Consider the following 71,863-nt stretch of genomic DNA (forward strand, 5'->3'; position numbering starts at 1 on the left):
ATAGGTACCTCTCAGAACAGAGATGTATTTTACAGACGACACAAGAAATGCATATTCGACTCAGTAGAAATTGCTTAAACTTTGTGCTCTGATGACCGACTCTGTACTGATAGCACAAACTGCAGCTCTCAACCTGCAAGGACAGGGTGTCCTCTTTTTGGCTAAGGGTCTTCTCTCTGGAGAAAGAACTGTTGCAGGCAAACAAAGGTCCATCTGTCCAAGGAGAAACAGTTTGTCAACAGAATCTCTGCCATTCTACACTTTCTTTTGTGCGGTTCACTGGTTTCAAATATACTGCTAATACACAGTAACAATTCAACCTACAGACTCTTCCACGTGATTAGAAATTATCAGGAGCACAGCTCTCATTCAGAGATGATCTGGTTTACCTGGCTTACCCTCAAAAATTACATATGGGATTTCATTGAATAATCACTAATACTACAAAAATATTGATCTTTTTTGACAAATATTAAAATGTACTGCTGCAGAAAAACTCTCAGAAGAACGGGAGACATTAAATTTGCTGATTACCAATTTAGCATTATGGTGACATTAACACAGTTCAACTAATGCAAAACTCACCGCACTAGGATGAATTCCACATATGTACTATTTATTCTAAAATATGCATATGAACATTCACAGTAAAAAAAAGTGGATTTGAAAAGCCATGTATCCAAAGCATAACTTTTCCTTCAGATGCCATTTGAAGCCCATCCTTTGGACAACACTCAATTATGCACAACACAAGCCTTGTTAATTAATGCCTTTCATCTACCACCTGAGACACCAGAGTCTCAGTAAAATCTCTGTTGTCCTTTTACACTTCTGAAAATGAAATAACTTTTAGTGAGATTTCTTAGTTCAGATCATTTGGATTGAAGCATGTTTTAAAAATCAAGAGGACATAACCAGAGGGATCACAACTACCCCCCAAGCTGATTTCTTACCCCCCTCCACCATCTTGTGCCAACATTAAAAGTCACACAGCCAGATAAAAAGTCACAACTATAAACTGGCCATGCAGCAAAGAAATATTTCTCACCAAACTAGTGTACAGCTAAGGTAACTCTTTGAACAAATTCTTGTGCAGACATAGTGAAACTTCAGGACCATGCACAGCAGATCATCACCTGGCAGAAAAGGCTGACTTAAAAAAATCATGAGACCCTCCACTAGAAATTCACAATTCATTGTGTAAAGAGTGCAGGTGCACAGAATTAGGGGTGTATATTTGCAAGAAAGGCCAGGCGCCCAAGTATTTTGTGAGGTTCCTTACTCCCAGTCAAAACATGTATGACCTGCTGCTTCAGTCAATGTCAGGTCATCTCTAGCCTACCCCAGCAATCAGAGACAAAGAAGATTTAGAAAAAATCTTAGAATCCATCCACAACTACCAGCAAAGTATTTGCACATGGCACCCTCAAACAATAAACACAAAGGAGTTATCTGGAAGAATGCTTTTCTCATTCAAGTGCCTCCCAACACTGTCAACCAGTCAACACATCCTTGAATTTCAAACTATAGGTCTTGGCAAATTAGTTCTAAAAACATACGGAAAGTTGCTCCCTAGGAACATGAGCTAACCAACCGTGATTATGGAGAGTACTAACTGCCTTGTCTGCTGTAATGGAAGATGCAATCACACATGAGCTGAACAAAACCATAGTCCAGTGATACTGCTAGAACAACCACCATTGGTTCCTGTGTAATAAATGCAGGGCTGTGGACTTGCTAGAAAGACCAAGCACCAAAGCATCGTATGAGGGCTCGAGCTCCCTACCACCCTTAGGAAGAAAGTAACAGAGTGTATTTGTGAAGTTGATCTTTCAGAATTGCCAACAAGAAAACCAAGAAAACACAAAGCCAAAAAATTCCCAGTTTAAAAATTACTTGTTTTTTCATCACAAAAGGGAAATTACTGACTTAAAAATTACTGACTTTAAAGAGTGATTAACTTCTCTTACAGTAATAACCCAACTAGCATGGTATTTTCAAGAATCTAAATTTAAAAAAAAATCAGTAACAAAATTAATAAATATAACAAATAACTTCACTGCTTAGAAGCCAGCTGGATGGTAACTTTCAACAGGATTGAAAAAATTGACATTTGTATTTTCAAGTGAATTACTCTTTGGTCAGTTTTTCCACAGTACAACCTATCTGGACAACAAGGTCCTAACAAAGAAAATACAGTAGTACCATGTAACAACAAGCCTGAGATAAATACTTTAGTCCCTCTTACCAGACTAATAATGCCGATGAGGAAAGGAAAAAAGCAATATATCAAACACACCAAGTAACTCCACTAACTTTAAAACGTTAACAGCTCCAGCTAAAACACCCTTAAGCTGTCTGATGTTTACATAAGAACTGGAGTGCTAACCAATTAAAAAATATATTATGTTCAGACAATTCAAGTTTGAATACATTCCTTTGACTGTGTGCCAGTTGTAAGAAATACAAACTTTGAAATACATACTCCCTTAATGAATGTTGATTCTTGGTGTATTTTCTAGACACTGTATTTAACAAAGGGGATACCTTTTTCTTCATCCTAAACTAAGTATGTCTCCTTGGCTTCACATCCACCCTTCAGGTTTTCCCTGTAACTTATTCCTTTTTTGGTTATGATGCTCCAAGAGGACCCAGGGAAGACAAAGTTGGACTAAAAACTCCACAAAATGCTATACAACTCTGGAATCATTGACTAAGGCAAGTCCCAGGAGAAACAGAAAAAACAGACTATAATCATGTGAGAAACGTCACAGTGCTTCCAGTCACCGTTTTACTCGGCATATATCTACCATACAGTAAGTATTGTGCTGTGTCCATATAAAAACCATCCTTCAGTTACATGGATTCCAAACCCTGTGACAACCTCTTAATGGAGATGGATGAAGACTAAAATTAAGCCTAGGAACAGAATCTGGGAGCTGAAACTAAAGCAGCAGTGCAAGGACAAAGTACATTTTACCAAGGTTTGGGGGGGTGGCTTGGGAGTTTTGGAGATTTGGGACTTTTACCCCCTGGAATTTCTAAAACTGAGCTGGTTTAAAGAAAACACAGAGCAAATAGTCCAGACCTCAAGTGAGAATAAAATCCTGTATTGAGGTCTTTTTTAGCTTCAAGGTAAGAAGAGCCCAGCTATATGAAGAGCCAGACTGAAGGCAAGGACTATGCAAAGCTTTGTCCCAATCTTACTGACATTTTGCAGACTGCTTCTAAATGATGTCTCCTTGTTAGATAGCTGGATTGAGACCAGACTTAGGACTGTACAGTACTGGGATCAAACGTCTTTTGAAATTTGAAATCCCAATAGCTGCAAAACTAGCAGAATAAATACTACTTCTCTCACAAGACTTCAAAGGCAGTTTTTTATTTCCACCTGTTCTGTTAGAGTTGACCTTTTATAAACCTCTTGCTTGTAGGATAAATAGCTTTATCACTGCCTAGCCTGCTGACATTTGAGCACTCACAACAGCATGTTCCTGATAAAACTTTCAACCAGCACAAAATACCCTGCAGAGATTAGATGCATAATATTAACTTATGCCCAAAGTAAGTATTCAGACATCCTGACTGCACATGTTCACATGACTTCATAAATGGTCATTTTATGGATTTAACACGTGTTTTACCAACAGTGGTAACCTGACTGGTCACAGACAACCCACACTGATTTTGCTGCTTCATTTTATCGGTCCTTAAGTGCTTCAATAGGTATTTTTTTAAATGTTAAGCACAGAAGTTGAAGCACATTAGCAAAATCAAACACTTCAAAAGAAAGTTACATTAAGTGGTAACGGAGAGTAACAGAGATCGTAGAAGAATAAATCCCCTCCGTTAAAAAGTCAATGAATAGATTAATACTTTGTCTTCTTGAAAATACTGGGTTTTCTCCTTTAACAGCATACAGCCAGTAGATGCAGAAACAATGGGGGTGGGGGGGACAGAGGTGCCAAAACACACTCAGCAAGAAAGCAGTGAATGTCCTCCTACTGTGACAATCCATTAAAAACGGAAGGACCAGCCTGTACTTGCAGAAGTTTTGAGCTCCCAAAGCCATGTAACACTGAAACCACTCAGGTAACAAATCAAATCCAACTAGCTCCTTTTAACTGCTTCTGTGCAGGGCTAGAGAAGGCACATTCAGCATGTCCTTTTAACAGGCTGTATAAGCTCATTACAAAGTTAGCAGGTTTACTGGCGTTTTAACATCTTACTCTATTGTAGTGGTACTCCACTTTTACCAAGACTTTCTGTAAGACATTGACAAGTGTAAACAAAAAAAATAGTGTACACAGACAACACCGTTTTCAAACAAACTCTACCAACAAAACTTAATTCCATTATTGTTAACAGAATGACAAAGTTCTAGCTGAACTAAACACTAGCTTTACGTTTTTTCTTCACAATCTTAAAATTATTTATCCATGCTTAAAAGTTAAAATTGGAAATCTAGCGTATTTGTAGCTTAATAATGAAACTAATTCTTTCTTCACCCATCATTTCCACAGCTCATACTTTCAATTTTTAAAGCAAAAGTATTTCCTGCAGATTCAAAGTTATCTTTACATTTTGCAGTGTTACAATAGAGTAATCCAAAACTGATTTAGTGACTTCTGCAGTGAAAATGAAATTCATTGTGAGCTAAATGGAATTTCAATACAATCCACATATAATAAAGCTACAAGGCAATTAAGTTTCTGAAGAAGACATTAATCTAGCCTGTCACCCATAAAAACCCAGCATTCGAGGCTATATATGCAGACAGCATCAAAAAGAAAAAAAGGAAAAAAGCACACATGTCCTCAACAATTCACCAACCCTCTGAAATGGAAAATGTTTTTAACTGTAATATCAGACTCTGAAACTTTTCAAAGCAAACAGAATTAAACAAAGGAAAGCAATTACTGTTTTTTTCAGTTAACAGTTTTTTGTTAATAGCAACACAATCCAGCTACAGCTGCAAAACTAAAGTTCTGCTCTAAACAATGTTTAAGGCTGCCTTCTGCTCTCAGCAATGCTCATCCAGCTGATCTCAAGCATTAAGAATCCAGCCTTAATTGCGGAGTGCTTTGCAACTGAGTTGGGGTGGTACTTTTTGGTTGCTTGCTTGGTTGGTTAGTTCGTTTTTGTGAAATTACTTCTTGTTGCAGAAGTACCGTAAGACTGCCAAACATTTGCAAGATGTTAAAATAATAAAGTAACAAATATTAACCCCAAAAGAATCAAAAGCCATTTCAGTACAAGAGAACAAGTTAAAACTCTGTTATATTCTTAGTACTTTTCTCTAGCTAGATGCTGCAAAATTTCAATATGCACATGTCAATGCAAGGCTCAGAGACACTGATTTAGCATTTCATATCCCATAGCTCAGTGTCTTCTGGATTCTAACCAACAATAGCACATCCTTAATTATGTTTTATTGCTTTAATATCATCCTATTTAGAGTCTGAAATTTAATCAGTATCTCAGGTGAGAGCCTAAAAATTAATCAGTATCCCAAGGCATGCTCCTCCTCTCCATCTGTGCCTGCACTTCCCTTCTACTATTTAAAGAGATTTATTACAGTTTGATGCACGACAAAGGATTTCCACAGCTGAGATAACATGTTATTTCATTAGGAATGCAAACATCTCTTTTCCCCATGCAATATGAACTAAATAAATATATACAAAATGTCTGCCTTTGCTGCAAATATAAAGATCTTCTTTTCCTTAACAGCTCTGGAGCTGGAAAAAAAGAAACCTTATAAACAAACTGCTGCATGTGCTAGGCAAAGAAATGACTGACCAAGCTTCTGGCCTGCAAATAGGAGGGATACTAATTTTCAAAGATAAAATTTATACTCAGTAGCACCTGCAAAGCAGCAATTTTCAGTCCCATTGCATTGAAAATAAACTAGTGTTTAAAAAGAAGCTCATGCTAATAATAGGTTATAGATCACAGCCAAGTCTAGTCCTAATACACAAGGAAGGAGATGATTTTAAAATGCTAGCTTCTGTGTTTTCAGCTCTTTATACAGATGCCTGGGCATTTATTGCCATGTTTAACCTGCTGTGAAAGATATTGTGAGGTGCAGAATTTAGCCTCCAATCTCCACTGGGGCTGCAAGAAAGGCAAAAAAATTGTTGGCCACGAGGATGAGCAAAGAGAAGTCCAAAGAAGCAGGGCAAGAACAGGAAAACCAAGCAACTGGCCCATATGAAACAAAACAAAACAAAAAAGCCCTACAAAGAAACAAACACAGAAACCAGACAAACAGTATGCAGAAATTGGCAAGATGAAATTTAGTATAAAAGCAGACATAACTTTTTTGCCTTTCTTTTAATTGATTACATTAAAAAGGATGCAATAACCGAAACACTAGGGCTCTAAACAACAAACCCACTCTCCTATACTTTCAACAGGGACACTTGAGTCCATAAACCTGACAGAGTTGTCTATAATACTATGGTGGTACATACTATATAAAAACATCCAAATCCAACTGGACAAGTCTCCTCCTGCATAAGCCACAGCCTTAAAACACAGTAGAAGCAAAATTGAGTAACTACAGAAAGCAAGAAAGGCATTCCATTTATACAACTCATCACCCAGGCTACCTAATGAAGTGAAGTCATGTAAAAAATAATTTCTTAAATATTCCTTCGCTATTTTCTCACACATACAGAGATGTAAAGGAAGACAGTAATTTATAACATCATGTTCTCTGATAAAGGCCACACCAGTTCTGCCTTGAATGCACAACTCCCTTCTGAAGCAAAGTATTAGCAACCTTCAACAATGACCCCACCACCTCCTGAAAGATTTTCAACCACCACCCAAGCCCTGGGCTTTATTGCCATTTCATCATGAAATTCAATGTCTCTACTCAGACATATCCTGGCGTTTTCAACACTCTCGTTCAAGCAAGACTCTGAAACACCCACTTTGAAGAAATCAGAATACAAATTTGGGACAAAACTTAGGGAATGTGGATTAGTCGATCAGAAATGAGTAGTCTGTGTCACGGTAACATCTCTCAACTGTCTGTATGAAACACTAAAACATTAATATTCCCCGAGTAAGGTCTTTAGATTATAAATACACAGAGAGTTTACATTGCAGGAACACATGACAGTACAGAAAAGCAAGTGTGCTCTGAGGAGACAGTGCACATTTTACGTGAACATCACAAGCTTTCAGACATCAGAATAAATTCTGTGAAGACCATAAAAAAATGGAAAGAGAAGCAGTCTTAGCACACTCGTTGGAAAGAACACATTTTCAAAGTGTGAAAAACAACTGTTCACTTTGAAAATTTAAAAGGTTTATTAAACCTTAACAAAAACATAATAAAAGGACTACATAAGGAAAAATTTGCAGGGCTGGTTTTGCATTTCAAAACCACAACTGTCAAAATAATCATTAGACTGAGTGGGGAAAAAAGAGTGTTCAGGGAGCTGTTTAGATAAGAAATATCACAACCCTTGAACTTTATTTTGAAAGTGACTGCCAGTTGTTACAGATTATCAACAACTTTCTGGCTCCAAAGAGATGGCAGTGGGAATTCAATTAGCCTTTCTTTGGGGTCATAGTCTCAGGTTACAGGTTAAATGGCAAACTAAAGAAATTCCCTCACTGTCCCAGTTCTCTAGAGGCACGTACTAATAGCAAGCAATAGCATAAGTTTCATTTTGAAATGCAAGTTTCCACGACCTCTGGTATATCCCGCCTTTTGAAATTCAGTATTTTTTAAATTATGGTGTGAGAGCTCAGAAATACCACTGCCACAAAACCAACTCCTGACCAAAACACACTGCCAGTGCTTCCAGACACATAAACATTCCACTATGGCTTATTTCCAAGTCTCTACTGCAAATGTACAAGCCCACCCTTCACCACAATCCATCAGCCTGCATGACACTCCTCGAACTCTCTGAGGACCAGCAGAGGAATTTAAACGAAACTGCGTAATAAGAATATTGATTAAACCGTACTGACGAAACAAAATCATAGGATCCGGAAGAACAGTATGAGTTTTCCCCTAGATTGCCCACGAGCGGCTTTTTTTGTGTTTACTTGCAAAAACCACCTGCCCAGGGCACGAGGTGATAAAACCCAGGATCGGAGGCGTCACCTTTCAGCCCCGGCAGACGTGGAAGTGCTGCGGGCAGCGTTCGCCCGCTATCCCGGGGAGCTCTCGGTGCCGAGGCCCCGCTGGAGCCCCTGGCGCCGGTGCCGGCGGCAGCGGGGCGGGAGCCGCGGAGCTCCCACCACTGCTCCAGCTCGCCCACAAGTTGAGCTCCGGAGAACGCGGGGCGAGAGGAGCGACGGGACGGCTCCGTACCAGCAAAGAGCCGCCTCCCGCTGTCGCTGCCTGCTGATGAAGCCATCCCCATCGCCGGCGCAGGTGTGGAAGAGGCGCCTCATCCTCTCCTCCTCACCCGTGCTGGAGGTATCAGCGCTGCTGCTGCTGCCGGTGCTGTTCATCTCCGCTACGGCGGCTGCCGCCATCATGCGCCCCGCTCCGGAGGAGGAGGAGGAGGCGGGGAAGGAGGAGGAGGCGAGGCCGCCTCGGGCGCCCGGGATTCCCAGTCCCGCCGCGCCTGCAAAGTGCGAGCTGCTGCACAAAGCCGGGGCGGGGGCCCTGCCGGCCCCGCATCCACCGCCCGCGGAGGGACACCCGGGGCGGGACCCCGTGGGGGCTCGGCTTGGAGCTCCTGCCGGCGCGTGGCATTGTCCCGCGCCGGGATCACGGCTGGAGCCACCGGGAGCGAGCGAGCGGGCGGCGTCGCCAGCCCGGGTGCGGCTGCTTTCTCTGTTGGGGGCCGCCGAGTGCAGGGCGACCCGAACCCGCCCCGAGCGTCGCTTGTTCTCCTTGGGCTGGGCAGGGCCGGCCCCTTGCTCCGGAGGTGCTGCTTTGGCCGGTCTGTGGAAACCAAGGAAACCCAGCGTTTTCTGTAGCCCTTCGTTTTCGCTCCAGGCTGTTTGATGGGGTACTGCTCAGGCAAAAGGATTCTGAAGTGCAGAGCTCCAGCCTCTCTTGACTCATCCAGTTCGTTTCTGTTATAAACGCCAATCACTTGGTTTTTAAAATTTTTAAAAGTTTAATAATAATAAAATAGTTATAAAAATAGCAATACAATTAGAGTAATGAAAATTTAGAGTTAGGACAATTACAAGACAATAAAAAGCAAAGAATTACGGACGTCCGGATGCTCTCGGGCACTTAAGCCCGATAAGCATGCCTTGTGAACAAAGGAATAATCTTTAAAAGCAGTAGCCCGTTGCATATTCATACATCTCATACAGGATGCATAAATTCCTTGCAAATTAAGAACTTTTCTGGTTTTTGTCAACTTCTTCCCCTTAATCCGGGTGGTTCCATAAAGACGGAGAGAAGGTGGAAGAATGTTTGTCTTTTCCGATAAGGAGGCAGTAATTCTTTATGGGCCCCCATCATTGTCATCTCTGTGTGAAGAGTTTCTTCATTATCTCATCTCTTGCTTGAGTTAGTAAAAAAAACCCCACATACATAGGTTCTATTTTAACTACAAAACTACATTTACCATACTATTAAAATGTTAATACAGCACTTCTAATCAATATAACATAATACATATAGTATTCAATTTAATATTTGCGAAAAGCCAATCATAAAAACATGCATTTTTCACAGTTTCCACTGATCAGTTTTTACCTGCAAAGTCAACAATTCGTTTTCGTGTCCCTGAACATGTTTGTGGCCTATACCCTTCCCTGTCTCTTGGTCTCTTTTTCATTTAAAGAAAAATAGTTTTCTTTGCAGTCATCATGTGGCCAGATGAAAAAACCAAAATCGTGCCTGTATAGTACAGCTGCTTCATTTCCTTTGGTATCTTTGCCACCCTACTCACTATCTAATTAAGTTTTGTTCAGTGCTTTTTTTTCTTATTCCTGTGAAAAGAAGTGATACAGCACCAGCACCAATCTGTTTTATCTCTAACTGGAAGCAGGTATTCTGAAACGGTCTACAACAGCATTTCAGTTTACATAACACATTATGTTTCTTACTCCATCACGTCACATGATTAATTTGGGTGAACTAAGTTTTTTCCTAACCTATTTCTTTTGAAAAAAAAGACCTTGTTATTAAGGACATACATTTCCCTCATAGCATCAGGTATTATTCCTTTCCTATTAATTAAGTCTTTGAAGATACCCAGTTCACACTACAAAACATTTTGATCTTCCTTGTTGCTGTCAGGGATTAATGAATATATAAATCCAGCAAAGTTATCACACTTGTTGCACAGTGCCTTTAAAGTACATTAACTGATGGCAAGAGTTCTAATTGTTAATATTTATTGTACCTTGATTACATAAGTCATTACAAGGTAAAGAGTTCCTCTGGCATTTTATTAACTAAAACTGCTTGCAAGTGTAAGCATGCATACACTCACTCTCATATGGTCTCGGTCTCTGCAGATTTCCAAATTACATCGCTTACATTAGTAAGCGATTTAAAAGATTTCCAAATTACATCGCTTACATGACCAGGGCACTGGTAGTATGGAGGCAACACACTTCCATACTCTTTCAAGGCATTTAAACCAGAAAGTATTCCAACTACCCTTTCAGATGTTCCATCTCCTGACCTACAGTGGTCTGACTCTAAGTCTTTTGGATCCAAAATACAGCAATGAGAATCTCCAAGAACACTCTCCATCCTGATGCTATCTGCCAAGCCTCACAGTTGGCCAGTTCTCAAAATTTTTAAACTAATCTCCCACTTCTCGTCTAATCTAGATAACACTTTATCTTTTGTTCACATCTTAGACGCATGCTTCACACACCAGCTTTCTTTGTGGATCAGAAATTCACCCATTCCTTATCTTCTCCCTGCTCATTGTGAACAATTTTTGGGTTGGTTGAACTGAATTTTTCCTGCTATCTCTTCCTTCTGGGGATCAGCTGTAGTTAACTTTTTTAACTACATTTGTAGTTAAAAAATTTGTACCAGTCCCAAGATTGGGACTTTCCCTGATAACAAAGCAAAAAATGTGAATTTCAGATGGCAAAACCCCCACATTTAAAACACAAACTATGCTGTGCAACAGAAAGTACAATTCTGCCTGAAGCATCCCTGGTGTGAGAGGTATGTGATGCCTAGAAAGCTGTGAAGAGAACAAGGAAGGAGGGAAAGGAGTGAGAGTTCTGAACTGCTGTGAGTAGCAAAATAGGTTTGATATTTCTCAAAAGAAATATTTTAAAAGTTTGTATGTTTTCTGCTTAAGACTGTGGGTTTTAACTGTCAATCCGTTGGGTATTTATCTTCTTATGTAAGTTAAATAAATCTTTCATTTTTCAATATAATTTATACTGTACAATATAAATTTTCCATAATGCCCTGATTTCTAAATTCAAATAAGCATATACAAGACAGTCAATGCAAATGTTAATAACAATGCTGTAGCACTACTAGCTGCACTTAATCACCAACATTTTTATACCCAAAATCAGACATCTCTGAAAGATGAGAAGGAGACACTTGATTTCCAGAGATGCTGGACTTTTCAGAGTTTTCACCAAATCAACAGGACACCTAAGTTCATGTGATCCCTGAAAGTCAAGTCTACCTCAAATCAGATGTTGAACAATAGAAAAAGAAAAGCACTGTAAACCTCTCCAAATTTACCTATAAGTGGTTTTGCAGTAGAAAACATAAAAGAAAAAACATAAAACATAAAAAAAAAACCATAGAAGTCACTGCATAAAAAGCTGCCAAATGACCAAAATCAACTGACAAAAAAGATAAGAACTTCCTTCTAGATAACATTCAGCCATAGCATTTTCAATTAACCTCTTTCAAAACCCACTAACAAAACATTAAGTTAATTTGCAAGCAGGAAGTTTTAATTTAGTAATAGTCCTTTGAGAAAGGTAGCCAGGGTGTGCAATGCAGAACTTTCTCAGCACCCAGAGTATAACTGTCCAGAATACCATCTCTTTCAATCTCCTAAATACTACATCCAGCCCTTTTCACACACTTGCTAAAAAGTTCCCTGTTGCTCCATGAGGTTCTCGGTTAATAGACATGTCAGGGTTATCCAAGTGACACTGTCACCCACAACACAGGTGGGCTCTCTTGGGGATACTGGCAGAGTGAGGATGGCACTAAACCATAGGTACAATTAAAACTTTGTTTTCTTAACAGGATGTTATGGTTGATATAGAAGAGAATTTATTATTAGAATGGCATAGGATTTCTACAAGTAGAGTTAACCTAGTACAATCTGTAACTAGCATGGTAGGGAATTTATAATACAATTTAACTTATAATTTCTTATCACCTGAATCTCTGCAGCTCAGGTCAGATCACAATCCATGGTTTGTCGTATCAGTATTACAATCAAAATCTCGAGGGGCTGGGGAGCCAGAAGTTGCAGGGGCTGCCTGGGAAGGCACAACAGGGCCTGGCAGCCAGGACCACCCAGCCATCACAGCCAGGTCAGCCCAGGGTATCAGACAATTCCCTGGAACAACAAAGGGCAGGCTAGGACATGGGACCAGGGTGGAGCTGGCTTGGCCACCAGGCACTCACATAATGTGACTATGCACATGTATACCAAGCTACTAAGATGTAAGTATGCTCAGATCTAAATCTGTGCCTAGCCTAAATAAACCATGCCCAGGTAATATAAGGGCTAAATAGAAGTAATTTCCTATGTAAACCTACCTTTTTTTTTTTTTTTTAGGGAAATGAAATTAAAAACATAATTTATTTTCTATAATGTAACTTACAAAATGCATATTTTTGATGTTGCTGTAAGATAGATGGGAGAGTTAGCTATTCTAATTGCTGCCAATGCTTAGGTATTCAGACTGAAAATTTTTATGTACACTATGATCAAAAGCAATACCTAGTGGTGTCAAAGGAGAGATTATACCATGTTTCAGTCGGCTTCAGATAAAGACCATCTTTGTTTACTGACTTTCACTGTAAAAAGATTTTAAATAACAGACATATAATGTGAGTTCAAATTAATGTTATTTAAAACATCATTGTGTACAGCAAACTGCATCTGCTGCTAGCAGAGCAATGGTTTAGCTAGGAAATTGCTAAGTTAAAGTCTCATCAAAATCTTGTGTCTGAAGTTACTGTATTACCTTCTTTGTTTAGATCCACTTCTCATCACAGACCTATGCTTTCAAGATCCATCTAGAAATATAAGTCTTGTGCAGCCTTTACTGTGGAATTCTTAGCAAGTAGAGCTGTTTGAAAACTCTTACAACAGTATATTCAAATTTTTTTTTTTTTTTTTTTGTGAGGCTGATTTTTCTGATTTTTCTCCTCCTGCTCTCAAGAGTGGTCTGCAAAACTGAGATATTTTATCTAGGATTAAAGATACTTTAGAGAGAATATTAATTTTTAGACAGAATATTAATGCCTCTTTTGAGAAGCCTCCTAATAATTTTTTGCCTTTATAAATGCTCAACCACTTTGTAAAACTGTTCTGAAAAGTGTACTTTTTATGATGATGATGATTAATAGAAATGAGAACAGTTTTGCCCCTTTTTTCAAAAATATTCTAAACTGCTCTCCTACTCAGACAGGTTCCTATTCCTGGATCTTACATAAGGATCCACATTTTGGATACAGAAAGTTAGAAATTCATTTCCTCATTTCTTGTATATACATGTAAACAAAGATATTGAATATTCCCACTATTTTTTTGTCAAAGTAGGTTATTTGAAGCTATATCTCGGTTAACAAAATACGACTTTGGTCCAAAAAAGTGGGGGCACATGTAAAGATAAATGGTCTTTTTGTAAACTGTGACTAGGAAGTAACCTCAAAATCTTTTCCTGCAAGCTGCTCATGACTGCAATAGTTAAATGTGTTCTGTGCTCCAGAAAATTTCTGCAACATAGGTTTTATTTTCGTCAAAATATTTCGGTGAAACAGCATTCTAATAGGAAATTACATTCTGGATGAATTAATCTCTCCTGGGAGCGCATCAGTTCCTGTTTCAGCAAAGACACAAGCACATGAATCACAGGTATGAAATCCTACTGCCTTCAGTCTACTCCTAAGCTCACAAGACATGGGATCCCTGCAGTTTTCATGCTGCCTTTATAACATGTTGTAGACACAGAAAGATCTGTTAGCACAGGATCATTCGACTCTCCCTCCTGTCCTCTGTCATTTGCTCACCCTGGAAACTAGAGTTTCTCGATTTAGGAGTGAGGAGTAGAAAAAACTGTGGGAAGAACTGGGGCATATCTGACCCTGTTGGGAATCATGCTCTTCCCAGTCTTCGTTCTGGATTCATTGCTGAACTCTATGGATGCCTTGAGGGCACTGAAGTTTTGCAGTTCAGTTCAGTTCCACAGTGATGTGGGAAATGGATTTGTAGAGACAAAGACCAAGTTCTGGACTGTGGCAAGTGAGGACCTGAGAGAGATTGTTTTACAAGGACAGAACTGATCAAAAGGCTTTTTCCTTGATGTCTCAAAAATAAATAAAAACTGAAGTAAGGGAAGTGAAAAAGACAGATAAGTAAGAAATGATGCATCAGTAGATGATAGGAGAGGTTACAGAAATGGGGCAGAGGCAATCACCCGGATCAGCAGCCAAAGGTCTGGGGAACTGTCAGTGTATCGGTGTATCCAGCAGAGTGCAGTAAAGCAAGAAATGCCCATTTTCACTGCAGTTAATTTATTAAACAAATATCTCTCAATATAATTTGACATCAGTCTTACTTCCCTAAATGTGTATAAATACATAACTTACTTCATGGGATCATTAATGATCACAGCAGCCAACAGCTGTCTGGTTACAAATTTACTATAATGCTTAAACCCCTACATACTGGAATTCCTTTTTTTTTTTTTTTTAGTAATCAAGGAACTGAAAAGAGAAGTAAATCTTGTGCTCTTTCATTAACTTGATCTTGAAGAATTGGCTCACTAGTGATCCTTGCATCACATTTCAACAGCTAATAAATCTTATAACACTTAAAATCTTTAAAAAACTCCCAAACCAAAACCATAAAGACTAATTATTTTGCAGTCAAACCTGACACAATCTAACACAGTACAGAATAGATAATACTGTTTCACCAACTTGCTTTGCAGTTCTTTTTCTCGTAGAACAGCATCTTTTGTGGAACGTAAGAGTGTTTACAAGAGAGAAAATATTCTGCAAACTGAAAAGAAGTCAGAAAAAGTGCCTCTTGGGAGGGTAAAATAAGAATACCTAATTGTATTTAAACACGCAGATGTATTTTTGCATAAAACTGTGCTGCTTCTTAATTCTTCTTATAAAAAAAAATACATGGGCATTTGGACATATGTTAATACAAGGAAATAATTCTCATTCCAGGGGCTATTTGTTTTGAGTAAACATTAGCCAGAAGACATTTCTGAGGCCAATCATGAAAATGGAATTTTTAAATACTTACAGATTGTTATTTCTAATATGAAAATCCACAGCTAGTAATTTTTGTTAAGAGAATACGTATAAAGAATAAAACCTCCATGTCTAAGAGCTTGGGTAAGCACAATTCTTTGCTTATTCATATGCTGAGTGCAGACTGCAACTCAGTATTTAGCAGGGCTGCAGCAGGCAGTGTATGCCTGACCACACTCTCCTATTTTTTTCACCCTTCTAATAGCATTGGGCAGTCAAAAAAGCAGTGAAAGAAGAAAGGCATGTATTAAGGAATTCGTTGTGCAGGATGCACTCAGGCTTCATGCCAGTCTTAGCCATATAGATGAGACTTAATCCAACAGTTAATTATCTCTGTGCGCTGCTGTATTTACAGGATTGCAAACTGAGAGCAGAATTGAGCCTGAGGAATAATTTTTCAGAATCATGGGCCTTTTTGTCTATAGGAAGGCAAGATGATGCTGTTAAGAGGCAGAAACTGTTAAGAGATCTGGGTTCATGATTAAAGATTTCTGATGTGACACTTTCAATCAAATTAGTTATGAACTCTCATTTTGTACTGTTGATACCAAGGATGATAAGAGGAATGCTCATCTTACTCAGCTGAAGTGTTTAATTTTCCATAATAACTGTGATGTGCTTTGAGGTGGCAGTACTGAACGTCACAGGAACAGCTATGAGGAACTTAGCATTATGTACTTTGATTGAAGATACATAGTCAGATACTTGAACTGAAAAACTAAAAAAAAATTTTGAAGTAACCTTAGAAAAGATCAATTGTTCTGCTCCAGTGCAGTGATCTCTCAGTGCAGAATTATGCTGAAGTGAGCCTTGTAAAAGCTTTGGTAGAAGTCGCTTAAGAGCTATTTTTTCAGCCAGCTACATCAGACAGTGAGTGTTTATCTTCTATTTATTTAATTGCCCACTTCAGTTCACAACTAAGGATGTTTGTTCAAACTGAGGAATAGTTTGTTCTTCCTCCAAGTATTCTCCTTCTGACCTATGATGTTTCCGAAGCAGCAGCCTTCAATACCGAGCCCTGTGTCAAGCCCAAGAGGATTTGGTTTAGTTTCTACCTCGCGTCCTCAGCGTGGAGTCCAAGGACAGCAGGAAAAGACGATCCAAAATCAAGGGCAAGTAACACTTTACAGAGTGAGGAGGCTGAGGGCCGAGATGACCCTCGCCACAGCTACGTTGAATACCATGCAATGAAAGCACGCAGTTTATGACCGGACACGGCAGCAGTGCCACGTTTTGGTCACAGCCATGCACGCATCTCGGTACTAGGCAGGCTTGCCCCCTGCCGGCGGGAAAAGAGCCAATTTCCTTCCGTTCGGTTCGCGCCCAGTGGGCTGCGGGTGACTCCACGCAGGCCCCGCCCGCCGCCAGCGTCGTCCCTCGGGCCGAGCAGCTGCGACACCCGATCCGTGTCGGTGTCGGGGCCGTGTCGGGGCCATGTGGCGACACAGGCGGGTCCCGCGGCGGGAGCCCGGCGAGGCTGCGGGGGACTGGGTTGCCGGCGCCGCGATGGGCGCCCGGGCCGGGGTCGTCAGGGTGGTCGGCGTGGACGAGGAGGTGAAAATGGCGGTGCAGCTCGCCCTGGAGCGGTTCCAGAGCGGGGACGAGGCGGGTACGCGGAACAGCCCGGCCCGGGCACGGCCTGCGGGTGTTGTGAGGGCGCTGGCAGCGGGTCAGGGAGGGGATCCTGCCCCTCTGCCCGGCCCTAGTGAGGCGCAGCTGGGGTGCTGTGTCCAGCTCCGGGCTCCCCAGCACCGGGACAGGGAGCTACTGCAGGGGGTCCGGCAGAGAGATGAGGTGAGGTGAGGTGAGGTGAGGTGAGGTGAGGTGAGGTGAGGTGAGATGAGATGAGATGAGATGAGATGAGATGAGATGAGATGAGATGAGATGAGATGAGATGAGATGAGATGAGATGAGATGAGATGAGATGTCTGGAGCATCTCTTAGCAGGAGAGGTGTGGGAGTTGGTCCTTTTAAGCCTAGAGGAGACTGAGAGGGGATCTCACTAATGCATCTGAATATCTTCAAGATGAGTCCCAGGAAGGCGGTGCAAACTTTTTGGTGACAGGATGAGGAGCAAAGGCCATAAATTAAAACACAAGAAGCTCCACCTGAACATGAGGGAGAATTTCTTTCCTTTGAGAGCAGCAGAGCACTGAAACTGCTGCCCAGGGAAAGCATTGAGTTTCCCCCTCTGGAGACATCCCAAGCCCTGGATGTGTTCCTCTGTCACCTGCTCCAGGTGACCCCCCTGCAGGGGGGTTGCAGTGGGTGGTCGCCCTTCCAATCCTAGCAATTCTGTGGTTCTGTAACATTGAGATGTCAAGATTACTGCCTGTTGCATCATTACTGTTTTCTCAATATTATTTATCATTCTAGAGATGGAATTTCCTTCTAGTTTCACTAGTGCTGAAAGAGCATTTGTTCACCGGCTCTGTCAGTCTCTTGGACTGGTATCTATAAGCAAAGGGTGAGTCGGGGTACAATTTTCAGTTTTTTGGTGCACACAAATAGTATTTCAAGGCTAATGATAACCTGATTGATGTTTTCAACATAGTCAACTGTGTTGCAAGGAATAGTATTAGAGAAAAAAGTGTAAAAGTAGCTACAGAAATGAGCATCTTTGTTCATTGCTGTACGCATGTTTGGAAAAACTTGTGATGTGTTTTGGGACAGCTTGCTTTTATACTTTGTGGATTTAATGGCTCCATTAAAAACGCTTCTCTCTGCGATTTCTGTTTTTTTCCCAAATATTTTGCATAGTGTCTCATACCTTGACAGATAAAAGTCAACCTAGAGTATGTTCCTTTTTCCTAAAATATGTTTACTTCTCCCCCCGGCAGAAAAGGAGCCAATCGGTACCTCACTGTAAGGAAGAAGGATGCATCAGAGGCACGCGCAGTCATGACTTGTGACTTGGCTCTCTATACGAAACACACCATTTGGAGTCTAATTCAGCGCTTTCCTGTCACAAATAAGGAAAGCACGGAACTCCTGCCGAGGACAGATCAAGGAAATGCCTGTGCTGTTGAATCTGGTATGTTCGGCCTGTGTTCTGATTTGGACTTGTCCATCGACACCACTTGAAAAAACCACCTGCAACCCAGTGACAAAACAAACCTCCTTCTGTTCTGTCCCCTCTCATGTCCTAACAAACACCTTCAAACAAACGCATTCATTTTCCTTACTTTTAAGGTCTTTTATAACTGGTGCTGTGAGGAATTGGGAAGTCATATCATGCACATTGTGATGTCCACCTTGTGTTGTGTTAATTTAGAATCTTTGAGCCAGTTCCAGCCAAATCTTTTTGGAAGCACATTTTGAAATGTGGCTTCATACAAGTACTATGAGGTGGGATTGAAGAGTCAATGTTACCCTGATGCCGTAAGAACACCTGTATGAGAAAATAATATTGTCTGTTCTGTTTATAGAAATTAATGTCCTTGATAAAGAATTTTAATTTTTATTTCTTTATCTCTACAAAAAAATATATTTGTTCCTTAAGAGACTACTGTCCAGACTTCTTGATTTCTTGAATATGGAAGAGTTCACTGAAAGACAAACTTCTGATAAAATGTTGGGTTTTTTTTTCAAAAGCAAGGCTTTAATCTAGATTATTGCTTTATCAGCTACAAGTGGAAGTTACACTGTGTTTCTGTGTGCAGAGATGGGTGTAGTGAGCAGAAAACACTTGTGTCAATATACCTTGTTTAATTGCATGGTTCTGATACATGGAGTCTGTTCTTGAAGTGCTTCCTTTTCTGTTATTTTCAAGTGTTTCAGTTGTTTTATAGGATTGTTTAATGAATAGAGGGAAGCTATAATGAAAGTACTGAAAGGCAATGTCTTAGGAATGTAAGGATAAGTTCATGAACAGTCCAATAGTTGCCTTTCTCTGCATCTCAAGAATGTATTTTTAGTTCTCCCGATCTCTTAGTCTGTGTTTGTCTTGGTACAACAGAGCTTGAAATTTAGTGTATGAATCTATTAATGACATTAAATATGTATAACTGAGTTTACAGCAAGCTTTTCATTCTTCTGGAAAATAATTCGGAAGGAATTACAGAGTAGCACTTGCAATGATGGATGTGAAGTAGCTCCCTCAGAAGATGTGCCCCTTTTTTGGCTACTTCTGCACTGCTTTCTAACACGTCACACTGCTGTGTGGGGGCCAGGATTCTTGATATAGCATGCTTGCATTAGTATGATTTCAGGCAAAGGTGTGGAATAGCTTCAAGGTTTAACTATGTGAGTGTGTGTTTCTAGGGAGAACTGCAGGTGTGAAATGTGGGCACAGATACAAAGGCCACCAAAATACACCAGGCTGGTTTTCTCTGGTTTGGTTTCTGTTTCTCCTTTTGTTCTTTGTAGGCTTTTTTGACTTGGAGCAATGCTCTGGAAGAGTCTGGTTTTGTTCAAAATACCTATGAAAGTAATAACTGTTTTGAAAAATGCCTATTTCAAGCACTGCAGCAGGACATGTTGCTATAAATATGACTTCTAAATGTGTGATGTGCTTGTCACTCTACCCACAGGGATGCATAAAAAGTCAGCAGTGTTAATTTTTCAGTACAATTTTTGAGCAGTGTTTTTGTGACCTTCCTCTGAATCTGCATAAATAACCTTTTAACTTGTCTTCACAGAAAACAAAGAAGTAAACAAGATAAGTTTTCGACTTAGTGATGGTGTCCCCCAGGTGCCAGTGAAAAGGGGGGAATCAGAGTTTGATTCCTTCAGGCAGTCACTACCAGTTCTTGAAAAACAGGAAGAAATTGTCCAAATAATAAAGGACAATAAAATTGTTTTGATTATAGGAGAGACTGGATCAGGAAAAACCACGCAAGTATGTTTCTACAATGAAATAAAAAAGATAACAGTATTTATTCTAAACTAATGCTAATTGTGTAACATTTGTGATATGGGATATTTTTATGCTATTTTAAGGCTTTTCTTTTCCTGTATGATTGAAAATCTTGTTCCAATTCACTTTCTTGCTTTTGAAACACTAAGCCAGTAGATAGGTACTAAAAGCATAAATGATTCCTCACAATTTTCTGGTAGATACAATTTTTTCATTAAAATAATACAAAATATTGAAGAAAAAGTATCTGTGATGTTTGTATAGCCCTTTTTCTTCTAAGGCTAGTTCTGTTCTTAGTACCCCGAGTATTTTTTGTGTTAAAATGAGAGATTATCTACAGGACTTTTTTTTTTAGATTTCTCTGAAGCAGGTGGGAGGCACTGCAAGTTTTTTCTTTAAAAAAAACCCAAATAGGTTATACTTAGAAATTTATTTTCCGCTGGTTCAGGTATGTATGCCATGATAATCTAATGAAAAGTATTTTGCAATGTGTAATTCTGAGATGCAGTTAAATTGTTTAACTTGTGCTAACAAGGCTGTGACTTTCTCAAAGAGTAAATTTGAACCACTTCTTTACAGATCCCTCAATTTATCCTTGATGACTGCTACAAGAATGGAACTCCCTGTCGTGTGCTCTGTACTCAGATGAGACGTTTAGCAGCTGTTGCTGTGGCTGAAAGAGTGGCAGCAGAAAGAAGAGAGAAGATTGGCCAGACAATTGGTTACCAGATCCAGTTAGAAAGCAGGTACTAATGGTATTTCTGAGTGTCAGTTGATCTTGTGTTGGTCTTGTGAATCTTGTGTATGTGTAAACTGCAGTATGTTTGGGTTGCAGCCTTACAGGTGGGATATGTTACTGCAGGTGAGGAATACGTAAGAGTGAAAAGGATGGCTTTCTTCCTGTGTTTTGGAATTTTCATGTGGTAGGTTGTCTTATAGCACTGAATCTCAGGTATTTTCTGTTGACTGCTTCTGCAGAGTGTATGCATGGAAATCCTTGTCTGATTTTCAGATCAAGTCTACACTTTCTTTTTTTTTTCCTTTTTTTTTTTTTTTTTTTCTCTACTTTCAACATCCGAAAGTTCTGCAAGCTTTGAAGGTAGGTGTGAACACCGGCATGCTGTAACATATGACATAGGAGTCATAAAAGGGAAAACAACAAAATTGGAAAGTGACTGATGAAGCTGAGCATTATTTATCAGTCTAGTTTGGGCTAAATTTACTCTTCTTCAGCTTCTGTGTTTAAAACATGAAGTGTAAAAGTGGACATTTCAGTATCACTTGATGAATTTGTCTGTAAAGCAGCGCATGAATGGATTGTGTGCAGTTTTTACATCTTTGCACTGTGTAGCCAATGACATTTCAGGGAAGGGGCAGCAGTTGGGATATGAGTGACCAGAAGATGGCAAAAGGTTGTGTTGCTTGAGTGAACGAAGACGACACATAGCTGATGAAAATGAATGTGCTCGAACAACAAAGCCACAAGAAGAATTCAAATGTGTGTATGAAAGCTCACAAGGATATTAAGAGATTAGAAGAGCTAGTGAAGATGTATCACAAATAAACTGGGTGATTAATATATGGAAGTACTATGCTGGCAGAAGAAGAGCAAAGTCAAGTGAAAATGGAAGCATTACTGGAAGCAGTGGAGAAAATCCTGCTTGAGAAGAATCAATACAATTACTCCAGAGAAACCCTAAAAGGGGGAGATAACAATATTTTGACCTGTGGACAAAAATATTCTGGAGTGGAGATGTTTAGAGGTGTTTATAGTAACACAGAAATATAATTTTTAAAGTTTCTTAACTGTCTTCCAGAGAAGAGCTGTAGAGTACAGTACAAAGGAACTTTTCAGCTCCTTTAGGATGACAGTACCAGAGAGAGCAGTGACAATTGCTGCTTTTATTGGAACAGCTAACTCTGCCCCAGGTATAGAACTGTAACATTTCAGTATTTTGACCTCCTGAAGAACCAGAGGATCGAGCAGATGATTTTGTGATTTAGTCAGCTGTAATGTTTTGTGTCCTCAAGGCAAGGCTTTGGGAGCTGTGGGGAGGCTTCTGTGAGGAGGTGCCAGAAGCCTCTCCTGTGTGTGACAGAGCCAGTGCCAGCCAAGAGCTGCCTCTGGCCGAGGCTGAGCCCATCTGTGATGGTGGTAGTGCCTCTGGGACAGTGGGGAACGGGAGAGGAAAACCTGCACAACAGAGGCAGTAGTTCAAGAAGAGCAGTGAGAGCATGTGAGAGAAGCAGCTCTGCAGACAGGAAGGTCAGTGCAGGAGGGGAAGAGGTTCTCCAGGTGCCAGACCAGCCCATGGTGCAGCCCATGGTGAGGCAGCTGTGGCCCGGCAGGCCATGGAGGCCCATGGTGCAGGAGGGATCCTCCTGTGAAGGATTCTGCGTTGGTGCAGGTGGATGCTTGAAGGAGGCTGTGATCCTCTGGGAAGTCCGTTCTGAAACAGGCTCCTGGCAGAGCCTGTGGCTCCGTGGAGGGAGGCCACACAGAAGCAGGTTTGCTGTCAGGCTTGTGACCCTTGGGGGGTCCCACACTTGAGCAAGCTGTTCCTGAAGCACTGCACCCTGTGGAAAGGGACCCATGCTGCAGCAGTTCATGGAGAACTGCAGCCCATGGGAAGGACTCATTTTGGAGAAGCTCATGGAGGACTGTCGCCCATGGGAGAGACCCACGTTCTCCTTGTCCTTCTCTTGAGCCTGTGAGTCTTTTGTTGTGTTTCCTCTCCCCTGCCCACGGAGAGGACAGATAGAGTGGCTTGGGTAGGCACCTGGCATCAGGCAGGCTCATCCCACCGTGTGTAGACAAATACAAAGGCTATATCCAAGCATAGGCTGAGGAATTGGAACCTGGTTTTCCACATGGAATTTTCTAGTAAATTGAATGACATGCAGAGTTTCTTCACGATTCTCTTTTACTTCCTCATTTATTAAAATTTGAATCTTATTTTTTCATTTAATCCGTTGTCCAAAGTTTTGGGGTGCAAGTACTACAAATTGTTAGGAAATGTCTGGGAAAAGGCATAGTTTAAAAACAAGTGGTGTGCAGGAGTCTTTTGAAGAAAAAACTGTAATTCCTCTTCTGGTCAGCAGCTGCTTTAATTTTTGATCCATGGAAAGCTAGCTGCCTTTAAATGGTGCAAACCCCCTGAGTTGTCTCTGTGTGTGTTCCATAGGGTTTCTCCAAAGACACTGGTAACATTCTGCACTAATGACATGCTCCTTGGCACGCTGATGGCAGGAGACAGCACCTTCTCCACTGTGACCCATGTTATTGTGGTGAGCATCCTGTGGTCTTTCATGTGGGGTGGAGCAATATGTATTGCCCTGGAAAATGAGGTCCTCATTTGTTTTATTTAGATTTGCTGAGCACTTTAGGTGTTTTTGTTTGGTAGAAGCTGAATCAACTTTAAAGACTTTCTGAGTCCTTAGAGCAGCATGCGTGTTTTGCGGATTTTGGTGGTTTTCTATGTGTTTGTGTATTTTCCTGTAAAAATGTCTTATTTTATTTTCATGACAATGATTAATTGTGGAATCAGGAGGAGTGGAGAAGGATGAAAGTGTAAATTTTTCTGAACTTCCCCTGTTAGCAGAATATCCTTAGGGGAGGCTTACATTGATGTGGTTCAATGTAATCGTGTCAGAATTTCTGTTACCATTAGCTTTAGCAATACCAAGTTTTCAGTCCATTTGTTTGCCCAGAGTTTTCAAGATAATGTGGAATCTAATGGCTAGCAAATTATTCAGATGTGTTCATTTATGAGTATGTTAATATTCCTATTGTGGAATTTAATAAGTAAGGGGAATTAGAATGTTTATGGCAAGATTTAAGTCCTAAAGATTAAAAGGTAAGTTTAGGTGCCTGCCTGTTTATCAAAGTTAAAAAGGCTTGAGAATGATCTGTACATTCTTGATGTCAGCCTACAAACCTTGTATTTTGAGTCCTTGTTTCCTTCATTCATAAGACAAATCAAAACAGAAGAATGACAAAGATGAATCATCAGTTATGTGCCTTAATTTATAAGCTTTGTGTATGACTTGTCTAAGCAATCTGTCTGTTTTTCTGATTATGTGGTGTCATACATTTCTTTAAATGCTCATCAGTGGTGAAGTGAGAATTTATGAAAATAAGATTTGTAGGATTTGTGGTTTGTGGAGTTTTCTTGAAATTTGGCTTCAAATACAAAATCAGAGAGGTTTCAGATATTCACTTTAGCCTCTAAAGTTAAGGTGCGTACAGCTTCAGCATTACAATGCTTTCAGCGCTGATAAAAAGTTTTTGAAGTACTTCTTTTGCTTATGGATAATTAAAAAAAAAATCCTATTACTTAAATTAGACTTACACATTTTAAGGCCTCTGTAATGTGCCACCAAATCATCATAAAATTATTTGTTTTAGAAAAGTTTTTTTTTTGTCAGAAGTTGTGATCCTGAATCTGTGATGGTTTTTATTCTCTTTTTTTTTCCTTTTGTTACAGGATGAAGTACATGAGAGGGATAGGTTCAGCGACTTCTTGCTAATAAAACTGAGAGATGTGCTGCAAAACCAGAATAATTTAAAATTAATTCTTTCTAGTGCTGCTCTAGATACAAATCTCTTTATTAGGTATTTTGGAAGCTGCCCAGTAATACATAGTAAGTCTTGATCTTATCTCTTAAATCTGAGTATACTTGCCCTGAGACTCACTGATCTTACTAAACTGGAGAAAACTATTCTGAGTGAAGGCACTGAGAGTTACAGGAATCCTTGTTCTTCGTGTATTCAGGTTTCTTGTTTCTTGACTATTTGTACCTCATTCAGAGTGAAGTGTTTTAGTCACTGGGAGTTCTGTAAATGCAGGTACATCCTGCCCTCCTCCACCATTAATTGAAGAAGTAGGAAGGTTATTGAAGTGCTATCTTCATGCTGATACAGGACTTAGGAGCTACATGAGAGTGATATATATCAATATATTCCAGTAGAATCTCACTCTTCAGGCTTTGTGAAGGTTGTTACTGGTTACTGGATGAAACACAGATAACTGTACCTGTTCAGTTCAGAAATACAGGCTCAGGCAGATCGGGTTTCACAGGAAAAAAGAATCACACGATTCTTCGATTTAAAGAAAATCTGTAGCTGTTCATCTAGGTAAATATTCAGAAATGGCATCTATTTTCTCTTAGTTTGTGTTCAGACTCAGTTACCTGCGGTTAGATTGCTCTCAAATGCAAAGAAAAGTTACCATTATTGCTGTTTTAATTTCATGTGACTGATCTTTAGTAGAGGCAACATATAAATGCGTGGGAGATGGGGGGTTTTTGTGGGTTTGTGTTTTTTTCCCCATGCTCCTGGCTTGCAGGTTTTCTGCATGGGCGACCTTCTCTGGCACCTTGCAATCCTCTTACTTTTTCAACAATAATGTCCAAGTTGAATGTGTTTTGAAAAGTAGCTTTTAAGATAAATGCTTTATTTGACAATCAGGTAGACTCTCTGCATGTCAGCCTTTTTTGTTTTTAATCTCAACAGTTTTAGGAAACAGGATTGCTTGCTGGTTCATTTTAGCAAATGTTTGTGAGAAGGAAACCTCTTTTTCCTTTCTTTTTTTGCAGATGGAAGTGTTTATTTCTAGTTCCCAGTTTTGAATTTCTGCCTAGTAAAATAAGGCTTGCAACTTGTTGGAGACAGGAATCTGGAAATTACACATGATTTCATGTTCTCTGAATTTTCTTTGCAAGCGAGAGCCTCAGTTGTGATTGTTATGTGGCTTTCCAGTTTACTCTTTTTGCAACTTCCTGTTCTTTCCGATCGGTCAATTTGTGTTGGAAATTCCAATGGCAGTCTCTCCAGTTGACCACAGTGCTTGTGCTGGTTATGTAACGGGCCAATAACAATTGAAAAGATGGTTTTTTCCCTTTTTTTTTTTTTTTTGAGAATTTAAGAACTAAAAGAAGCATCTTTGTCTGTTAATGTAATGTAAAAGGTTTGATTCTCCTCCTGACCACGGAAACCAACATTTTGTAGCTGTGAATTGCTGTAGTACACAGAGTTTGTGATCAGTGCTGGAAGGCTTCCTCTTTGACAGCTTCTAAAAGTATGTGAATTGTGGATTGTTCTCTCTGAAGGAAAATCCTGAGTGATCTATAGTCAGTTTAAGGGACAAGAAATCAAAATGCAGAGATTTTAATTCTTCATGCAAAAAGCATCCTTTAATGTTCACAGATAAGGTCTAGAAAATAGTCATGTTGAAAAAGAAATCAGGATAAATTACTAGAAGGTAAAGGCCACTGGGATGTCTCATCGGTCAAGAAGTATTCAGTAAAGAAAGCTTTGCTGAATTAGTTGAGGACACGGAGATAAGTCTGTCTTCTCACATGCTTCTCATGAAAAGAAAGTAGATCAGTACATCTTTGTACTGATCCATGTGGAACCTAGCAAAAAGCTGTATTAATTGCTTATTAATTAAATTTAAAATCCAGGTGGCAGACTTACATGGCGAGTTCTTGTTTGTAACCTGAAACAAAAATGGCTGTTTTCTTTTTCTCATTTAAAAAAATTATAGTTAATAACTGTCAATCTTATGAACATCTCTTGCTATAACACTTGATAAAATTGAGGAGGTTGAGGAGAAACAAGGTGGCATTTAACTTTGGAAATGTTTTGTTTTGTATAATTTTGAGAAAAATAAACTCCAGTGAAGATTGTTTTTGAAAAAATGAATGCTGTAACTGAAGCTAGTGGCTTCAGCTAATGTTATATGGATTTTTTCTATTTTAGTCCAAGGGAGACCTTTTGAAGTTAAAGAGATGTTTCTGGAGGACATTTTACGAAGCACTGGGTATACAAACAAAGAGATGGTGAAGTACAAAGAAGAAAAGCAGCAAGGTGGGTGGACTTGTTAATTGTAAGGGCTGGCAATGAGAATCACTGATTGATTGAACAAACAATTAACAGGATTATTTTCTGCTAAAATTCCAAAGTCAGGAGATTAAATGAGATGTGATTAGATGACATGAAGTATCTTTAAGCTCTCAGGATTTACATTACTGAAATAGTTTATGCAGTTAAAGAAGAAAAGATCACCTTTATTCAGTGGTTGCTTTCTTTTATCTTTCAGTTGATAAATGTAATCTGTTTTCTAATTATTATGCTGTAGAGTTATATATTACTGGGGGCTCTGCCCACATGAATACTAAAGAAGCATAGGATGCTCTGTACCTTTGGGTTCAAATTAAAGTGCAGCTATTAAAGCAGGCAGGATTTTGTACATCTTGCACAAAATGGACAAGTTGTTCCCTTTAGTAACATTTTTCACTGCTTTCTTCAGGCATGGATGTATTTTTTGTAAGTGTTAACACTCTTGAGCTAAACATCATTGGTTTTCAGTTGATTAAGTAGATACTGCTTCAGAAGTTTTCCTGGCACCTGAAAGTAATGATCCCAGAGATTATTTAAAGAAAAATTAAAAGAAAAATGCAAACCCCAAAGCTATAACGTGCAATCTTAACAGGATATTTATCACAGTGCTCATCTCTGATCACTGGGGACAGAAAAGTTCAGTTAAGACACTGGTGTTTTCTAATGTTTCTTCCACTTGTGTACAAAAATAAGTTGTTACATGCAGGGACTGTATCACTTGTCTTCAGCATTCCATTTCTGGAAGAAGATCTGGGCTGAGATTGTGTGGAAGGTGATTACTCAAGGAAGACCCTTTAAATGCAGTAGTTTGGAATAATGGAGGCTTGGGGGGTTAAACACCAAAGTGGTGGGTTTTACCTCGTTCTTATAGCCCTTGTTTGCAGTGGTGCACTTTGGGTACTCTTAAACATGTCATTTACGTTGGACTGGTAGTAGCATTCTAGATTAAATAAAAGAGGTTGAATAGGTAAAACTTGGACCTGCTGTAACTGTCTTTTTTAGTACAAAACAATGGATAATAAAGATGACTCTAAAACTTTCTTGGGGAATATTTTGCATTCTAGAAGAGAAACAGAAGAACACGCTTGCTGAGTGGTGTTCAGCTCAAGGTAACAGTAACAAAGGGACATATCAGAGACAAAAATCGGTTCCAAGGGCAAATGAGAAGTGTGAATGGTTGGATGATGGTGGTTGCACAGTATTTAATCAACTGGTAAGATTTTTCTTTTGTTGGAAGAGACATTCATATTTGTGTTGTATTACTAGCCATTTAAAATCTGTTTTCTAAAGGTAGTTCTGTAGAGGCTTTCAGGATATTAACATATTTTAAAGATTACTTGATTAGGATGAACTGCTCTTGCTGAAGTGTGCTCTTCAGTTAGGGTGGTTGTACCCAGCTTTTCCTCAGATCAAATGGCTCCACTGCCATTACTTTAGTACTTGCATATGACAAAATCAATGCGTTAACTGATACCTGAGTGCTGGATTTCTGGTTGCTGCTGGGAAAAATAACCATTCAAATTCTTTGTGGGTAATGTATGAGAATAAAGACAGCTCTTGGAAGAGATTAATTTTTCAGTATTGTTTTTTATCTTCAGACTGAAAAAGATGTGAATTGCCTTGAAAGGTGGAGAGTAAAAGAAATGGATTCCTGTCTTTCTGACATCTGGTTGCATAAAGATACTGATTCATTTGCTCAGGTGTTAAATCTTATTTTCACTGAAAATGTCAGTGGTAAGTTTCTTGTACTATTACATAAGAAAAAAAACCCCTCAAATTTACTTTGATTTTTATGGCTACTTTTATCTCCAGTTTCAAATGTTGTTACCTTTGCATTCTGATGCCTACTGAAAAAATGGATAGGGCTAGCAGAATTAATAAGTTGTTTAGTTAGTAGTTGTTGTTGTTTTGATGTATTGACAAGTGTGTTTCTAAAACAGTGTGGAATTCACATGAACTGACTGCACATATAAAGTGAGGAAACAAATTCTCTTTGGGCTGGAATTTGAAAGCAATATTTGTACTATATTTAGATGAAGAAATAACATTTTTATTGGGTTTGCTGGATTTTTTTTTTTTACTTCTCAGTTGATTATAGGCACAGTGAAACTGGTGTGACTGCTCTGATGATTTCTTCAGGAAGAGGCTTTTTGAGTCAAGTAGAACAGTTGATCAGCATGGGAGCAAGTATCCACTGCAAATCACCTAATGGCTGGTAAAAACAGAGAAACCAAAAGACAGATTTATTTGTCAATATAGAAGAGAGAAAGAAAATTCTTTAACATCTAAATTAATTTGCTAACTTATCACACTGCTGTAAGAACTATAGATTTTGACAGCCTCAACAGTTTCTAACTCCTTTTAATCACATTGTTTTCTGTAAATTCTAAATCAAATTCTTAATTACATGGTCTTGATTATGAGCTATAAACTTTGCTTCAGTAGGTCTTTTTTAAGATACTGGTTAGCAGGACAACTGTAATCTACTGAATTGGACCAAAATGTTTCTCAATTCTTATTTTCATGGAGTTACCTATATCAGAAGATCTTTCTGTGATGTTTCTAAATATGTTGTAGCATGTAAAAATATTTGTGAATCTGGAAAAACTCAAGTTTTGTGGTCATGGAGTATGTCTTCATCTAAACAGGGAAGGACAGTAAATAATTGTCGTATGGCATGATAAGAATCAGGATTGCAGGGGTCTGATATTTGGTACTAACATTTGAAAAACTTGGGAAGAAATGCAGTTTAAAGGTAAAACAGTGAACTGCATTTTGAGGAGGACAGCTTCTGAAAGGCATGCAATAGCTGAATGTTACGCCTGGGGTGTGACTTTTGGAGATGACTTAAAAGGTACTGCAAACAGGCAGGTCTGATCTATGCACGTTGTTGTGGGCTTTTGAAAGCAATGGCACCTCCTTCCTCCTCATTTCCTCGTGCATGTTTGCAGGTGCTCCTGTGTAAAAGTGACATTCTTTTGTGGTAAAGAGCTGTAGTTACCTAAAAGTCAGATAGCTGTTAACACCTATTTCAAATGGGAAGTTGAAGATCCAGCAATAACGGTACTGATAACAATACAGAAATGGGTACAAAAGTCTGGTGTCAATTACCTCGCCTGATGTGCTCTTCATACTCATCTTTTGAAGTGAAAAATATAATAAAAATACATGTGCAACTCTTTCAGGATGGCTGTGGACTGGGCTAGGCACTTTGGACAGACAGAGGTTGTCGATCTGTTGGAATCCTACAGGTAAGCTGTAACTGTTTTGCAGAACGAGTTGTATATGATAGTGATGGGGAATTTGAGGTTTGTGTTCTTTTAATCAGAACAGGTTTTAGCTTTTCATGCTGTAAAATCTGGACTGAATAGCAATACTTTTTTTTTACGAATAGGAATATTTCAAAACCAAAATAGTTTGTACTCAGTATCTTTTTATTTATGTTTGCACTAATTCTATACTATGTACCATTTTCACATGCTTACTTTGGAATCAAATCTGTCATGTGTTTTTATCTGTATATTTTTATATGCAATAAGCATATTAAAGAAAATTTACAGAAGTAATGTGTACACTAGGCCATTCACAAATGATTTTCTGATTAACTTACAGTTATCATAGTTGAGGTAGTGTTTTCTAAAGATTATATGTATTATAATTTCTCTTAGTGTAGTTTCTGCTAGTGGGAAATTTTTGGAGAATACATATCTCTTAAATAGTTTTCCTTGAACGGATAAACGAGAAGTATCTTTACACTTTCATTTGCTTATGGTTGTGTTTCAATGAAGTTGAAGAAAACTAAAGTTAACACTAATAAATGAAGTGGCATCCTTTGTTGGGTTAACATTGAAATCAGTGAACAGCAATAGTATGGTGATTCCCTTCTGCTATACTTAAACATTAGAATTCAAGACCAATAGTCATGTTGGTCTTGGTCTAAGTTTGAGTTGATGGCTCAATGCAAACCTGAAGGGGCAGCCTTGACTCTGGTGTATTTTTCTGTTACAGCGCTTCATTCGAATTTGGAAATCTGGATGAAAGTTCCCTGGTCCAAAATAGTGGTAGTGACCTTAGTGCAGAGGACAGAGAACTACTGACAGCTTATCATCACAGTTTTGATGATGAAAAAGTGGATCTGGATCTGATAATGCACTTACTTCACAGCATCTGTCATAGTTCTGATGCAGGTAGGTAAATGCCTAACCAGTTGTTGTGGCTTCAGCTTCTGATGAATGAATCGTGCTCTTTTTTCAGCAATCCCCAAACGTTAAAACCTTCTGAGTGCTAATCGACATGTCGACATGTATTTGAATTTTCTGTTTAACTTTGCAAACCCACTTCCTTTTTAGGAGCAATCTTAATATTTCTTCCTGGGTATGATGAGATAATGAGCCTGAGGGACCGCATTCTTTTGGATGACAAGAGATTTGCTGATAATGCTGACAGGTAAAACCTTTAGTTACTGTGGCTTTTCATTGCTTCTTTTAGGATCCTTAAAATGTTCATTTTGTCTTACATTAGATATCAAGTTTTCATGCTTCATTCAAGTTTGCAGACTTTGGATCAGAAGAAAGTGCTTGAAACTCCACCTTTTGGCATCCGCAAAATTGCAAGTATTAGAGGACTTTGCCTGAGGCTACAATGTTCTATTTTGCCGTTGCTTTTACAGTTACTATAATTTTGGTGGTTTGGGTTTTTTTTTCTTTGCAGATTCTTTCTACTAATATTGCAGAAACCAGCATAACAGTCAATGATGTGGTGTTTGTCATTGACTCAGGCAAGGTGAAAGAGGTATGACTGGCTTAAATTTTCCTGGTACGATTCTAAAACACACAGTGCATAAATTTTGGAGAACTTTTTTTGTTTTTACTTTACAGTAAAGTGAAAAAAAGCTTTTACTAAGAGCAAAGTGCCTGTCAGGCAACAGTCCTCGCTGAAAAGTTTCAACATCCATTTGTTTTAAGACAATACTGTAAATAGCTAGCTGTCTAAAAAACCTTGTAAAAGTTAATCTAGGTTGATGTATTAATGGATCTTTCTCTTTCTCAATTTAGTATTTCTGTTGGATTTTTAAAACAAGTCCTCAGTTTAGACCACCACCTTCCTGAGACTTAGAGAGCACTGGGAGTTCCTTTTGTTCTACTATTGTATCAAGTCCAAAAATAATCCAATAAGTTCTTAAGCAGTTTTTTTGGTGTGTTCAGTGCCCATTTCTAATTACTTGTTCAAGAAAACTGAGAACACATAATGAGGCAATTTGAGACCTCGTGTGCGGCTTTGAAAATGAAACTGGATTTCAGAGGCGATATGCACACCAAATTTCTGAAGTTCTCATAAAACAAACTTTTTTTTTTGTAATTTCACATCAGTCTAAGAAAATAAGTAGATAATTTCCAAGTGAGATAAAAAGAAAAACTTTATTTGGTATAATAATGTATTTTTACTTGCTTTGTGATATCTCAGAACACAGATTTAACATACCTTTTACTGACTTGCAATTACCTATTGACTAGAAAACATTGAATTTCAAAACCTGTGGAGCATTAAGATACTACAAAGGCGATACCATCATAAATTCACTAAAACTGAGAAGGTACCTTTGTTGCAGAAGCTGCTGTATATATTACTGTTTCATACTTTTTAGAAAACTTCCGTTGGTAATCTAAACAACTAGTAACTTTTATTTCATGTACCTTTTTGAGTTTTCATTTTATATTAATTTGTTTTTCTAGAAGTCTTTTGATGCACTGAGTCGTGTTACAATGCTAAAAATGGGGTGGATTTCAAAAGCCAGTGCTGTCCAGAGAAAAGGCAGGTAATAAATGCCTCATACCAGTTTCCATTTTGCAGAAATCCACAGTCCTTTACGTTTAGAAAAAAGCACACAACATAGTAACTATTTCTAGCCTAGTCCAGTGTGTAGGGTCAGTATGTATTTCCTTGGAAGAATTTCCCAAGTTGTAGAAAAGTGATGCTCAGGCATTTCCAAAAGGTCTGGGTTGTTTTCCCCCCATTAACTTGTTCTCCTTCCTCTTTCTCCCATGTAGCACCAGCAGTCACAGTGTCCAATGGGGTGTTTTCACATCTTGGCTGTGGGCAGGGGACTGCCTATTTCACTTTCTCCAAACTATCCATGACTTAACAGGCCATAATTATATTCTTCCCAACACTGTGGGCGAGGGCTCAGAAGTTTATGTAGCAACAAATGCCTGTTTAATCAATCATACTGGCATTAAGCTGCACGTATGCAGAATTTGCTGTCTCTCATTCACTCACAAGTTATTTAATCTTTATTCTACCTTTTACTCCAAGCATCACTTGTGTTTGGGGGATGTGAGGGGAAGCAATAAAGTTTGCAACTGATTCCTTACAACAAAGGATGATTGAGATTTGGACTGGTCTTAGGTTAGCGAAAAACTAACAGCACTTTACATTAGATAAGCCTTATTTTTCTTTTTCCAGATTTCTCAGTGTTGGGTTAAAATTACAGTAAAAAATAGCCACACTCTCAAAAATTATTCATGATTGGAAAACTCTCATTTTGCGTGTGACTTACAACACTTTCTTCATAGTACTGCCTCTTCTTTTCCATTCTGAGTTTCTGTGTCTGTTTGTTGGCTTTTGGTTTTGTTTTTAGACAGAAATCCTCATTTTCACAACTTCCTCTATTTTACTTTCAAGGGCTGGGCGCTGTCAGCCTGGAGTCTGCTTTCGTCTCTTCAGCAGGCTCCGATTTCAGAATATGTTGGAATTTCAATCTCCAGAACTTCTAAGAATGCCGTTTCAGGTGCATGTTCAGTTAGAAATTATAACTTTAAAAAATATAATGTCATCAAACCATACTATTAATTGCAACAAGTCATGTGTTAGGAGGTTGTTTCCAAATCTTGGTAATCTTCTTTGTTTTGCCTTTTACATTGCAGGATATTTGTTTGTACACAAAAATTCTGGCTCCAATTAATTGTCCAATTGTAGACTTTCTTATGAAAGCTCCTGATCCTCCGCCTGCTGTGACTGTGATAAATGCTGTGCGTATGCTTAAGGTCAGAAAAGGAATAGGTTTAGATGGTAATTGTGTTTGATCCCAAATTTGTGGTATAGCAGTCTGTCTTACTGACTTCAGTTTGTACTGAAGCTGGTTTTAATTACTTTAGGATGTTTTGAATTTTTGTTTATTGTCTGTTTTCATTTTGTGTGTGGGGATGTGTTTTTCCATGTCGAGGGAAGAGAGTGCTTCAAAGTCTTGTCTCTGTTAATAGTCTGACTTGCTTTTTTAATGTTTGGAAACAAATCTAGTTAATGTCCAGTATTCACATCCTTTCTGCTTTGACTCTGATTTGATTTTGTCCACTGTACCCGTCTCCCTCTCCTTTGTTTGTTTGTTTGTTTATAAACAGACCATAGATGCCATGGACCCTTGTGAAGATCTCACTGAGCTTGGTTATCACCTCACTGAATTATCTGTAGAGCCACACCTCGGTAAAATGGTGTTGTATGCTGTAGTTCTGAAGTGCCTGGATCCTGTTCTGACCATTGCCTGTGCTCTTGCCTACCAAGACCCTTTTGTGCTGCCCACGCTGGCCTCCCAAAAGTGTGCAGCCATGCTGTGCAAGAAGCGTTTTGCTGCTGGGACGTTCAGTGACCACATGACCCTGCTCAGGGCTTTCCAGGTAGTATTTCATTTCACAGAGTACTAATCACAGCACATCACCCAAGCAATGCAAATGTACCAATCCACTTGGATGTAGAGTGGTGGACTGTGATTAAGTCCTCGGAGAAGACTTTCTTTTTGCTTAGCGGCTTTCCTGGGTATTGGACTCATAAATTTGTGAGGGAACCCTTTTTATAGTATGTTTTGTTGATATTTTTAAACCTTATAAAATTCTAAATGTTCTAACAATGTGCCTCTTTATATCCTACTACACTGAATTTCAAATCATGATCTTAATGTAATGATCTTTATTTATTGTTTTAACTTGACATAGTCATCATTCTAGTGAACACGTAAGGAGAATCTAATTCTTGAACAGAAAAAAGTATCTGGTTTGATACATTAACTTTTAGAGTGGGTTTTGCATTTATTTTATTGACATAAATATAATCTTTAAAAAAAAGTGCAGTTTTAGTTTAAGCCCTTCAAATTAACAGGCAAATGTAAAAATGTTTTCAGGCATGGCAGAAGGCACGCAGTGATGGCTGGGAGAGAGCCTTCTGTGAAAAGAACTTCCTGTCCCGAGCCACAATGGAAATCATTGCAGGAATGAGAACACAGTTGCTTGGCCAACTTAGAGCCTCAGGTAAAGAAATTGGAAACTATTTTAACATTGTTTTAAAGTCAAGCATGTAGAAATTGTAACAAAATCATGTTTACTGCTGTAATTTTCCTTACTTAATTTGAAATACACCTTCATGCACACATTCATGCAGGGTATGGTGTAGATGAGGAAGTGTGGCTGATCTAACTGAAAGCACCCTCATCTTCACATGCCACTGCATTTCATGTTTTAATAAATCATTTCCATAGGAAATGTCTTTAAATTTTAGGAAATAGTAATATTCTGTGTTAGTATAAAACCCCTTATCAGGAAGGATTTCAGTGTAATGGTTTCTTCTTGGTGCTGTTAAGGTTGGCAGTGGTGAAAAATGCAACAAATAAGTCGTTTATTTCACCATTAGTTTCTAGCTCCTTTTGAGAACCAAACACAAGCTAACATGGCCCTGTTTTGTCTTTTTCATTTGCCAGGTTTTGTGAGAGCCAGAGGAGGAGGTGATATTAGAGATGTTAATGCTAACTCTGAGAACTGGGCTGTAATTAAAGCTGCCTTAGTGGCCGGGATGTATCCCAATCTTGTGCATGTAGACAGAGAAAGCCTGCAGTTGACTGATGCAAAGGAGCAGAAAGTGCAATTTCATCCTACCTCTGTTCTTGTTGAGTCTCAGTATAAAAAGGTAAAATCATTTGGATCTCATAGTTCAAAAAAAAGGGCCCTAAAATCTATCATGTGTTTTAGAAATGTCTTTTCCTAGTTGTCAGTACTTTAAAAGCACTATGGGCATTTTACACTACAGCTTTAGAAAATACTGTTCTACCCAGCTGATAGAATTGGACGTGATTAATTTTCCATTGTTTCAATTAGTCCTTTCTCTAGATGGAACAAGGCAAAATGGCAGAAAAACGTCCCCAGTTATAAAATTGTTTTAAAGATACAATGATCCCTACTCTTAAAAGCAAGTTTTTCTCTCAAACTTTTTTTTTAACATTTCTTTTTAAAGCAAAATATTTTGTTTTATCATGGTAGGATAATTTGTGAATGTGGTTGAATTCTCTCATGCTTTTTTATTTGCATGTATATTTTTATATGTATCTAATTATACATGTATTTATTTCTCAAAATACACAATTACAGAATGGTTTGGCTTGGAAGGGACCTTAAAGCTTATCTCATTTCAACCCCCTGCCATGGGCAGGGACACCTTCCACTAGTCCAGGTTGCTCAGAGCCCCACCCAGCCTGGCCTTGAACACTATCAGGTTGAGGCATCCACAATGTCTCTGGATAAAATGAGAAATACTTTCAAATTTATATTAATTACAGGTAGAGGGTATAATAGCCTTGTCTTACCTGCTCTTGTACAGATTGCCTCAGCAAAAGGACAAGCTGCAGCCATCCAGGCCCTCCCTACAGACTGGCTTATATATAATGAAACGACGAGAGCTCACAAGACAGCAAACATCAGGTGCTGCTCTGTTGTGACACCTGTCACCGTGTGTCTCTTCAGTGGACCAGCCAGACTGCCAAGTAATGCCTTGCAGGCATCTTCATCCTTTCGAGGTACACTGCAGTCTGGATTTGGAATGTTTTCTTTGGTATACATCAGTGTGTGACATGGAAAGCTTATTTTTTAGTAATATTTAATACATATATTGGCTGATTCTGAAAACAGCGCTGTCATAATTCCTGTAGCTAATCAGGAAGAGTTTGTCGGTTCTGTAAGAAATCTCTCGGTTTTGGGATTCCTTGCATATTCAAGTCCATAAATTACACAGTTCTAGGGTCTCAGAAATTGCAGTATACTTTGTAAGGAAAAAATGCAGCCACAATGTCTCATGATCATACTGGTACTGAGAAGTGCAGTATGTATGTTCTTTTTCTACAGACTACTTTATTTGATACATTGAACCATATTATTCAAACGGAATAATTTAGAAACAATCAATATGGCAAACAAGTCATGTTGCTTCTAGCTGACACATACATTTTCAAGATATGTTCTGTTAATAATTTTTAATGTCAGTTAACTGTACTATTAACTGTAAGTAATGAATTGTGGTGAAAAATCAAGACCCCGCAATTTCGATAGATTTGTAAGGCATGGTATGTTTATTTCCACACTGGATGCATGTGAGGGATCTTTTCCCTTCAAAGGACATGCACGCCCCTGAAAACTCCTGATCCTTTTTTATTACTCTACCTAATTTTCATATTCGTAGAATTTCACAATAGGTTCATGCATATTCATTCTGATTTCACGTTACACTTAGAGCTAGTTACACTTGTACTCAGTTTTTGTCAGAAAGTACAGAGAGAACTCCTGAGTCACTCTGCGCTGTTTGCTTCAAGGTCTGAGGAGTCTTTCTTATCTCTTTAGTTGGAAATTTGCATTCTTTCTCCTTAGCTGGGGCAGTTTCGCTAGTGCTGCAGTTACAGACTAAACAGCATATTTTACTTACGTTAGGTAGCTCAAAGAGGCACATTTCACCTAAATCCAAATGGATTTCTACCCTGTTAAATTTTTACTCTGTCTCATTAATAGAGAATACATACAAATTTCCTTTTTTTTTTCTCATTTAAATTGAGTCCTGTTGGAATGGAAGCAAAAATAACTGCTGGTAGTTGTTATAGTTTGAATCAAACTAAAAGTCCAACTTATTTCTGAAGCTTTCCTGTCTTGCTTTTAAACTGTGAACCTTAGAGTAGTGTTCATGCTGATTGAATTGCATTTTAGAAAAATCAGGAATCCTAATTAATAGCCCTATGTATATATATTTTTTCTTAGGAGGTCTTTAAATCTGCTGTTTTACTAGGAAATAGAGCTGCGTGTGGTTTTGCAAACAGCTTTAGGCAAAAGTTGGTTAGTGGCCTGTGAATGCTGGTGAAGGTACATGAGTTGAGTCACATCATATCAGTACAGGTTTTTACATAGTAGGACCTTCACCAGGTCTGGCTACTTGATTGCTGCTATCTGGAACAAAGACTTTTCAGTGTATTTGCAGAAAAGAAGAGGTAGTTTTACAAATGTTTACATTTTAAAGTCAATTTTAGAAGGAAAAATATTATTGCTGGTAACACAGTAGTATGCGGATTTTTGTATGTAAGTAGAAATAATACAGAGATGCTAATGCATCTTTTGTCTTTAATTCAGGGGGAGGGGTATCTAATGATAGCAGTGACAGTGAGATGGAGGACAAAACTGCACAGCTAAAGCTGGATGAATGGCTCCATCTCAAACTGGACCCTGAAGTAAGTAAGAAATTACTCCTGGGTTTGCTTAATGTAGAGGAATTGTAAAAAGATGTGAAAATGTTTTTGTAACATTTGAGCAGCCCAGAATTTTCTCCAAGAACGTGATGGTCCATTTGGGTCTCTCAAACTGTGTACTCTGTGATTTAACCTTTATTTCATGAGCTCATCAGGAATTAAAGGGCTTCAATCCCCTTTGGCACAGAGTTGTCTGTTGTGTGAATTCGTATATTCAACATCCAAGTTGCAATGCTTCATCACCTATCACCCATACCTTTCTATTCTTTTGCCTGTGAGCAAAAAGAAAGAAAATAATTGGTCACCTGAGTCAACAGTGAGAGTGCTCATCCCTCTTCCTCCATCTTGGTGTGGGTCTCCTGTCTCTTACACAAGGGAGCAGGAAAGCCTCAGCAGTCCAGATGCTGTTGGATCTGCTTCACAAACTTTCTGGGCAGTATGATGTTTTATAGGTCTGAGCTTGGCAGTTTTGTCCCTTTCCACAAGTCAGCAAATTCTGAAGAGACTGCCAGACAAAAGATAATGGCTGCAAGGGACAGCAAGCTGCAGGTGACAGTGGCTGCATAAGGGCCCTTCTGCTCCTTCTGGCCTCCTGTCCTGCCTGCATGGTGCTCCATCAGGCCATAGCATGAGCTGGGATAGCCAAAATCTGAACAAGAGCTGAGAGAACAGTCACATTGGCATATTGTATTCTTCTTTCTCTGAGACGATAAACAAAATTGGATCAAAAAAGGAGGACTTGAAGCTGGAGTTGCTGAAAGAAAGTTGCTGTCGGATTTTGGAAGGATAAATTTCAAAACCTCTTTGAAATAGAAGTCTTTATGTCATTGAGGAACTGTGGCGATGGTAGGAGGTAGTTTATGGGTCATGAAACATACAGCTTTACCAGCTCTAATCATAACACAGTCTCTCCTAGACATGTCCAAAAGAGTGTTTTTTTAAAATTTATTTTAATGGAAGCATTTCTGATAACATGGGAATTAGACTATACTCTTCTGAATTTAGTCATCACATTTCAGCAGATGTCTCTGTAAGAAAAATGTCACTTAGAGCTCTTTTCCCTCAAGTATGACTGAAGAGTGCATGAGTTGAGACTGATTTGAGAGGAAGGGCATAAAGCGTGAAAGGATTGGGTTTTCTTGAAAGATAAAAAGGAAAAAAAAGTCTGTGGTTTTACAATACAAAGCTAAGTTTAGTACAGAGCTAAACAAAATGTTTCAAAAATTACCTTGCACCCAAGGAAAAGAAAGCAAATTAATATCTTAGTTTAAATATGGATTATTCCCCTTCCCCAAGACCTTAGTCTTGCCTTTCATTGTGGACCCTGTTTATATTAGAATGCCAGGTGCTGCCTGATACGAAAAAGACAGGGTCCTCTTACCTGCGTGATAAAATTTTCATCAGTGTTTAACAGAATTAGAACTCATTGCAGGCTGCTGGTATGCTGCTGCAATTCAGGCAGAAGTGGCACAGCTTGTTCCTGCGTCGTATGCGAGCTCCTGCTAAGCCATGGTCTCAGACTGATGAAACAACTTTAAGAGCAATTACAGCTGCTCTGAGTGCTGAAGAACAGTCTGCAGGTCTGCAGCAGCCTTCAGGAATTGGCCAGAGACCAAGACCTGTGACTTGTGAAGAACTTCCTTTGACATCTACATGGAAGTCAACCAACAGCAGAAAAAGCTCAACAGAAACTGAATTGTCTGAGTCCTCTCATGCTGAAAAGTAAGATGTTGAAGTCTTCTGCTCTTGCTGTAGGTTGCAACTGATGTATACAAGCTTCACTTAAATTTCTGCTAGTAATAGGAGGTGGAAACAGTGGAAATACAGATGAAAAGTGTTATACTGTTGTATGCTGCTTTCTAATCCCATAAAGAAGTATTTCATACCTGGCCCTGCTGTTAGAGAGAGCAGTCAGGAATATTGTCCATGAATTGTGATGTTTGAGAAGTAGCAGAAGAGGTTTAACAGCAGCATTAAAAAGCAGTGCATGATCAGTATGGGTTTTTTAGTTAGGGTTTAATAGATTTTGTAGTTGCTGTAATACATGTGGTCATGCAGTAGGCTGACAGGTCGATGTAAAATGTTCAGTGACTGTTTGTGAAACTCAAGGTATGTCCTTTTTAGGGTTTCAGTGAAATCTACTACTCCTGCACTCCACCAGCCAAAGAAGTACAAAGAAAAAGACATTTTGCTCTCCAAACGATCCTCACATGACAGATCAGCTCAGTCCTCAGTGAAGCCTGCAGACAGCAGTAGCTATTCCAGCCCCTGTGCTAGTCCTTCTTCTCCAGTGTCTGGAAAGGTAGAGTTCTCTAACATATCACCCTGCTCTTCCAAAGTAATAGAATTTCTTGTTGATATCATTCTGCAGTTAGGTATTTTACTGATAAATTAGGAACCTAACTTAACTTTTCATTTATAACAGCTGCATAATATTTCCTTCTGGAATTTACAATCTAGACTAAATATCCTTGTTTCACTAGTTCAATACAGCAAAAATAATCTGTGGACTGCTGAGGTAAAGCTATGCAAAGTAGAAAAAATTAGATTAAAAAAAAAAACTTGTTCTAAGAAACGAGTATTATTTTTTTTTCAACTAAATGATTATATTATATGCACATTTCTGAAGTTTTTGGATTCTGCCTTTCTCTGTTTCTGTAATAGATTTTCAGTATTGATATACTGATTCTGTTTTATCTGCCTTTCTATGACTGATTGGAGTTTTTGTGATGGTTATTTTAACAAAGCACACATTGTTAATGAGATTATTGTGACAGTTTTCCCTATATACTTGAACAGTAGACTGCAGTAGCACTAAAGAGATCATTGAGAGGAAACTTTATGGACTCATTGGAGGATTTAGTAATTCCTCTTGAATCTTTCAGCTTTTAAATTAAGACAGTGTAAAAGGAAGAAAATATGTTTCCTGAATGTAGAAATACAAGTAGTGGGGCTGAAGGCTGCACTCTAGGATGATTCATTTTGGTGTCATCTCAAGGTGTGTCAGACCTAAACCAATTCTAATTAATCACTAGACTTTTTAATCCTGTTCTGCTCTACTTGTTTTCTGCCCCTCATGGACAAATTACTGCAGAAGGGGCTAACAGCGGGCCTGTCAGCTAAAGGAGCGAAAAGAAGCTGAGAAGCAGGAAGAAGCTGATAAGGAGCTCTCTCCAAGGCTGTTACCAAGAAGACTGAGAGAAGAGAGGAATTGGAAGAAAGAAAAGGAGAGAACTTTGCAGCTGGACAACGTATTTTTAGAAAGTTAGCTGAAGTCAGTGTTACTTTTCACAAGTGGTGCTATGTTGATTTATTGTGGCCAATAGTTGAGGTAGAAGAAATATAAACAATTAGAAAGTGTATAAAAGGTCAGCCATTTTCAATAATAAAGAGTTGCCATCTGTGACTGTGTGTGGTCTCTGCTTTGTGTCACGACCGCCTTGACAGCGACATTTGGTGATCACCGAGTAGAACAACCCAGTGTATATGCTCAATCGAATCATCCATTTACAAGCAGTACTTGAAATAATGTCAAATCAAACAACTCTGACCACTGATCTCTTGAACACCAGCAACAACAAACACCAGTGATTTACCAGATTCGATTGGCAGTAGACTACCTCCTTGCAGAGGAAGGAGGGATCTGTGGAAAATTTAATACTTCAGAATGCTGCCTAGAGATCGATGACCTCAGTCATGTAATTAAAAACATTACTCAAAATATTAGAAAACTAACCTGTGTTGGAACACTTGTTTGGAGAATCTGATTGGTGGGACAACTTGTTCACCTGGAATGGTAAATGGTGGAAGAAATTGGTCTTCATTGTGGTGTGTGCACTAGCAAATGTAATATTTCTACTATGTGCAATTCCATGTCTAGTCCAGATAGTAACCAGCATTGTCCAAAGCAGCATCACGCTGCAAGGTAACGTAGAAGGGAAAAGTGGTGAAAAAGTAACCTTAATAAAAGAACAGAGTGATCAGAATGCCAGAGATATGCTTGAACATCTCATTGTCCACAAGAAACTGAGAAAAGTAGAAGTTGAACTTTAAAAGGTTGATGCAGGCTAGAAGCCTGATCAAATACTTAGAGGGGAGAATTGTTAAAAATAGGTTAGAAAGGGTTGCAAAATAGTTAATAATTGTTAAGCAGGTACTGTTAGTTTGGTTATGGTAAAAGGGGTTAAAAGGGTATTTATAAGAAATATGGAACTCAAAATAGTGTATTACACCTGTGTGAAAAACGCCAATCACTTGTGTTAAAATTTTAGAAGTTTAATAGGGAAAAAATGGTAATAAAAACAGGACATTAAGAATTTGGACAATCAAAGTTAGGACAATAAAAGACAATAAAAAGAAAAGAATTACGGACATCTGTATGCTCTTGGGCACTAAGCCACAAAAGCATACCTCGCTAACAAAGGATTAACCCTTCAAAGCAATAGCCTGTTGCATATTTATATATCATACATTATTCAAAAATTCTTTCCAAACAAAGGGTGTTTTCTGGTTATTGTCAATTCCCCCCCTCATCTTGTAAATCAATGTTCTGGCTCCTTGAAGTCTGGAAGAAGTCTTGTTCTTCCTGAGAAGGAGGCAATAATTCTTCTTTTGAAATTTTGGTGTCTTATTGCTGTTATCTCTATGCAAAGAATTTCTTGATGACCTTATCCACTCCTTGAGCTAGTTAAAAAAAAGTATCTTACATTGCATAGTTTCTACTTTAATATTATCTTACAGCTTAAAACTATATTTACCACACTACTTAAAATGATTCATACAGCACTACAAAAAATTAATACAAAATTAATAAGTTAATTCACATAACTTTCTAACATAACATGTATGTTATTCACTTTAATATTTGTGAAAAGCCAATCACATAATATGCATTTTTCACACACCTAAGTGCACCACCCCCCAGGTGAAACGAGCCAGCCAGGACTGAACTGTAATGGGCCAATGAAACACCTTAAACTTTCATACAAATGAAGGATCCAAAAGAAACCAATCCAAAGGGACAAAAAACAGGATAAAAAGGGGCATCTGACCCACTGAATTCGTGTTGCTCCACCTGGAACATCGAGGACATCGTTGTTCAAGAAGACCCAGCGCCAGCAGTGCAGCATCCTCAATGGGAATGCTCCTGCTTGGCCTGTGGGCCCCCTTGCTTTAGGCCTTTTTATTATAATAAATGCTGAAATAACTTTTAGCACCAGGAGTGTGGTCCCATTTTTAACTGTACCATATCAAAATAATTTACTAAAGCCAATAATAGTGAAAGCCAATAACTACATAAATTATTCATAACAATCAGTTAACAAATGGTTTCTGAATATGGGACTGTGAAGGCAGTGGACTTGGATGCATGTCCTGGTTTGGAATGGGAGGAAATTCAGGAAAGTGATGCAAAGCTTGTTTGTAACTGACAGTCTGTTGAATCCCTGAGAAGCTGGACACACCTCTGTGAAACACACATGTTAAAGACAAAAAAATGTGAGGCCACCTACAAAAAAAGCCGGGAACTGTCTCTTCCGATTGGTGAGGAGGTGGAGGGCCCTGGTCCCCCGTCTCGGCCAGGCCGGGCCGGGCGGTCCTGCCGCGGGCCAGGCCCCTTCACCCCTCCCCGGCCACCCGCCGGTCCCCTCATCGGCTCCGGTCTGGCCAGGCCAGGTCCCAGCAGCTGCCGGGCAGGAAGACAGGGGAGGCTGCAGAGCCCTGGCCGGAGCAGGGCTGGCCGCGGCTGTGAAGATCTTCCGGCAGATCCCCTTCCCCCAGCACGGCTGAAAGCAGAGCCCCCTGCAGCCCATGCAAAAAACCAAAGAGCAACCATGAGGCCGATCCTGACTCATCCCAACCGCAGCTCCCCGCCACAAGTTGCCGGCGGGTCAGGCAGGCCTCAGGCGTGATGTTAACCCTCTCAGTGCTTCAGTCCTCCCTCGAGCGAGAGAAAAGAACAAGAGGCAAGCATGAAGACATCAAGGTCAGCGAGGAAGGAGCTAAGTCCCAGATGGGAGGGAGGAGGAGATGCCTTGTTTTTGGAGCTGAAATCCTCTTGTAAGCTATGGAAAAAAGACTCCTTTTTTCCTTGTAATGCATGAAACTATGGGGAGATGAAAGTGTTCAAACTGATATCAAGCGAAGGCCTCCATGCTAAGATAAGCAGATGTTGAAATAGCTGTGATCCTGACACGCGGAGCTAGACTCTAAAACTCAGAGACAGAGTGAGTTTTAAAGTAGGTATGTTTATTCGGCCGGACGCATGTGGGACATTTCCCCGAATACATGCGTGCCCCTTGCTTACACACGTGTTCTTTTATCCCCTGGAGTGTTACATATGCATTAAGTTTCCCCATGGGTCATTTCCTGGCTCCCCTCCCTCTCCGCTCTGTTTGCTAATCAGCTCGTCGGTCCTCTGCGCCTGCGCAGCTGTCTCTGGTGGTCGTCCCAGGCTTCGGGGGTCGTAAAAGGGATGAAGTAAGAATGGTCTTCTTCAGGCTGACTTTTCGACCCCACCGCTTTGCACATGCCCATTGATTCTTTGGCCATGGTCCAAGCCAGGGGCCAGGATCCATCTGTTTCCAGAACATAAGGGGCCCCATTTTCAGTTGTCTTTACACCCTGTATCCTGTTTTCCATATACATTCCTTCTCCTTATCAGGTCTCTCCTTGCTGCTCTGCACGTAGTCTCTTCCTTTCCCATAGGCCAGGATACAGTATATTCTCACGTAACCTAAGGATGTGGCCCTAAGCAATATCCATTATTTTATATGCCTATTACTATTCAATACCTTCTAATTTCTATGATTAATATCTTCTAGTTCTAACCCCATGTTTCACTACAACACACATTCCTTGACAAGAATCCAAAAATTACCCTTGAAAAATCTCCAAGAGGCCAAATACTCACGAGTTAACTCCTGATTTCAGGACTCCTTGCTGTGACATCCAGTGGCCTGGATATCCACACGTATCACACACATAGATGTGCAAACTCATAGATTTGAGGACTGGGGGAAAACTCAGAAACCATTTTCCACCACTCCAGGCAGCCATTCAGAAAGTTCAGTGAACACCACCAGACTCCTTCCTGGCATTCCTCTCTTCCAGCCTCACAGACCATGAAAACCGGCTCTCACCAGTGCCTTCACTGCCCTGGTACAGCCAATAATCAGTTCAGTCAGTTAAGAATTACTTACATTGAACCAGCATCAATAAAGCTATAGTGTGGCCAAGGCAGTTCAGGCAGGTTTTGCAGGGGCATAACTAGGAGTGATGGGCTGAAACGAAGCCGAAGGAAAATGCTGGCTGAATAGCAAGAGAAACTTGCTTTGCTAATGGGTCAATCAATTAGACCAAGCACACAGCTCTCAAGGGAAGCATGCAGGGAAACCTGTCACTAGGATCACTTAAAACTGGAGTGAAGGAGCTCCGGAGGTTGCCACTGCATAAGCAATTCTGCACTCTGCATTTCACCAGCACTGCAATTCCGTGTAGCCAATGGCATCAAGGCTGAAACTGCCCAGCTTACACCACCTCCCGAGGCAGGAACAACCCTTGCACAGCTCTCTTTACCCTTCTCTTGTATTTAATCCTCCCATACTCCCAGAATGGCATTCATTGTCATTGAATTTTGGGGTCTTAATCATCTGAAATCTAGCTATCTTATCAGCAAGCACTGATAGAGCGAGCTAGTGAAATAGGAAGTTTTGATAGAAAGTACTGAGCTCTCTCCTACAGCTATCCAGAGAGTCAGAAATAATAATTGTCCAATTCTTTGAAAGCTCAACTTTTACTGAGTTACCTGCTAGACCACAGCTCCTTAAAAACATCAACATGATTAGCTGCAATCACGTGAATGTAACAAAAAAGACCTTTGCTTGTTTACCAAGCAGAACAGAGGATACAAAACAATAGGACTTTTGTTTCTACTGTGCAAATACCACGGAGTGAAAATTAAAAGACTGTGCTGTGAGAACAGCAAATGGATAAACAAGATCTTAATAGAATTACCCTGAGTATTAAGGAAACACTTTTCAATGGACACATCAGACACTTGAAGTCCTCTCCAACAAATATGGTAGGGCAAACAATTTAGAACCAGCAGTATGGCAGCTCTTGCTCTATCAGTGCAGGGCTACATGTTTCCCACAGCAGCACACATCAGACCTTTTTGACTTAAGGAGACCATGACCTGCTCTGTTCTTGTCGTGGCATTCCTTATCAACAGTCGGATTTGAGCCTTGGCCTGCCAGCATGGTGCTCCCATCAAGACATCAGTTGTTACTGAAGGAGGAGCCAGGGACAACCAAAGCTACAGGAACAGCACAAAACTTCAACAGGCAAGAGCACTAGAGAAACAGAGAGAGGTCCATAAGGCAGCACAGGAAGTGAAAGTGAGGAGCTCAACAGGGTCTACATGGACAAGTGACCTGAAACATGGGACAGAGGACACTGCTCTGGTCAGGAGTCACAGCCATCAAATCATGTTTATCCTGAAACTACTCCAGATCATGTATACTCTCCAGCTTGGAGATGTGCCTTGAAGTCAGTCTTCTGCTAATAATAGTGCTTCCTCTGCTTTTTCTTCAAGTGATATGAGTCTTCCTCATCCTATCAAGATCAAGAAGGTCAAATATCCCATTCTTCGCCCAAACTTCTCAGACATGCTAGCCCAGATTGACTCTAGGCTCTAGGCAGGCCTATCTTGCCACAGCCAAGGTACCATTTTGACATTTGAATCTTTGTTTGCCCTCTTTTAAATGGCTCACTGCCTTTCTTTAAGGTACATTTTGAAACAAGGCACCATCTCCCAAGCACAGACTCCAGGCTGCTGTAAGTTAAAAGACAAGCAGCTTGTCTGGGCACATTCTCACTGCATAGTCAGACCTGTGAAGAAACCAGTATCTCTATTTCTCCCATAGATGGTGCTAATAATTTCTCTCTCAGATATTCATAAATAAAAAGGTGAGTTTCTTTTGTGGCAATGCTGCAAAGTGAGAGCTGTGAAATGGGGCAGAGAAAGCAAACTGCAGAGTCCCAGAAGGACCCCTAGGGATTCCCATAATAAAGATGTGAAATGAGAATCCTGGCTCACCCCAGCAGTGCTTTCTAATCTCTTTCCTGTAAGTGTTAAGTTCCTGAAACCTTTCCTGAGTCTTTGCAGCACCCTTTTCCTCGTGTGAGCAAGGATGAAAAGTGTGAAACTGGTAAAGGCTTTTGAGGAAAAGTGAACGGGCTTATCAAGGCAAAACAGTGGGAACAGCAGCTTCCATCTCCTGTCACTCCTCTGGAATGAATACAACACCGAAGTTCTAGCAACAACAGTTGCTTAGCATTATGGTTATCAATCAACAGCATGTTTTCACCAAGGATGGCTGGGGTTAAAACCATTTTCCAATTTTCCTTGTTTGTTTTCCCCCCAAATGCATAAAGAAAGATCTGCTTAAATATGCCTCAAACTGTTAGAAATCTACATCAGGGCTTGAGAACTGGGTAATTTAGAAAGAAATTAATTTCTGTACTTGAAAACAAAACAAAAAAAAAAATAAAAAGGAAGAAAACAGAATTTGTAAGTACAATAAAATTACTGAGAATAATTAACATTATTGTTATATAAAATCATTGAGAATAATTGCAATGTTAACAATTTCAGTTGTTTCAAGAGCTCTTAGGAAAATTATTAACTTGGCTGAGTACAACCATCTTATTTTTGTTTTTAGCACACCAGAGCTGTTGCATTTGTCCTACTCATCCCAGGCTAGACCAGGAAAGTGAGAGCAGGAATCAGGCAGAAAACATCCCTGTGGAACACAAAGCAAATGAAAACTGCGTCCAGCCAAGCACGTTCTCTGCAGAGGAAGCAGCACTCACGGACAGCGCCCAAGCAGTCTGGCCAGAGAGCCTCTCTGCAGAAAACAGACAGCAAGGGAGCAAGAGATGAGACTAAAGTCACCCTCTGCCTGGCGTCTCAGAAGGAGCAGTCTGGAGATTCACAGAGAGCAGATCTTCACTGCCCCCCATGAATGTGCTGAGCACAAACATACTGAGGGGGAAAAAGGAAGACCAGCAGACCCAGACGGGGTGTGTGCCTTGGTACATGTGGTACCCCTCGTAACACAGGAACTTGTATTTGCATAGCTCAACCTGTGAGCCCCAGGAGATCTTCCCCATCTAACTTGGGATCTTAAGAGGGTATTTTAGTGCACCACAACCTCTGCAGAACCCAAGAACTGATGGATTCCACGAGGAGCAAGGAAAGGATTTTCACGCTCACGCTACGAATCAAGGAACTGAGTTGACTTGAGGCACAGGGATTCTCTGCTAAGCACAGGAACTCTGCAGGAGAGGAGGGAACTGAGATTTCCTGAGCCTCAGCTTAGAACCACAAGCACATGAACTATCCTGCCTCACTTCTGCCTACAGTACAGCTTCCCCAATAAAAAATACATACATCCCTGAGTACGAAATCAGATGCAAATCCCTTGCTCTACAGAACTCTGAAATCAGCATGAGGGAAGAGAAGAGCACTCTTGAGCTGCAAGTGAATAGAAATCAAGCTAATGTACAGCATCTATTGCTGATTCTCTCATGCTTGAGTTTAAGCTCTGAAATATTAACCACAGCCACTATGGAAGGCTCTCTTTTGACAGTGTGTCTTATGGTTCATTTACCAAGAGAAAATGGGTGCAATTTGAGCCAGTGTTAATCTGCTTTTATCAGAGAAAGGAAACTAATTGCACTTTACCAGCTCTTTGGCACTTTGAGAGGAAACTAACAGGGACACAACGATTTAAATAACCAGGCTTCTTTGCTGAACCTGGGATTCTGTAGCTATTCACTCATCTAGGTTGAAAGAACTTTTCTCACTTCACCCAGACAAGCACAATTCCTACAAGGCCAAGTACAGGGCTGACCCTGATCTGTCTCAAATTGGGTGCCTACAAGACTTTTAATTTTTTTGGTTTTTTTTTTTTTTTTTGGGAAGGTCAGTTCTCCAAAGCCAGTCAAATCTGTGATATCTGGGAAGAATAAAGGCAGCAGTAACAACCTACTGTACACTCAGTATCATCCACACACAGTGCCCAGAGTCACAGTCCCAGCTTTATAAATCCTTTTACACACACTGAGTTCACCCAAACTTCTCTCTCAGCTCTTAAATTGCTCCTCCAGCCCTGCTTAAGGAAGAGACAAAATTCCAACTGTTGCATGCCCCCAAGCCAGAAAAGACAACCCACGCTGTGCTGTCACACAGCCCCTCTCTGACATCACAGCTGCGCTGTGCCTCCATGACACAGCCACAGAGGTGCTGCTGTCACAGATTGGGCTATGACATCACAGAGTTTGTTGTGTGAGGTCATCAAGCAGCTATGGCATGAGAGAGGGGACTGTGTGACATCACAGAGCGGGCTGTGACATCATGGCAGGGCTGTATGACATCATAGAGCAGGCTGTGAGGTCAAAGTGTGAGCTGTGACATTACAGAGTGGCAGTATGACATCACAGGGAGGGTTTTGTGACATCAGAGAGTGGACTGTGACATCAAAATCCCCCAAAGCCCAAAAATGCCTCCAAAATCCCCCCAGAATCCCCCAGAGCCCCCCTGACTCACCGGGGGCTTTCCTGGATCAGGGGGCACCGGCCGGTGGAACAGGAGCCGCTTCAGGGGGCCCTCAGAGCTTTTTGGGGAGGGGGCACCAAAAACGGGGGGGGGGGGAACCCCTGTGGGGCCCCCTCCCCCGAATGCCCCCTCCCCCAGTTCAGGAATAGCCAAACTCAAGGAAATGTAAACCAGGCTTGACTTTCCAGAAATTATTTTTGGCTGGCTTTAGCTGCACCCTCCAGGCTCAGGATCACCGGTGTATTTGCAGGTTTTGCTCTGCATCATCAGCCTGCCCAGACTCTGCTCGGTGTTTCACAGATGGAGAAGACAATGGATATTGTGCCAAGCTTCCTTGCAAACAGCAACACCTGCATCAGCATGACAGAAAAGGAGAAGATAAAAAATGAAAATATTCACCAGTTAGAACAGAGGCAGTGTCCCACCATCTTCCCCTCCACTGTTATTACAGAGGCAAACCTGGGCCTAAAGCTTCCACCTCTCAGTTCCTGATGCTGTTTGACTTCAGCCTTGACTCCCCCTGATCTACCTGACTGCTGTCCAAGTGGGGCTGGGGATGCTCAGCCTGGAAACAGGAGACACTGGGGAGGCCTCCCTGCAGCTCTGCAGGACTGGAAGGGTCCCACAGGAAAGACGGGGACAGTGTTCAGCCGGGCCCGTGGCAACAGGACAAGGGGGGATGGCTTTCAACTGCAGGAGGCTGATTGAAGTTGGATCTGAGGAAGCTGCTCTTTTACACTGAGGCTGCTGAGGCACTGGCCCAGGCTGTGGATGCCCCATCCTTGGCAACAGGGCTGTGAGCAGCATGGTCTGGGGAAGATTGCTCAGCTTGGAACAAGAAGCTCTTCAGATCCACTGTGATGTCACAGATGGGATGTTCCAGATGGAACCTCCAGTGTCCAGCAAAGAGCACAACACAACCACTGGCCCTTGTGTCAGACCAGCCTGTGCCAGCCCTCGTGCCAGCTCACCCTTCACCATGCTCCCTGTCACTCTTCTCGTCACCTGCGCCCTGATGCTCCCATCAGTCCTGAAAGCTCTCTGTTGCCTGGATTTTGTCATCCGTCCCTGCAGGATGCTCACGTTTGTCCTGAGAAAGGTACAGTCCCATTCCGTGGAGGTGGACACCCCCCAGCTGCCCGGCTGGGCTGGAGTTCTGTGGGGATGGTGTGGGACAGGGACCCCACTCTGAGGTGTTGCTACCTCTGCAGGCTGTCACAGACAGAGAGGAAGAGATGGAGGTGGACATGCAGGCTGACAGAGAGGAGGACATGGAAGTGGATGGAGAAGAGAGTGGAGAGGAAGAGATGGAGGTGGATATGGAGATGGATGCAGAGGAGGAGATGGAAGTGGATGGAGAAGAGAGTGGAGAAGAAGAGGTGGAGGTGGATATGGAGATGGATGCAGAGGAGGAGATGGAAGTGGATGGAGAAGAGAGTGGAGAGGAAGAGATGGAGGTTGACATGCAGATGGATGCAGAGGAGGAGATGGAAGTGGATGGAGAAGAGACTGGAGAGGAAGAGATGGAGGTAGATGTGGAAGAGGAGATGGACGTGGAAATGGAAGAGTACCTTGAGGACATGGACATTGATGAGAAAGATGAGGAAGAGGCCATGATCTTGGGATGAAGACCAATACCAGCAGCAGGACAGGCATGTGGTCCCCACAGGCAGAGCGGGTCCCCTGCTGCCAGGCTGGGACTGGGCTGGGTGGTCCCTGCTCAGGGATGTGGTACCCGGTGCATTGGATTCTGGTGGCCATCCCCAGCCTGTGCTGCGCTTGCTGGGCCAGCCTGGGGGCACATGGAAGAGCCCTCTCTGCCTGATTGGAGTGACGGTGGCACTTGCTTTTCCTCAAGGACCGATGGAGATCCCGGACAGAGATGCCACCCTTTTGTACATACGTTGTAGAGTTTGTTGTTGTCTTTAGGCTATAGGTTTTAGGGCTTCTTTTTTTCTTCTGTAAATACGTTTCATTGTCTTTTGCTCTATATGTTCTTAGGTATATACGTTCTATAGATTGTTGTTGTTACAAATATTCTTACAATGTAAATGTGTTCTGTGTTTCCATTGCTGTTTTTCTGAAAATAAACAAGCTTTATTTTTCACACCCGAGTTCTCTTTCCATTTGCTTCAGGCACAGGTAGCATTTGCAAAGTTGTGGATTCCGCTTGCTCCAGGTTCCCAGGGCTGGAGGTCGGTGGGGGCGCTGGCACAGCCACAACCATGTGCTGCTACCCAAAACAGGGTAAGCTGGACCACATGGTGTCGCTTAACGGGGTTTCTAGAGCAGCACACAAAAATCAGGTTACTCAGAACTGTTGTTCCCTTTTCCTCTCGATGCCCTCGTGCTGCAGGTTGGGCACCAAAATCTGTCTTGGTGTGAAAAGACAGGTGTCTGCTAAGGAAAGCAGGAGCCTTCCTGGAAATGGAAAATATAAACCCCCTCCTGCCAAAGTATTATAATTTTGAAATTAAAAGGCTCTCAGGCAAAGATATGGGAATAGGAATAACAGTTCTTTACTAGGAAAATTAAAAAGATAACTGCAATAATACAAACAAACAAAAAAACCAAACTGCTGACAGAGTCAGAATACGACCTGACACCCTGTGGGTCAGGGTGTTGGTAGCAGCACCCCAAACCCAGCTGGGGGAGCGGAGGTTTGGGGGGAACAATGGGAAGGGGGTGGGAGAGGGGGCACAGGGGGAGGTGGGACCCACTGAGGCTCCCCCAGGACACCCCAGGACCCCCAGGCCCCGTCCCAGCCCCCCCAGTTCCCTCCGCAGCCCCGGCTGAGGGGGGCTCAGCCCAGGAGCCGCCGTTGTTCGGGGCTCCCCCGAGGGCGGCCAACGGGAGAGCTCCCGGCTCGGAGAGGCCCCAGCAGAGGAGGGGATCTTGTCCCTCCTCGAGGGCCCTGAAGGGTCTTCAGGCCCCTCTGAAGAGGAGTTTTTCTCTTTTTAGGGATTTTTGGGGGGACCTCACCACTCCAAGGGTGTTTTTTCCTCCCCATTTTCAGGTGTTTGTGGGGCCGCAGCCCCACAAGCCCCTTTTCAGGGGTGATCATGACGGCTTTAAGTGACATTTTTATGGGGGACTCACTGCAAGCCGCTGTAGGGGATGTTTTGCCCCCCAGGGTGGATTTTTGGGGTTTAAGGGCCCCCACCCTGGTCGGGTCCCACTCTAACTCCCCTTAAGAGGCCAACACCACTCCCGTTGATTCCGGCAGCGGAGCTGGGGGAGGTTTGGGAGTCCCGGGAGGATTTAGGGGTACCTGGGAGGGTTTGGGGGTCCCAGGAGGGTTTGGGAGTCCCGAGAGGATCTGGGGGTACCCGGGTGATGCCAATGAGGCGGCGGGGACCCCGTGCTGGGTAGAAACTTTCATGATGAATTCCTGGGGGGGGTGGTGCCTATCTCCAGGGTTTTTGGGGTCCCGGTGGATTTTTGGGGGGTTCCCAGAGGGGGGTTTTAAGGATTCCCGAAGGGGGGGATTGGGCGATCCCAGGGGGAACCCAAGGCTGGTTTGGGGTATCTGCCAGTGACAGAGATGGGGACCCCCTGCCAGGTATGAACCTTCTCAGAGCAGCCTGGGGGGTTCTGGGAGGTCTTGTGGGAATTTTGTTGTCCTGGGATGGTTTGGGGGGGTCTGTGTGGGGTTGTGCAGTCTTGGGGAGTTTTGAAGGGCCCAGGGATGGTTTTGGGGTCACGGGGAGGTCGGGGTGTCCTGGGGGGTTTGGGGGTTCCCGGGAGGGTTTGGGGGTTCCTGGGCGACGCCGGTGACAGAGCTGGGACCCCGTGCCAGGTATGAACCTTCTCACAGTGCACGGGCAGCGTCAGCGTGTTCAGGGAGATCCTGGGGGGCCCGGGGGTCACCCCAAACCCCAGGGGACCCCAAATGCTCAGGGACCCCCCAAACTCCCCTCACCACTGGTTCTGCTGCAGGCAGGGGGGCACCAGCACTCGGCCCCCACCCCCACCATCACAGGGGGCTGTGGAAGAAATCTGGGGGTGCACGGACAGGTCGGGGGGACCCCCAAAGTCCTGGGAAAGGGGGAACACAGGGGAACTCCCAGGAATCCCCACTGGGGGCTTAGGGGAGATCCAGGAGGAGTTTGGGGGAGCTTAATTGTGTCACTATCGTCGGGAAAGGGGACTCCATGGGTCCTCGGTGTCCCCATTCCCAGCAAAAGGTGGTTTTGGGTTAAATCATTATTGGAGTACTGTAAGTAAGAGTTGAAATTTTTTAATTTCATTTTTATTCTATTTTATTTCAATTAAAATTTATTGATTTTTAGTTTTATAACTCGTTGAGAGGACAGGAAGGACATTCAAGGGCAGGAATATCTTTTCCTGGCTGGTGACTGGAATTTCAGACCCTGGCAGTGTGTACAGAACCACACAGACTGGGATCAAACATGGGCTGGGATCACCTGGACTGAGATCCTATGGACTGGGACCATATGGAATGGGACCATAGGGATCAGGACAGTACACACTGGGATAAACTGGGTTGAGATTATATGGACTGGGACCACATGGACTGGGATTGCACAGACTGGGATCACACGGACTGGGAAAAAGCATTGGCTACCATTGGCTACCATCCACATATAAAGGTGGCCACCTCAAGTTGTCTTGATCCTTTTTGGGTGTCCCATCCCCCTCTTTCCCACGCCCTCCACATCGCTCCCCCAATCCCCGCTCCCCTCCCCCGTGTTTGGTTTTGGGGGTTCCAGGCCCCTCCTGCTCCGTGGGGGGGTCCCGATCCCTCTTTGGTTTAATTTGGGGCCCCCAACCCCTTCTCACCGCGACCCCCGCGGCCGGGGGGGCTCCCAGCACCACCAGTGCCACCAGTCCGGCCCCAGCTGCCCCCGCACGCCCCATCCCCATCCCCAGGGTCACCTCCCCCCTCCCCAAATTCCGCTCCCGGGGAGCCCTGGGCGCTGCGGGTCCGCCTGGCGACTGAGGAGTCATCGGGAACAAGCGCTCTGATTGGCTGGAAATGGCCCCGCGCAGTCTCTGATTGGCTAGCGCATTGAGAAGCGCTGTGATCTGCCTGGCAACTGACGAGTCAGAGGTATCCCGGGTGCTGATTGGCTGAAAATCGCCGGCCCGGCAACTGAGTTGTCAGACGCGCCGCGCGCTCTGATTGGCCAGGATCTGTTTTGGGGTGGGGACAGGAGGAACTGGGGACCCCCAGGAGCCCCCCGGCTTTGGGGGTTTCCATCCCCCCTCGGCCCTCGGGGCGGCCCTGGGGCCACCCCAACACCCCCAAAATGGGGAGGGTCCCCGGAGCCGTTTGGATCCCCCAAAAATGGGCTGGAAGCGGCAGGAGCCGCCCCAAAAAGGGATTGAAGGGTCCGGTCCGGGAATGGGGGAGGCTCCGGGGATGGCTCCCATCCGGATCGGGGCTGGGATTGAGGGAGGGTCCGTTCAGCGACTGGGGAGGGGTCTGGGAGTGGGACAGGGGCTGGCATTGGGGAGGGTTTGGGAACTGGGGAGGGGTCTGGGATTGAGGGGATTGGTCCATGCCGGGATTGGGGCAGGGTCGCTCCCTGACGGAGGGGTCCATTATTGGGTCAGGGTCTCTCCCCTTCCTGAGCCCAATCCCGTTCCTGATCCTGTTCCCGAGCCCAATCCTGTTCCTGATCCTGTTCCCGAGCCCAATCCCATTCCCATTTCTGTTCCCGTTCCCGATCTCATTCCCGACCCCAATCCCACTCCCATTCCCGATCCCGATCCTGTTCCCAGTCCCGGTCCCGCCGCTGTTTCCAGGGAATGGCTCTGCTCTCAACCCCGACCCCAAACCCGGCGGGTCAAACACCCCAGATCCTGGGGTCAACTCCCCCCGACCCCAAATCCTGGGTGTTCAAACACTGGGGGGTCAAACACCCTCAAACCCAAACTCTGGGATGTCAAGCCCCACTACCCCCCCCAGCCCCGAACCCCAAATTTTAGGATCAAACCCTCCAAATCTCTGATCCTGGGGTGTCAAACACTCCCCAATTCCCAAACGATGGGGTTAAATCCCCCTGACCCCAAATCCTGGGGTTTGAAACATCTGGGGTGCCCAACCACCCTGATCCCAAAGTTTGGGGGTCAAACCCCCTGATCCACAAATCCTGGGGTCAAAAACCCCAAATCCCAAACCCTGGTGTCAAACCCCCGCAAACCCCAAATTTTAGGATCAAACACCCCCAATCCCCAGAGTTTGGGGTCATGACCCCCCCAGTCCCCAATCCCCCACCCCCCCCAAAACCCACTCCAGCCCTGGGGGGCACAGTGGGGTTTGGGTTTATTTGGGGTCTGCTTGGGGTTATTTGGGCTTTATTTGGAGTTTGTTTGGGTTATGTGAGGTTTGTTTGGGGTTATTTGGGGTTTATTTGGGGTTTGTTTGGGTTTATTTGGGGTCCGTTTGGGTTATTTGAGGTTTGTTTGGGGTTATTTGGGGTTTATTTGGGGTTTGTTGGTGTTTATTTGGGGTTTGTTTGGGGTTATTTGGGGTTTATTTGGAGTGATTTGGGGTTTGTTTGGGTTGTTTGGGGTTTGTTTAGAGTTATTTGGGTTTATTTGGTGTTTGTTTGGGGCAGCTCCAGGTGCAATGTCTGCAGAGAGACCCTGGGTCCAACGCTGGGGAAAAAAGGGGGATTGGGTTGGGAATTGGGGGATTCAGGATGGGGAAAGGTCCTGGGTGGGAAAAGGGGATGTGGGGTGGACAGGGAAGAATTTGGGGTGGGAAAAGGGATTTTCAGGTGTTTCTATGGAATTTGGGAGCACTCCTATGGCATTTTGTGTGTTTCTACAGGATTTTGGGGTGGTTTTGAGGGATTTCAGGGTATTTCCATGGGATTTTGGGCTGGTCTGGAGGATCTTTAGGGTGTTTCTACGGGATTTTGGGGCAGCTCGAAGGATTTGGAGCACCTTTAGGCTATTCAGGGGCAGTTTTGAGGGGTTTTGGGGTGGTTTGGTGGGATTTGGGGTGTTTGGGGCGGTTTTTGGCTATTTAGGGGTGGGTTTGATGTGGTTTTTCGGGATTTTTGGGTATTTCAGGCCCGTTTTTTTTTTTTAGTCTGGGGTTATTTTGGAGGGGTTTGGGCATTTTGGGTAACTTTTTGGCGAAGGAGATCTCCATGGCGTTGCTCTGGGTGATGCTGAAGCCCTGCAGGGCCTCGCGGGCGGCGCCCGCCTGCACCTTGGTGTCCAACTGCATCAAGGCGATGTCGCGGCGCCCGGGCACCAGCGCAGCTCCTGAACCCGGGAACCTGGCATGGGAACGGGGTAAGGAGAGCCCGAAAACACACGGGAACCTTCCCCCAGACAGCTGGGAACCTTCCCCCAGACACCCGGGAATGTTGCCCCAGACACCCGGGAATGTTCCCCACAAATCCAGAAATGCTCTCAAAAAAAAAAAAAAAAATCCTGAAATATTCCCCCAGATATTCAGAAATTTTCCCCAAAGAAATCCAGAAATGATGCTCCAAAAAATCCTGGAACATTCCCAACAAACTAGGAAAATCCTCCAGAAAATCCTCCAGAAAATCGAGAAATATTCCCCCCCAAAAAAATCCAAACCAAACCCCGTTCCCCATCCAGAAACATTCCCAAAAAATCCAGAAATTCCCCCTCAAAAAAATCTAGAAATACCTCCCCAAAAACTAGTAACTGCCCCCCAAAACCTTAGAAATTCCCCCATAAGAAGTCCAGTATTTCCTCCCCCCCCTCAAATCTGGTATTTTCCCCCCAAAATCCAGAAATTCCCTTCCAAAAACCAGATATTTCCCCCCAAAATCCCGATATTTTCCCAAAAAATCCAGCCCCAAGCCCCCCTCATCCTCTCACCCCCTCGAGCCCCAAAATCCCCCAGTGCCCCAAAGCCCGGCCGGAATCCCCGGAATGCCAGGAATTCTGGGACTGCCCCAGACCTCACTGGCTGAGGAGCACGGAGAGCATCAGCTCCTGGGGCTGCTCAGGGAGCTCGGGCAGGAACAGGATGTGCTTTGGGGCTTCCCACTGCTGGGGGAAACGGGAGAAAAACCCCAAAATCAGCCCCAAAGCTGCCCCAATCACGTCCAAAATCTGCCCAAAGTCACTCTGGATACACACCAAAAAAATCTGTCCAAAATCCCACCAAAATTCTAAAAAAAACCCACAAAAATCGCCCAAAATCCCAAAAAACCCACAAAAATCACCCCAAAATCCCACAAAAGTCTTTCCCAAACCCCACAGAAACCCCACCTAAATCCAATAAAAATCTCCTCAAAATCCTCACCAAAAATCCCATCAAAAATCCCACTAAAAAATTCACAACAAAATTCCACAAAAATCCCCTCAAATGCCCGCAAAAAATTTCACAAAGAATCCTCAAAAATCCCACAAAATCCACCCAAAATTCCAGGTAAAGCCCCACCAAAATTCCACAAAAGTACCCCAAAATCCACCAGAGAATCCTCCCACCAAAAATCCCCACAAGAATCGCCCCAAAGCCCACAAAAATCCTTCAAAATCCCAACAAAAATCACACCCAAAATCCCCCCTAAATCCCACAGGAAAATCTGCACAAAAAGTCCCACTATATCCCCATGAAAATAACACAGAATCCACACAGAAAAATTTGCAGAAAAATCCCCCCAAAAATCTCCAAAGCACACAAAATCCACACATAACATCCCTCCAAATCACCCAAAATATCCCACAAAAATTTCCCCAAACACCCCCCAAACTCCACCAAAAATCCACTCAAAAAATCTGCACCAAAATCCCACCAAACCCCTCTCAAATCCCCCAAAAATGCTCCCAAATCCCTTCAAATCCCACCCAAAGTCTGAGAAAATCCAACCAAAAAATCCCTACAAAAACTTCCCTCAAAATCCCTCCAAACCCCAAAAAAATCTCACAAAATCCACCCCAAAAATCCCACAAAGATCACTCAAAAAAATTCCTGCAAAAATCCTCCAAAATCCTCCTGACAATCCCAAATAAACCCTCCCAAAAATTCCAGTTAGAACCTCCCATAAAAATTCCACCCATAAAATCCCATATGTCTGGACTCAAGGGCTCTGACGGGAATTGGTCCCTAATCCCAATCCCTTAAATCCCATTAAAATCCCATCAGATCCCCCAAAAAATCCCATCAAACCCCATTAAAATCCCATAAGATCCCATTAAAATCCCTTAAGTTCTCATTAAAATCCCATAAAACCTCTCTGAAATCCCACAAGTCCCCTCAGCCCCTCAGGTTTTGGGGTCACTTGTTGGGGAAGATGAAAGAGGAAAACCTTATAAATACCATTGCCTGGCAAAAGATTTGGAAAATACAGACACTGAGATGAGAACTAGATTTGAAATAACAAACCTTGACTACTGAATAACTAGAAAACAATAGTATGGCCAGGTTGAAAGCAATCCCCCTTCTGATTAAACAACGCCCTTTACCTGCAGATAGGTCCAAAGGTCAAATGGAATGCTCTGTCTCACCCCCAATGTATGGTTCATCCCACACCTGTCGCCCTCCCCTGAAGTATCAGATATCTGTGACCCCATTGGCCCAAGTCCTGCTCCAGCCCACCTTGAAGCCCCCTGATAAGGTGTGCCCGAGGGACCAGACTCCCTCTTGGACCTTCCCCTGGGACCCTCACCTGGAACCCTCGCTCCCTCTCTCTCCCTCTCCCTCTCTCCCTGGGCCTGCCACGAGTTGCGCCTGGCAACTCCAAGCAGGGCCTTTCCCCCCTTTTAATAAACCACATCTTCCAAGACCTGACTTCAGAGATCTCTCATCCATCCAAACCGTCCTGGAGTCCCGCGCTCTCTGCAGACATGAAGATGGTCAGAGTAACAAGAAGACAGAGTGGCAATGCTACAGATGCCCTGAGGAATTCAGGCCATGTTTGGCATCCTTTAAGGCAGATGAAAAAAATGAACTCTTGCTTTTTTCTTCACTGGCAATGGAACAAAGCTATTGAATTCTAGAACAAGAGCCATCTCATGTCTTTCTTCTAAGGGCAATCAAAGGAAGGTTGTAAAGCCACAAATCCACAGGCAAAGCCACGGCTGTGTCACTGCTCATCACCAAGGAGTGGGGACAGGTGACAGGTCTGGAGTTGAAGCCACCTCCACCATGCCAGATATATCCCCAGCGTGATGGCACCCTCAGGCTTGCTCCCTTGGCCAACATGATCCTAAAACTGCCAGAAACGGCAGCAAGGGGGGAGCTTTGCTCTGGTGCACCCTTGACTTACTGCACACACATCAGTCAGTGAGGAATGACTTTGCACTTGAGTTCAGATTCCTGTTGAAACTCCTGCTTTGGACACAAACCCATGTAACTGTCTCCAGATGCAAGGATCACAGCTGTACAGTCATGCTGCCAGATGTCTACCATGGCCAGTTACCAACCACTGACTGATTCTCTTCATTCAAGTGCCGGATCCCTCCTATTACAGCTCCTCTTCCCCTTGACGGCTTGCATCACAGCCAGCAGATTATCCTTCATCCTGAGGATCTAGGGTGCTCTTTGGCAGCTGCATCCAATCTTGCATCTATTCTTCATCTCCATTTCCACTACCACATTACTTTGAGATGGCTCTTCATGCAGATGAAGGCTGAAAACGTTAATACGTTTAAAAACGTATCACTTGTGAGCCCTTCCTCTGGGTCCTTCCCTCCAAGAAGCCCAGACTTCAGGATCTGATTTCTGACTAGAGGAGGGTACCCAGTTCCCTGGATCTGCTCCTGTTAATACAGCCCAGGATAACTGTGAGCCATCCTCACTGCCATGCACATGCCTGGCTTACCTGCAGCACACCAAGGTGCTCCCTCTGCAGACCTGCTCCCCACTCAGGCTGTTCCCTGAGGTTTATTTCACCCCAGGCCCAGAACTGTTTAGGTCCTTCTGAATGGCAACCCTGCCATTCAGCTACTTCCTGACTAGGACCCCAAATCTGGTATCATTTGAGAAGCATTAGCTCCAACAATTTTTTTGTCACATCCCACTTCTCTTCCCCTACACACAGCTACTGAAAACTCCACCCTGATCGTGTTTTCCTGTACTGGCTGACCATATAAAAGAAGCCATTCACTCTGAAAATATTATGTGTCACTCACATCCTCCGGGATCATGAGTGAAATAAACCACAAACCTCACTAACACTCCTGCCTTCATGAGGCAGAAAACCAGCATTTTATACATTGCCTTTAGGAATCCCTTTCTCTTCATGCACCATCCACCCTGAGCTGACAAAGAAGATTGGATGTCTCCTCACTCAAGATTTTTTTGAGCAATCCCCTCAGTTTGCAGTGGGTAAAAGCACAGCCAGGCCATGCCACATTAAAAGTGGTTTTGACTGTCAGAAGCTTCTAGGGAGGTTTGTCAAAACTGCCCTCACTTTGGTTCATTCGCCATTTGCCCTTATTTACAGTGTACCTGACTGCTTTACATTTCGGCATTTAATTATTCCCTTTTCCAACAAAGACGAAGACTAAGGTTTGGCCTTGGGCCCCTCTGCCTGCTCCACATGAGCTCATTAAAAAGTTGCTGTCCTGTGAATGAAAGAAACAGATAAAGAGCTGCTAAGAGATAAGACTGAAAGTGATAAAAACACTCACTTGATGCAATTAACAAGACCAGTTAACACCTTTTTGCTCACCAGTCTTGCAATGGTTAATCATGAAGAGCAATAAGGTTCTGCTGCTCAGCAGCAGTTCATGGGCTTCCTAAAAGAGTGTCAAATAAAATCAAATCAAAGAAAGTAGAAGCACTTCTGTTAGACTCCCTTACAAGAAGAGCCTGAGCTTTTCTCCATTTTCCATCTATGCCTTCTCTAAAAGGGCAACAGGAAGCACACGGATAGCTCTGAAAGACCAGCACTGAGATTTCTCAACAAATGCTTGTCTGTCACAGTGAAACCAACTTCCTGAGCGTAAATTATTCATGTTCAAGGATAAAAGGATCGGAGTGGATGACCCAGAAGATTAGGACATTTTCTTGCATGGCACTTTGCTCCTTCTGCAGGACAAGCTGTTTCTGTTATTTGGAGCTCAAATTTGCCAAGAAAGTTAAACTCAGCCAAGAGATCTAAAGGCCTTTCTGGATCACTATTTTGCTGCTCTCCCTATTGCTGTTATCAAAAAGCTTCTTTTATATTTCCACATCATTAGTTCAGACCAGAAGCACAACATCCAGAATTCAGGGGTTTCAGATTATCAGCCACCACAGATTCCAAACTATGACTTGCACCAAATGGGAAATGGGCACCTGAACTCAGAACCTTCTTTCAATGCCAGTCACACCACCCATGATGGAACTGTCTTTGGGTTTGTGTTTTAGGGATGTTCTTTCATCATCTGCAGTGCTCATTGAGTAGCCTGGCATATTCTTCATGCTCTGTAATTGATGCTATTACCCAATAATAAAAAGCAGAATTGCTCAGGGTTACACATATAGGGAGAGTAAGAAATAATTGGAATTGAACTAAGAGAACTTTCTTCCTAAATCAAAAGACACCATTTGAGGGAACAGTACCTTACAGGTTCACCCTTTCTGTCAATTGCCTCATACATTTTTAGGTAAAACAGTGAAATCTGCTATTGCTTCTATCTTCCTCTTTAAGATGCAAATCCACCAAAGTAGCCACAGAGGTGAGTTACTTTGCACCCTCACTTAGGGGTCAAATTCATCCATTTCTGCATTTTCTATAAACCTAGAAATTTAGAACTCTGTTCCAAACCCTGCCTATTACACATTCCCAGCTATCAGCAGCAAGTCTCTGGGCTGCTTTTTTTCAGTCTTTCTCATTATGTATTTTGATGCATGATTCATACAATATTTGATTTACCCCTTCATTAACTTGCCTCAAGCAGAGAAGGTTGAATGCTATTAGGTCAAAAGCATTTGAAAAATTTCCTTCTTTTCGGTCGATCTATTCAGTGAATCAATATTCTTCCTACTCATCCAGTTCTACTCTCAAGGGAAGTCAGATGTTCATGGCCCTGACCTTAAATATTGGCCCTTAGCACATCACTTAAAATGATAGACAGTAATTACCGAATTGGTGGACAGAACTGTCATCTGAGAAAAAAAAACAGGGAGAGACAAAGATGATTGGGAAAAAAAAAAAAAACACAGACACACTGAGATCAGGCTAACAGGATCTCACAAAAGGAGTGATATGTTGTAGCTTGCCTCTGATAACAAATACATTGGAATCTAATACTTTTATGAAAGCCTATGTATGTTTCGGGCTGGAAATTCTGATTATAAAGAACTTTGATTCAACTCCTCGTATATCAGACACATTATCCCTTCCCCCCTTCAACTCTTCCAGTCAAACCCTTGGAAGCTTAAGAGCTTTAGGGTCCATCTTCACGAAACCAAAAAGATACTGCTGCTATCTGGTGTGAATTCAGACCAGACTCCAAGAAGAGAGCATCCTCTGAACTATCTTCAGCACCATTGCCTCATTTCAGATGAACAGAACTGATTTAACCTTTTAATTTTTACTCAAAACAAAAGAACAACCACAACCCAGGTGCTAGAGTGGTCACCTGAGCTCTTCAGTACCACAGGATCCACATTTGCACAGTTCAAGACTCACAGATTTAGGATTCTTAAGTCTTTAGTGAGTCTGGTTACCCACCTCATTAAGTCCTGAAAAGAACTAGGCTTGCATAGGGCAGGTGCTCTTACTCCAGCAAAGTCGCATGGCTTCAAGATATTTGCTTCACTGCTTCCAGTCTTTGCTTTTAAAAAATTAAACTACAGCTAAAAAATTTAAATCATAATGGAAAAGTATTCTCCCCCAGCATTTCTGCAGCTGGTAAACATTTTGTTGGCACAAGGCATTTTGCAAAAGAGACATTCTAATCCAGCCTACAAAACAAAAGCTGTGCCTCACTACTGACAAGAAGCACAATACTGCTGCAGGCATTTTAATATACAGCAATTTTGTTCTGTTCCTACCTGTCTCTGAGACCAACAAAACTAATCAATGAAAACGTGAAGCATACTCCAGATACATTTCCTCCTTATCTCCAGCTGAGAATGCCCTGAAATGCCCCTCACATAATCCATGTGATTTCCTGTTGGCCTGCCACCTCAGCAAACGAGGCTTTGCAGCAGGGCTTAAACCAGCAGCAGAGGGTCCAGAGAGGTCTGTTAAAAACATATATGAAAACAAAACCCCGTCAGGAACTTAAGAGACAATTTTCAGTAGGAATTACAGACATCAACTTCCCTGTTTTGATGATACCTTGAGAAAGGTATCAATTTCTCAAAACAATGCCCCCTTTTCCATGCCCTCTTCTGCACATTCAAGAGAGTTTCTTAACCAAAGCAATTACTCCAAGGTCAATAGAGGTGGACAAGTTGTGCTGTTCCTGGTCCAAGAAGAGCAGGAAAGCTATCAGTTTTCAACACTCATATGAAAAGACACATATTTTGAGCACAATGTAAAGATGTCTAGTTTTGCCATAATTATGTTTTCACAGGAGCAGGGAAAAGGAGGTAAATCTTCCATATATCAGGAACAAGTTTTAAAAAGGAGCACGTGAAAACGCAGGGTTACCAGAGTCACTAGTAACGGTCTGTCGCCAAGGGCTGTGTCAGCAGTTCAGGGAAGATCTGTGCGGATACAGTCTCCAAGAACTCTTGGGTCACTCAGAGCATAGAAATCATTGTCTATTTTCCACAGTAGATGCTACTTGTTACTTAAGACAGAATTTGAGATCATTCCAGTTTTCTAAGGCTCACTGTCCAGACTGAGCTGGCAGACCCCCATTATTCTCGCTGTAAGAAGACGAGCAGCTCCAGAGGGGATCTTGCACATCTGCTGGCACGGGCTTGGCAACAGGCTCCAACCTGCAGCTAGCCAAAACTGACATGCCACAGTTAAACATGGACTGGTATTAAATACTAAATTAAATACTTCTACACAAAAAAAATGAGCCGTCTTGGACTGCAGAGCCACTGCTGGATATGTAACCTAATAGTTACGCTTGACAGGTTTCTGGTTTGTAGAAATGCAGTTTCTGCCAGCATCGCCTACGCTGACTGAAACTCAAAACCAGATGCACAGCAGAGGAAGACAGCAGCTTAAATATACAACTTGGCCTAGTACAGAACCTGAAGATCAATAAAACTTTTTTAGCCCATGAAAGAGCAAGAGGCCAGCACAAGACAAGAAAACAAACTCGGCTAGATTCGATTATCACCTTGCCTTTCTCACGGACAAGTCAAGCCATGGACAAGCCAGCAATATCCACACTGCAGCAAGTGTAGTGCCAATGAAATGTCAACATACAGAAGCTAAGTTAAAGAACAATTCCCAATTCCCACTGGTTTTAGCACAAAACTTCTCTTACAAGGTAAACTTTTACTTCAGCACCTAACTGCACAGGGCTATCAACTAGAAAGTTGTGTATTGGAATTTACAAAGAAGTTCCTCAAAACCCAAGACCTTTGTCGGAATATTTCATTCAGCAACACTGAGTTCAGCAGCAGATCAGAGCAAAGTTAGCTTAACTCTAAAAATTAGACAATGTTTTTTTATTATCAAGTGATAAAATTACTTTTTGTCCCACTTTGCTCCCATACCTCCTGTCTCTGCCATGACTGAATTCCTTCGAAACTTTTTTATTAAATGTATCTACTCTAAAATAATTTCCCCCAGGAATAATTACAAAAGAAAGAACTTCCATTTATATTTCATCAAATCTGAAAAAAAAAAAAACAACTTTACTGTAACCAAAGGTCATTTAGCCATTCCACCCAGAACTTAGCATGCAATGCCAGTGATAAATTTCAGGAAGTTGCCTGGGTTGGGTCCATCTTCTTTTTAACAAACAGAAGTTTGAGGAACTTTCTATTGTACTTCAAAACAGAGTTTCAACTGAAAAGCAGACTCAGCAATGTTCCCTTCACCCTCTTAAACTAATGAAGGCCCAATCTACAGGTCATTAGGAGACAAGAACTGTTCCAAAATGTCTGTGAGCTTTGAGAAAGCAGTAATTCTTTTTTTGTGCCATACTTTCAGACTAGCAAGGGGAAAAACATCTCCCCATCAGCATCAACAATAAGGTTCACGGTCCTCAGTGAGTACTGGATTTCAAAGGGTGTTTCTTCCTCAGCCCAACTTCAGACCCCTTGTGGAAAAACAGCTGCATCTAATACTTGACATAAGTATAGTGGCAAAAGAAATAACTGTCTTTAAAAATGCTGGTCTCTCCATAAGGTGGAGTAGTCAAGTGCCATAGAGAGGAGAGTCCCACATTGCAGCGGAGGATGGAAGGTGGTGGAGTTATGTAGAATTCAACATGGACACAGCCCAGCTCACAAGCCCATCCAAGTGGGGGATGGCAAAAGAAAGGGACATTAAGGCACAAGAACAAGTATCACAAGATATCTTGGTGGTCTTTTAAATTGAAAATTTATTTTTTTTTAATAAAAGGACATTTATCCATAGTTATGTTTTGGGGCTTTCCCTCTCCTTTGTTTTCTTGGATTTTTTTTTTTATCAAGCGCTACATTTTTCCTTTGGAAAGTTAGTGCTTTTCACACAGACTAGAAGAACAAAACATAGTTAAAAATGGCTTTGTCAAACATCCATTCAGGGTCCCTTCATCACTGCACTTAGTTCCCTCCAGTTCCAATATTGAAGAGGCCTGAGTGGCACTCCTGAAATAGGCACAAATATCTGTTTTGTACATTTCCCCACATAATCAGTTCCTCTCCAGTATGAGAGTCCAACGTGTAAAGCATTCTCTGGGTTTACTGTTGTCAGTTCACTTATTTGCAGTTTTAGTGCTATTCAGCCCCTCATGCTGAGCTGCCTTTCCTTACTGTGAACTGCTCCTGGATTTGTATTGCACTGCTATTTGGTTTGCCTTTAAAAAAGAAGAAACTGGGCGAGGAGGGGAGTGTTATTCTGTTTTCAAACAGACAGGCCACTTGTATCTTTGGAAAATAAATGTGAAGACGCTCAGAAGCATGACTGCTAGTTTCTTTTTAAAAGGCAAAAGAGATTTTCTTTGTTAGCTTTGTTTTGCCAAAGTTCAGGAAGAGCATTCAGTGAAGTGGTGAATTCAAACAATTGTCTGGACTGTGAGCAGAATGAGAGAGTCAGGGAGGAAGGGACTGTTCCCAGCGCTGCTGGTAAGCTGGGTGCATCACTCGCCCCACCCTGCATTGCTCTTGGTCTCAGCTGCATAGAACTCCTCTGAGACACATTGTCTGGTCTCTGGATCTTCATCATCTAAAGGAATTGTTCCAGTTGTCTGCTCTGGCTCCCACCAAGGAGTTCAGAGCCAACCCTTGAAGGGCAGCACAAACTATCTTTCCTTAATCCATAGAAATCCCATGGTTTCGATCCCTCCTATTATTTGAGATTTCACCCATTTTCCTCATTCTTCCAGACCTCTGCCCAAATGTCCTCTTCCCTCTTCTGAATGCCCCCTGGACACGTCCCCTTGGCAATCCCTTTGTCTCCTGCACAGACCTGGGCCAGATATCCCTTCAGCTCCAAACTGTCTTCTTTGTGAGCAGTTGTGCCAGGGGAGATTGTCAATAGAGCAGAAATTTTCTGTGCAGTGGGAACACAACCATGACTCCCTCTTCAAGGACTACAGCAGCTCACCTGCAGCCAGCTGAGCTCCCATTTTTTTGCAGGAGAAGTGCAGACATGGCAGCCAGGACCCACATGTCCCTTGTCACACTCAGTAGGTGGTACTTAAAGGCCAATTTTCTAAGCAGCTGTTTTGTTGGTAACATTTTGAGAAGCGGGCTGCGCTTTCCAGCTGAAAAATCCAACCATGCACAAAACCTGCTGGAACACCGCATTTCATGCTTTGGATATGGCATTTGCAAGGCAGCTGAAATGGTAACCTTTGCTCTCAGCTACTACTCCACTGATTGAAGCTGTTAATGCTGCACATGCGTGAACAGAATCCAAAACTAAGGCCAAACCTGCCAGAGCTGAGGCAGATTCCCCCATCAGTAGAGGAAGAATTTGTAGCAGCTTAGAATCTACAATTCAAAGGTTTAGTTGGAACAAGCAAGGCTTTGATTTGGAAGAACTGGAACTGAAGAAGATATGGGCAGATTTTCAAGCCAAACCCCCAGATCCTAGCTCTTAGGCTGGGGCTGGTTAGCACTCATATTAACCTTGCATAGCTGCCCAGACAGAGGCACAGATGATGCAGTGTCTCCTACTCAGTGATGTTTCCCACAGCTCATCTCCCACCACAGCTCCTCTTCTTAAAGGAAATACATGGATAGTGGTCTTAGAATTGGGGATGATAGATGTCTAGCAGCAGCATCTATAGCAGTGGTAGCCAGCTTCTGGTTCCTGGAGACTGGTATGCAGAAGAAGGGTGTACATGAAGCTGTCATGCCTTCCTTGGGAGGAAAGAAAAGACTCACCCAATCAGAGTGTGCTATGTTCTGCATTTTTACCTACTGATCAGCAGGGCATGCAGAAACCTGACTCCGAGACTCCGGCAGAAACCTACTCATCCCGTGGACAGCTGCTGCCTCAAAGCACTGGCACTGCAAATAGACACCAGTGGAACAAATTGAAAAAGGCTGCCCATCAGGATTAGCAAACTAGGAGCCCAACCAGATGCCCCAATTCCATCCTTGGTTTCCATTCAAGATGGATCAGTTCCCCAGCGTACAGGCATCTGAAATCCACCACCACTTCATCTGCTAGAATATAAATATCTACCCGGTAGATAAAAAAACTGAAGGGTGTAATTCAGATTGCTTTCAATCCAAATGCTCCTGTAGATTTTCTTCAACAGTTTCTTAGACCCTGTCCAACCCAGGGCATGGGCAGGACAGAACATCCCTTTCTACTCTCTCAACACTGCAACCCACAGCTCATGCTCAGGAAAAGCTGCAAGTGTACACATACACACAATCCTTCAATGTCCTTTCTCAGCTGACCTTCTTTGGTACATGACAAAAGACACCCGTATACTAAAGGGAATTCAAAGCATAAGAGAACACATAGTGAGCTGTAAACTCTAGTTTAAGAGACAGGTGATCTTTCTGATAACTCCTTTGTTATTAGTAAAAAGAGTTGGTCAGAAAACCTATGGCTTTCTTTGGCAAGAAAACACATCAGAAAAAAATAATCCTCTCTGAAAACAGTCCATGAAATTTCTGGATTGAACTTTGATTTGATTTCTAGACCGAGGCTTGCTTTGACATTGTTTGTAAAAATAATGTTTCTTTACATTTCATTTCCAAACAGCATTTAAAGCATAGGTGGAGAGCAGAAGAAAAGGGAATAGGGATGACTACTTTTGCATTTTCTGTCTCATGTATTTACAGTAGAAAAGCTACTAGGGGCCAAAATGATAAATGAATGACAGAGTTGGGATGATGCTGGCTTTTGATTGGAACCAGGAGTTAAACACTTTTTCCTTCATTTAATTTGGCTGATACATACAAGGCTGTCAAAGCAAACACGTTTTTGCAGTAGATGTTATCTTCACTTCCAAAGAACATTAGCATTTGAAATATTTTGTACGGAAGAAAAAAATAATTCCATCTTCTTTCAAACCCTAGAAATAATTAAAACAACAATTCATCCGTTCTGCATGGTTTAAAGGAAAGCAGATGTCCACTATGCCACATTAGTTTATCACATTGGAAAGTGAAACATGAAGCAAATAGGAATTTATTGTACAAGTATTATCACCACGAATTTGTGTCCTCTTTTACCTTGGTAGTAAGTTAATCTCCTCCACTTAGAATATTGAAGGAGCACACAGGAGGGCATGGAAGTAGATTCACTTCAGAATGGCAGGTGATGGTCTTGCATCATGGTGAAATTAATCTCTAACCTTCCTACCATTTTAGGGCCACAAAACCAGGAGGTATTTGTTGTAAGCTAGAGCAACCACCAGAAAAATGCCCCGGGACTGGGAGGGAACATCAGCTCCTTCCTCCACCACAGCTGACATCAGTGACTGTTGCTGAGAAGCCAGCACAAGGCAGTGCTACCCAGCCTATCCTTCAGCATCATCTGTAATCAAACAAAACCAGGCAACACAGAAACTCCACAACCACTTATCTCAAAAACACCACACACAACATTCTCATCCTGAAGTGTTTATTTCTATTTGAATGTCCTTCAGTTTTGCTCAGCTCCTGCCACCAACTCTGGAGCAGCAGGGAGAAAGCACTTAACCTGTCAACCCCGATGTGCTGTGCCACACTCATGAAGCGATTTGCAGAATAAATAAATAGACTCCACAACTCGATATAGTTATGAAGTGGGTATGTATGCCAGCGCCCGGCACAAGCGAGATAGTTCTCCAAAAACTTGTGCCCCGAGCCTCAGTCTGACCCACATCTTTATTCACACAGGTGTTCCATATGCAATACATTACACAACTTTTTCATGCATATTCAACCCCTGGCCCCGCCTGTCCTCGCCTCTCATGCTAAATAGGTCCCCGCCCTTCTGGGCATGCCTGGTTTGCTGTGGTGGTGGCACGGGTGGTCTCTGGTGGTCTCTGAGGCTGAAGATTGGGGTCTTCCTCCTATTTGAACTCTTGAACTTTTCTCCTCTGTGCATGCACTTTTGGTCCTTTGGTGCCTATCTGAGTAGGACTGTCAGTCTTGATAAGCTTGGAGACAGAGGAGCCCCTTTATCTGGGTTCTTTGCATCTCCTGGTCTTCTCTGGCATTGTCCTTTATGCAAGAAGCTTCAGAGATTTGCATTTTCTTATGCCCTTTGTACCATGGCAGAGGTTTCTCAAGTAAAAGGTTAAAATTCAACACATAATTCTACAAACTAAAATTTAAAAGTTTTAATTTATTTTGTTAATTCAAGCGAACACCAAAAATCTCTATTTCACTCACACCTACGAGAGCCATGGGGTGCTCAGCTTGCTGCCAACCTCAGCAGAAACTAACAGGGCATCTGAGCTGGGTTTAAGGAACTGGTGGCTTAGGGGGCATTTCAGCAAGGTCCACTGGGTTTGCTTTGGCATCTGAAATAAGAGTTTGCCAGGTGCATCCTCTCCCAGAGTAGTAATTGCCCATAGCATTAGCAGAGTGAAACACCGCACTATTCCAGCCCAGCACAGATTTTAGTCTATTAGTTGAAAATGAGATGCCTCCATCCATGCTGTAAGAGCACACACACTCCCCTGCCTACATATATATATATAAAGCCCTTTCATTTTATCATCAGTACAATAGCTCCGTGAAATAGAAGGTTATAATATTTTATTATGTTAAACTTGTTCACCTGGGAATCTATACAAATCACTGTAATTTTGCCTCACTAATGTTTGCTATCAATCTTCTCAATAAAATGAGAGCAAAATATTGCAGAAGTCCCTCTCACTGAGTTTACTATTTTTCTTTTCTTTTTTTTTTATTATTTCTTTTTCACCCTTCTCTCCCCCTCTTGCCTGGGCTTCTGTCCAAAGTCACAATGAGTTGAGAATGGGATGTTCAGAAAGTATTTTATAATTCTTTAATCACCTAA

At 42.0% G+C, this 71,863-nt stretch overlaps 1 protein-coding gene and 1 long non-coding RNA gene across 2 annotated transcripts; one reads left to right on the forward strand and one right to left on the reverse strand.

Annotated features, from left to right (window-relative positions):
* The first annotated feature begins 16,858 nt into the window (after nt 1–16,858).
* LOC137467000 (3'-5' RNA helicase YTHDC2-like) lies at nt 16,859–41,171 on the forward strand. Its single transcript, XM_068178577.1, has 26 exons — nt 16,859–17,057; nt 17,825–17,915; nt 18,289–18,482; nt 20,089–20,288; nt 20,886–21,052; nt 23,492–23,594; nt 24,794–24,950; nt 27,070–27,177; nt 28,275–28,423; nt 28,809–28,944; nt 29,299–29,425; nt 30,396–30,461; nt 31,219–31,397; nt 31,560–31,656; nt 31,732–31,819; nt 31,921–32,001; nt 32,943–33,025; nt 33,892–33,997; nt 34,134–34,253; nt 34,608–34,880; nt 35,381–35,507; nt 35,954–36,159; nt 36,847–37,042; nt 38,634–38,731; nt 40,182–40,471; nt 40,874–41,171. Exons 1-26 carry the CDS (start codon nt 16,883–16,885, stop codon nt 41,142–41,144), a joined length of 3,888 nt encoding a protein of 1,295 aa, XP_068034678.1. The 5' UTR covers nt 16,859–16,882; the 3' UTR covers nt 41,145–41,171.
* A 15,754-nt stretch (nt 41,172–56,925) lies between these two features.
* On the reverse strand, nt 56,926–58,406 carry LOC137467001 (uncharacterized). The gene is made up of 3 exons (XR_010995365.1): nt 58,294–58,406; nt 57,476–57,614; nt 56,926–56,996 (listed from the first exon to the last, which is right to left on the reverse strand). It is a non-coding gene; the product is annotated as an uncharacterized lncRNA (long non-coding RNA).
* Nucleotides 58,407–71,863: the final 13,457 nt, after the last annotated feature.

Source organism: Anomalospiza imberbis, unplaced genomic scaffold (assembly GCF_031753505.1).
Source record: "Anomalospiza imberbis isolate Cuckoo-Finch-1a 21T00152 unplaced genomic scaffold, ASM3175350v1 scaffold_50, whole genome shotgun sequence".
NCBI classification, from domain to species: Eukaryota; Metazoa; Chordata; class Aves; order Passeriformes; family Viduidae; genus Anomalospiza; species Anomalospiza imberbis.

Bases quoted from the DNA above. Each gene is read 5' to 3' on its own strand.
- LOC137467000 (XM_068178577.1), top strand. From the start codon at position 16,883: ATGTGGCGACACAGGCGGGTCCCGCGGCGGGAGCCCGGCGAGGCTGCG. The intron at 17,916-18,288 runs GTGAGTCGGGGT...TCCCCCCGGCAG, and splicing joins CTGGTATCTATAAGCAAAGG to AAAAGGAGCCAATCGGTACC. The intron at 31,820-31,920 runs GCAAGTATTAGA...TTTTCTTTGCAG, and splicing joins CTTTTGGCATCCGCAAAATT to ATTCTTTCTACTAATATTGC.